We start from the raw sequence: 72,089 nt of genomic DNA, 5'->3' as shown, positions 1-72,089 counted from the left end.
TATTTACTATTCAGTTTGCCTAGGTATCCATGTGGGTTGATGTCAGAGAAAAGGAAAGTAAGAGGATCTCTTCTTAGGACAGCCACTAACATCAAACAGAGGGCCTGTGTCCCCAAGGTTGGAGGTGACTTCCTGGTTGTTGTCACCACGGCTATGGATTTTACATATGGGACTGGGGAGAGAAAGAACAGACTCACAGAGGCCCTCAACTCTCTGACCAGAAGGGAAACCTGCCCTGGGAGCTCATTCCTTCCACATTCTGGGGCTTCTCCAGGTCTCAGCCCCTCTGAGATCACAGAGGGAGAGAGAATACAGCGAGGCAGGGAACTCACTACCCTGCAGTCCTGCTTCAAGGCAGATTCATCGCTGGCCTTCCAGAGTCCTCAATCAGTCTACATGTTATCTGTTTGCACCTTTATTCTGTTACATCCAGTAGGAAAACATAAAGGATTCTCTTCATTGGAATAGCAAGTGCCATTATATATATATAATTTGAGACAGAGTTCACCATGAAGCCCAGGCAGGCCTCAAATCTGCATTCCTTCTACTTCTTCCTTACCAGTATCTGAGAATGTAGACGTGGACCACCATTTTTCCACTGCATATTTCTAAGTTTTATATATAAACATAAAATTGTTACAGGCCTTATTGCTTACTAATTTATTAATTGTATTTCTAACGCAGATGTAATAGAAGCCTAATTTAACTACTGCGCCCATTTCTCCACAGATGTTTACTTTGTTTCTGAGTTTTACTGTCCTGTCCCTTGGCCTGTCTACGTCTGCTCATGAGAGCTCCTCTAGTTTATGCACTTAGAATCGTCACCACCGAGTTAAAAAGAGGCACCCTTAGCTCTACAAAGTCAGTTTCTAAAGTAGTTGTTAATTAACACTTTTTTTCTAGAAATACTGCAACAGTCTCCACTCCTTTCTCACATCCTAGCAAACAGTGTTATTGCATGAATTGTTTTATATATGTATATATATATATATATATATTCTGCCCTGATGGGCATAAGATGGTATCTTTATTTAAAGTTTCATTTTTCTTTTAAAATGTTTCTGGGTGCATGAATACACATACATATGCTATTGTAGAGATACATTAAAAAATGAGAAGGCCATAAGAACAGCAGAGAAGGTTGCATTAAAGGTTTAGTACACCTAGACCAATGTCACTGTTACCTCAGAGAAGGCAGAGGGCCTAGCTGTGGTGGTGAAAGGGAATGGGTGACCTGGCTTGAGGTTTTCCCACATTTCTTATATCTAGACATTAGCTTCACAATAAATTATGATCCTCTTGTTGGTATGATTCATTTTATTTTATTCTCTCTCTCTCTCTCTCTCTCTCTCTCTCTCTCTGTGTGTGTGTGTGTGTGTGTGTGTGTGTGTGTGTGTGTGTGTGTTATACATGTGTGCACACATGTGCTGGCAACAACATAAGAGAGTTTCATATTGAAATATCTTCCCCAAACACTCTTTACCATGTTTGTAGATAAGGTTGGGACTTAAGGCTTTGGCTAGACTGGCTATCCACTGAACCCCAGAGTTCCCCTTGCCTCTGCCCAGCACTGAGCTCACAGGTACATGCTACCATGCCTGGCTTTTTGTACAGAATCTATGTATCAAACTTAGGACATCATTCCTGCATAGCAAAGATTTAACCCACTAAGCCATCTCCCTAGACCTATTTCTTATTCACATTATATGTTTCTATTATAACAAATATGAATAGACTATATTTTAACAAAACTCTTGATTAAAAAAACTAAATATGACACAAGAATGTTTTTGTCAAAAAATTGTAATCATCTTCAGAGTTGCACAGTCCCATGCCTATAAGCATATTGTGAGGCACAAACCTATTCAATACCCTGTAGGTTTTCCTCCAAAGATGGAAAAAAATATAATTCAAGGGGGATCTTTGTAAACATGCTGGATTATTTCCTCAGGATAAGTTCCCAGAAGAGGAACCAGTGAATGCAACGGCATAGACACCACTAGGGGTTTGAAATGTTCTGCCTTAGAGTCCTTCAGAAAGAGAGTACATTGCCACCAGTTGGAAATGTTTTCAACAATCTTCTCATTTCTGTGTCACAATAGGAATCCCATTTTAAAGTCCTTTAATTGTGTTTCATTATGATGAGAGTAAGAAGAGAGGATCAGATGTATTAGTCAGGTTTCTCTAGTAACAGAACCTATCTCTAGTAACAGAACCTATCTCTAGTAACAGAACCTATAGAATGAACACACACACACACACACACACACACACACACACACACAGGGGATTTGTTAGAATGACTTACAGGCTGCAATTCAGCTAACCCAACAATGGCTGGCTATGAACAGAAAGTCCAGGAATCCAGTAGTTGCTTAGTCGATGAGGCTGGATGTCAGTGTATGCAAAAGTCTCAAAGTAGGCTCTAATGCCAGTGAAGGAATGAACCTGCTATCAAGGCCAAAACAAGCAGGCAAAGAGCAGAAGCTTTCTTCTTCCGTGTCCTTATATCGGGTTCCAGGAAAAGGTGTGGCCCAGACTAAAGGCATGTCTTCCTACCTCAAGACTCACATTAATGTCACTCATCTTCCTAACTCAAAAAAATCTGATTAAAAATGGATTTTCTTCCTGCAAATTAAGAAAAAGAAGACCCTCACAGACACTTTTGGAGTTTTAGTCCAGATGTAGTCAAGTTGACAACCAAGAACAGCCATCCCAGGTAAAGAAAAGGTTCCTCCAGCTAAGAAGAATAGGCAAACAGAGTGCATCTGATTCCAGTAAGGGCAAGCAAAACAAACCCATTTCTTCAGGCTACAATACTTAGCTTTCCTAGAGCCTGTTGCTGCAGTGGCTGTATCATGTCTCCAGGCCTGGATGGTTCTGTTATCTCCAACATACGAAAGGAAGACAAGTGTCATTAGTACCAACACCTGGAGTTGGCCTCTTAGCTCCATCCTGGAGAGAGGGAGAGGGTAGGGACAGTGCCAGTCTTTCCCAGAATAACAAACCCAGAACCAAGAACACATAAGGCTCTATTCACTGCACAAAGAGGCATCATTTTATTTTGCATATATCCAAAGCAGCTTTTTGCCCCCAGGAAACCCATGCCTACGTTCTCTTTGAGATCCTCTAGAGCATAAAAAATTAAACACACACACATAAATGTAGCGAGATAGGGCTGTGTGTACTAACAGAAGCTGAAGTTGAAAGTGGAATCTAAAAATCACCTTACAAAGATAAAAAAATAATTTGAGTTCGCAAATAAGGACCCCAGTTACAGTGTCCTGCCCATTTCTCTTTGTGTTTCTAAATTGCTGAGAATGTGGCAGGCAGATCATTTTGCCTCTGTTCTCTCACTTTTCAGTAGAAACATTCTACCTGTGGTCTCTCACTCTCTGTGACCTCATTTTTATACCTGTACAACATTTACAATTTCCCAGTTGTTTTTACTAATACGGTGGGTTCTCCAGCGCCAAGCCCTGTGCTAAGTGTTGTACCTGCAGGACCTAATTTCATCCCTGTGATGTTCCTATGAGTCAGGTATGATTATCACACCTAAATTTTTTTAATAGATAAGACTGCTATATAAAATCTGGCGTCCTATCTCAGGGATGAAAACAGTCAGGATCCAAACACTGCTCCTTGATTGCTAACGGTGATTTCCATAGAAACTGAAAGAGTCCAAACAATCACTGTTTTGAAACTTCAGGTACCTTGTTTTAGCTTTGGAGGTGCCCATTTCCATGGAAACAGACGTGATAGCAGCAAAGGGGAGAACTGGCTCTGGTAACCCTTGGAGACCATGGCTCTTTGAAAGCAGGACTGTTGCTCCCTGAATCACACCTGCCCAGCCCCGGGCACAGAGCAGATGGCTGGAGTTTCTTGATTATTGGCTCTTGAAACAGGAGAACAGGCCTGCCAGTATGATACCCGAATCCCAAGCTAAGCCTCACCAGTCAGCCTAAATATTTCAGGAAAAATTAAAAAATTTTAATCAAAGTGTTCACAGAGACTACCTATCATCTCAAACACTTTAAAAATAATTGCTAAATATTCTAGCTCACTCATATAGAAGTTTATTTTTATCAAGTAATTACTGTTGTCGAATGGCTATTGGCTTCACAAAATATGTGATGTCAGGATCTCATAATTAGAATCTCACTGCTTTATGGTATACCATAAAGAAATTGCCATATAAAACTTTGCACACAAATATTTTAATGTTTTGTCATGCATAGTTTAAGACAGAATAAGGTGGAATTGGAAAATGTTGTACTGGGAGCCAAATCCAACCTGTCACTGCTTTGTAAATAAAGTTTTAGTGGCACACAGGCATGTTTTTCAGCTTTTCTGCTGTGAAAGAATAGCTGAACAAAGAGCTACAAAGCTTACCCTATTTGTTATCTGGCCATTTAAATGATAGTATACTGAGCCCTGATCTAAAGAAACCCCATAGGCATTACTTTCCTGCAGCAGTCACCAACTCAAAAAAGAGATTAGCAACTGTCTTAGTTAGGGTTTCCATTGCTGTGAAGAGACACCATGACCAAGGCAACTCATATAAAGGTAAGGGTTTAATGGGGGCTGGCTTACAGTTTCAGAGGTTCAGTCCATTATCATCATGGTAGGAAGCATGACAGCATGCAGCCAGACATGGTGCTGGAGAAGGAGCTGAGAGTTCTACCTGTTGATGGGAAGGCAGTCAGGAAAAGACTGTCTTCCACACTGGGCAGAGCTTTAGCATAGGACCTCAAAGCTCACCCTCACGGTGACATACTTTCTCCAACAAGGCCACACCTATTCCAACAAGGTCACACCTCCTAATAGTGCCATTCCCATTGGCCAAGCATATTCAAACCACCTCAGCAAGCAATCTTCCCGTGTCCCTTGAAAAGTAATGACATATGTGACAAAAACAGTTTAAAAGTGTTATAGACTACAGATGCAATAAATAAGCAAAGAACTGGTTTCAGAAACCACATTGTGTTTCTGTCTTTCTTCCTCTCCGGCATGAGCTCAGCCTGGACTTGAAACTAAGAAGACTGGGAGCAGACAGCAGAGTAGGGGAACTGTGTGACAAGAAGTCCCCAGAACCTGCCCTGTCCTCAAGTCTCAGAGTAAGGTCAAGATTTTCTCATGTCAAAGCTTAGTTTGGGCACCCAGAGTGGTGGAGCACATCTGTACTCACAGAACTCGAGTAGCTGAGACAGGAGGATTATGAGTCTGAGGTCACCATGGGTTACAAAGCGTAACCATATTCAAAACACTGGTTTGGGGAGAAAGCTCAGTCAGTAAAGATGGTCACTGTGCAGGTGAGCTCACCTGAGTTCACATGTTCACCATGCACAAAACATGCTGGGTACAGTAATGTATGCCTGGTATCCCAGTGCAGAGGCAGGCGGGAGGATTCTGGGGGCTCACTAGCCAGTCAGTCTAGGCAAATAGGTAAGTCCCAGGGCCAGTGAGAGACCTGGTCCCCCAAAATAAGGCAGTGAAAGAATTAAGGACACCCAATGTCCACCTCTGACCTCTACATGCACATGCACCCAGCACGTACACGTGCGCACACACACAGTAACAAACACAGCATATACATGCACACACACCCATACTGTAGGCAGCTGGCGCCTAAAAGATGGCGCCGGTCTCCAGTACACCATCGCCGTAAGCAACACCACTGTGCAGGCTCTAGCCCGAATCTGGCACCAACCCCTCCCGAGCGGGTACATGCAAATTAAGGTGCCGGCAGACTGACCAATCCCAGGAGGACACATAGCCCTCCCCAGTGCTGGGATGTATATAAGCAGTCCTCCCTGGGTTCCCGGGGTTCCAGTAGCATCGAGGTGTTCCTGCAATAAAGCTGTTGAGAAGAATCCGACCGTGTTGCGTTTTTCCTTGCTGGAGGAGGTTGGCACAACACCATACAAACACTAGCTCACTCTGCATGCAGTGATGCTATCTGGTATGATAGAGAGCCAGTAGAGACCTCGGCTTGCCTGCCAATGCTGCCTGGTGATGCTCACTTGACAATCTTGAGCAAAGGAGTCCACTGCAGACTCACTGTCCACTGAAACAGAAGGAAATGACCCCTGCCTTACTACACCACAGGATTCTGAAGATCAACTGGGAAAACATGCAGGCACTGCATGTCTCACGTGTGGTAGAAGTGAGGGTCGTGTGGGGAAACGACACAAATAGCACCCAAGAATGTGGAGTGGAACAGAGCAACAATTACACAGAGAGAAAGGCAGCTCACCCCAGTTTCCTCATATCCTTTAACTATTTTTTGTTAATGCTGCTATTTATTGCAGGGTTTGTGCTTGCTTCTGTTTTTTAGACCATATAGCCCTGGCTGGCCTGGGCTTGTCTTGCTGGCTCCACTTGCCATGCAGACCAGCCTGATCATGGACTCACAGGAATCTACCTGCCCTTGCCTGCTGAGCGCCAGATAAAGGTGTGTCCTAGTTTTAGTTAGACATATGGATGCGTGTCTGTGTCAATATGTCCACCTGCGTGTCAGTGCCAGAGGCCAGAGGCATTGGATCCTGTAGAGCTGGAGCTAACGACAGGGGTGAGCTGCCCACTGTACATGCTAGGAACTCCACTTGGGTCATCTACCAAAGCAGTCTATGCTTTTAGCCACTGAGCTATCTCTCCAACTCATCCTTTAACTTTTCTTTTTTTTTTTTTTCCCATTTTTTATTAGGTATTTAGCTCATTTACATTTCCAATGCTATACCAAAAGTCCCCCTTACCCACCCACCCCCACTCCCCTACCCACCCACTCCCCCCCTTTGGCCCTGGCGTTCCCCTGTACCGGGGCACACAAAGTCTGCGTGTCCAATGGGCCTCTCTTTCCAGTGATGGCCGACTAGGCCATCTTTTGATACATATGCAGCTAGAGTCAAGAGCTCAGGGGTACTGGTTAGTTCATAATGTTGTTCCACCTATAGGGTTGAAGATCCCTTTAGCTCCTTGGGTACTTTCTCTAGCTCCTCCATTGGGAGCCCTGTGATCCATCCATTAGCTGACTGTGAGCATCCACTTCTGTGTTTGCTAGGCCCCGGCATAGTCTCACAAGAGACAGCTACATCTGGGTCCTTTCAGTAAAATCTTGCTAGTGTATGCAATGGTGTCAGCATTTGGAAGCTGATTATGGGGTGGATCCCTGGATATGGCAGTCTCTACATGGTCCATCCTTTCATCTCAGCTCCATACTTTGTTTCTGTAACTCCTTCCATGGGTGTTTTGTTCCCACTTCTAAGGAGGGGCATAGTGTCCACACTTCAGTCTTCATTTTTCTTGAGTTTCATGTGTTTAGGAAATTGTATCTTATATCGTGGGTATCCTAGGTTTTGGGCTAGTATCCACTTATCAGTGAGTACATATTGTGTGAGTTCCGTTGTGATTGTGTTACCTCACTCAGGATGATGCTCTCCAGGTCCATCCATTTGGCTAGGAATTTCATAAATTCATTCTTTTTAATAGCTGAGTAGTACTCCATTGTGTAGATGTACCACATTTTCTGTATCCATTCCTCTGTTGAGGGGCATCTGGGTTCTTTCCAGTTTCTGGCTATTATAAATAAGGCTGCTATGAACATAGTGGAGCATGTGTCCTTCTTACCAGTTGGGGCTTCTTCTGGATATATGCCCAGGAGAGGTATTGCTGGATCCTCCGGTAGTACTATGTCCAATTTTCTGAGGAACCGCCAGACTGATTTCCAGAGTGGTTGTACAAGCCTGCAATCCCACCAACAATGGAGGAGTGTTCCTCTTTCTCCACATCCTCGCCAGCATCTGCTGTCACCTGAATTTTTGATCTTAGCCATTCTCACTGGTGTGAGGTGGAATCTCAGGGTTGTTTTGATTTGCATTTCCCTGATGATTAAGGATGTTGAACATTTTTTCAGGTGCTTCTCTGCCATTCGGTATTCCTCAGGTGAGAATTCTTTGTTCAGTTCTGAGCCCCATTTTTTAAGGGGGTTATTTGATTTTCTGAGGTCCACCTTCTTGAGTTCTTTATATATGTTGGATATTAGTCCCCTATCTGATTTAGGATAGGTAAAGATCCTTTCCCAGTCTGTTGGTGGTCTTTTTGTCTTATAGACAGTGTCTTTTGCCTTGCAGAAACTTTGGAGTTTCATTAGGTCCCATTTGTCAATTCTCGATCTTACAGCACAAGCCATTGCTGTTCTGTTCAGGAATTTTTCCCCTGTGCCCATATCTTCAAGGCTTTTCCCCACTTTCTCCTCTATAAGTTTCAGTGTCTCTGGTTTTATGTGAAGTTCCTTGATCCACTTAGATTTGACCTTAGTACAAGGAGATAAGTATGGATCGATTCGCATTCTTCTACATGATAACAACCAGTTGTGCCAGCACCAATTGTTGAAAATGCTGTCTTTCTTCCACTGGATGGTTTTGGCTCCCTTGTCGAAGATCAAGTGACCATAGGTGTGTGGGTTCATTTCTGGGTCTTCAATTCTGTTCCATTGGTCTACTTGTCTGTCTCTATACCAGTACCATGCAGTTTTTATCACAATTGCTCTGTAGTAAAGCTTTAGGTCAGGCATGGTGATTCTTTTATCCTTGAGAAGAGTTTTTGCTATCCTCGGTTTTTTGTTATTCCAGATGAATTTGCAAATTGCTCCTTCTAATTCGTTGAAGAATTGAGTTGGAATTTTAATGGGGATTGCATTGAATCTGTAGATTGCTTTTGGCAAGATAGCCATTTTTACAATGTTGGTCCTGCCAATCCATGAGCATGGGAGATCTTTCCATCTTCTGAGATCTTCTTTAATTTCTTTCTTCAGGGACTTGAAGTTTTTATCATACAGATCTTTCACTTCCTTCGTTAGAGTCACGCCGAGATATTTTATATTATTTGTGGCTATTGAGAAGGGTGTTGTTTCCCTAATTTCTTTCTCAGCCTGTTTATTCTTTGTGTAGAGAAAGGCCATTGACTTGTTTGAGTTAATTTTATATCCAGCTACTTCACCGAAGCTGTTTATCAGGTTTAGGAGTTCTCTGTTGGAATTTTTAGGGTCACTTATATATACTATCATATCATCTGCAAAAAGTGATATTTTGACTTCCTCTTTTCCAATTTGTATCCCCTTGATCTCCTTTTGTTGTCGAATTGCTCTGGCTAATACTTCAAGTACTATGTTGAAAAGGTAGGGAGAAAGTGGGCAGCCTTGTCTAGTCCCTGATTTTAGTGGGATTGCTTCCAGCTTCTCTCCATTTACTTTGATGTTGGCTACTGGTTTGCTGTAGATTGCTTTTATCATGTTTAGGTATTGGCCTTGAATTCCTGATCTTTCCAGAACTTTTATCATGAATGGGTGTTGGATCTTGTCAAATGCTTTTTCTGCATCTAACGAGATGATCATGTGGTTTTTGTCTTTGAGTTTGTTTATATAATGGATTACATTGATGGATTTTCGTATATTAAACCATCCCTGCATCCCTGGAATAAAACCTACTTGGTCAGGATGGATGATTGCTTTAATGTGTTCTTGGATTCGGTTAGCGAGAATTTTATTAAGAATTTTTGCATCGATGTTCATAAGAGAAATTGGTCTGAAGTTCTCTATCTTTGTTGGATCTTTCTGTGGTTTAGGTATCAGAGTAATAGTGGCTTCATAAAATGAGTTGGGTAGAATACCTTCTACTTCTATCTTGTGAAAAAGTTTGTGCAGAACTGGAGTTAGATCTTCTTTGAAGGTCTGATAGAACTCTGCACTAAACCCGTCTGGTCCTGGGCTTTTTTTGGCTGGGAGACTATTAATAACTGCTTCTATTTCTTTAGGGGATATGGGACTGTTTAGAAGGTCAACTTGATCCTGATTCAACTTTGGTACCTGGTATCTGTCCAGAAATTTGTCCATTTCGTCCAGGTTTTCCAGTTTTGTTGAGTATAGCCTTTTGTAGAAGGATCTGATGGTGTTTTGGATTTCTTCAGGATCTGTTGTTATGTCTCCCTTTTCATTTCTGATTTTGTTAATTAGGATTTTGTCCCTGTGCCCTTTAGTGAGTCTAGCTAAGGGTTTATCTATCTTGTTGATTTTCTCAAAGAACCAACTCCTCGTTTGGATAATTCTTTGAATAGTTCTTCTTGTTTCCACTTGGTTGATTTCACCCCTGAGTTTGATTATTTCCTGCCGTCTACTCCTCTTGGGTGAATTTGCTTCCTTTTTTTCTAGAGCTTTTAGATGTGTTGTCAAGCTGCTAGTATGTGCTCTCTCCCGTTTTTTCTTGAAGGCACTCATAGCTATGAGTTTCCCTCTTAGAAATGCTTTCATTGTGTCCCAAAGGTTTGGGTACGTTGTGGCTTCATTTTCATTAAACTCTAAAAAGTCTTTAATTTCTTTCTTTATTCCTTCCTTGACCAAGGTATCATTGAGAAGAGTGTTGTTCAGTTTCCATGTGAATGTTGGCTTTCTGTTATTTATTTTGTTATTGAAGATCAGCCTTAGTGCATGGTGATCTGATAGGATACATGGGACAATTTCAATATTTTTGAATCTGTTGAGGCCTGATTTGTGACCTATTATGTGGTCAATTTTGGAGAAGGTACCATGAGGTGCTGAGAAGAAGGTATATCCTTTTGTTTTAGGATAAAATGTTCTGTAGATATCTGTCAGATCCATTTGTTTCATCACTTCTGTTAGTTTCAGTGTGTCCCTGTTTAGTTTCTGTTTCCATGATCTGTCCATTGGTGAAAGTGGTGTGTTGAAGTCTCCCACTATTATTGTGTGAGGCGCAATGTGTGCTTTGAGCTTTACTAAAGTTTCTTTAGTGAATGTGGCTGCTCTTGTATTTGGAGCATAGATATTCAGAATTGAGAGTTCCTCTTGGAGGATTTTACCTTTGATGAGAATGAAGTGTCCCTCCTTGTCTTTTTTGATGACTTTGGGTTGGAAGTCAATCTTATCAGATATTAGGATGGCTACTCCTGCTTGTTTCTTCATACCATTTGCTTGGAAAATTGTTTTCCAGCCTTTCATTCTGAGGTAGTGTCTATCTTTTTCTCTGAGATGAGTTTCCTGTAAGCAGCAAAATGTTGGGTCTTGTTTGTGTAGCCAGTTTGTTAGTCTATGTCTTTTTATTGGCGAGTTGAGACCATTGATGTTAAGAGATATTAAGGAAAAGTAATTGTTGCTTCCTGTTATTTTAGTTGTTAAAGGTGGCATTCTGTTCTTGTGGCTGTCTTCTTTTAGGTTTGTTGAGGGATTACCTTCTTGTTTTTTCTAGGGCGTTGTTCCCGTTCTTGTATTGGTTTTTTTCTGTTATTATCCTTTGAAGGGCTGGATTCGTGGAGAGATAATGCGTGAATTTGGTTTTGTCGTGGAATACTTTGGTTTCTCCCTCTATGATAATTGAGAGTTTGGCTGGGTATAGTAGCCTGGGCTGCAGTTTGTGTTCTCTTAGTGTCTGTATAACATCTGTCCAGGCTCTTCTGGCTTTCATAGTCTCTGGTGAAAAATCTGGTGTAATTCTGATAGGCTTGCCTTTATATGTTACTTGACCTTTTTCCCTTACTGCTTTTAGTATTCTATCTTTATTTAGTGCATTTGATGTTCTGATTATTATGTGTCGGGAGGAATTTCTTTTCTGTTCCAGTCTATTTGGAGTTCTGTAGGCTTCTTGTATGTTCATATGCATCTCATTCTTTAGATTTGGGAAGTTTTCTTCAATAATTTTGTTGAAGATGTTTGCTGGACCTTTGAGTTGAAAATCTTCATTCTCATCCACTCCTATTATCCGTACGTTTGGTCTTCTTATTGTGTCCTGGATTTCCTGGATATTTTGAGTTAGGATCTTTTTGCATTTTCCATTTTCTTTGATTGTTGTGCGGATGTTCTCTATGGAATCTTCTGCACCTGAGATTCTCTCTTCCATCTCTTGTATTCTGTTGCTGATGCTCAAATCTATGGTTCCAGATTTCTTTCCTAGGGTTTCTATCTCTAGTGTTGCCTCGCTTTGAGTTTTCTTTATTGTGTCTACTTCCCTTTTTAGGTCTAGTATGGTTTTGTTCATTTCCATCACCTGTTTGTATGTTTTTTCCTCTTTTTCTGTAAGGACTTCTACCTGTTTGATTGTGTTTTCCTGTTTTTCTTTAAGGACTTGTAACTCTTTAGCAGTGTTCTCCTGTATTTCTTTAAGTGATTTATTAAAGTCCTTCTTGATGTCCTCTACCATCATCATGAGATATGCTTTTAAATCTAGGTCTAGGTTCTCAGGTGTGTTGGGGTTCCCTGGACTGGGCGAAGTGGGTGTGCTGGGTTCTGGTGATGGTGAGTGGTCTTGGTTCCTGTTAGTAAGATTCCTCCGTTTACCTTTCGCCATCTGGTAATCTCTGGAGTTAGTAGTTATAGTTGACTCTGTTTAGAGATTGTTCTTCTGGTGATTCTGTTACCGTCTATCAGCAGACCTGGGAGACAGATTCTCTCCTCTGAGTTTCAGTGCTCAGAGCACTCTCTGCTGGCAAGCTCTCTTACAGGGAAGGTGCGCAGATATCTTGTATTTGGACCTCCTCCTGGCCGAATAAGAAGGCCCAAAACAGGACCTTTCTCAGACACTGTGTTGCTTTGGCAGTTCCCAGGTGGTACAGACTCTCACCTAAGCAGACTAAATTCCTAAGTTCCTTGGAGTCCCGGGACCAAGATGGCGACCGCTGCTGCTGTGGCTTAGGCCGCCTCCCCAGCCGGGCGGGCACCTGTCCTCCGGTCCGGATGGTGGCTGGCTGTCCCCGGCCCACAAAGGGTGCTGCCTCAGCGCCTCTGTGCTTCCGCCTGTTCCAGAAGCTGTCAGGTTCTCTGGCGCACCCTCTCACCTGTTCAGACTAATTTCCTAAGTTCGGCGGGTCCCGGACCAAGATGGCGACCGCTCATCCTTTAACTTTTCAAACATGTTTTCAGATTTCTCTATTTATTTTATCCCCAGAGCATGTCTGTGAGGTACACAGGCAATTTGTCTAAGCCAACGTATTACAGATGAGGTATGCTAGATGCTGAGCTGTAAACACCATCTCTCAAGGCTTCACAGAGGCATGATGATTGGTTAGATGGTGGATGTAACCAATGAGGCTTAAATTTCAAACTGCAGCATACGCCATCACCCTCCTTGAATGGGGCTAGACCTTTCTCCCCCTTTCTCCTCTATATAAATGTAGATAATGTCTAACCTATCTTAAGAGATATATTTTTCCCAGGTAAATAAATATGGTGGGGGAATGAAAGTTTAACATAGCAAAGAATAATAAATGTGCATCATTTGGGAGACTGCAGAGGATCCATTGGCTCTCAGTCCAGGCAGGTTCTCCAGACCTGCAGCTCTCAATGGCAGAGCTGCCTGGCTGTAAACTTTAATGTTTACCTTTGGAAACCTGATCTTCACCAAGAATTTGAGAGAATTTAAGAAAGATGGCTTCTGAATTTGATGTCGCCATCTGAAAAAATATTTTAAAAAATTCAGAGAGTGAGGGTACTTATACAAATTGTACCTCCCTCTCAGTATCACACTCCTTTTAGGAAGCAGCAGATTCTCTTAGGAAGGCACTCAGTGCAAGCAAATGTTAAGGCAGACACGCACTGCTGTGCACATAAAGGGCTATACACCTAAATACCAGTCTTTCCCATCATCTTCTCAAAGCTACACCTCTGAGTTCTGTTTAGCAGGAAGAGCTCCCCGCCCCACCCCCCCAGCGATGGATGGCATTCATCTGTCCTGTCAGCACATCATGAGGTGTTTATAATGCCTGCTCCAAAACAGCACTGAAGTAATGAAGATAAATAGATGCCGATAGACAGATCTCTACCCACTGAGATCGAGCCATTAATTAGCACATGAATATTTAGAACTTGTTGACTTGCTTTTCGCTGCAGAAGGTGTCTGAGAAATTTTGTCATCAGTGCAAATAGGGGTCTGGTGTTTGAGAAACTGAAGAATCAGAGCGTTTAGAGTGGGCAGGTTCTAAGCTCTGCTGTTAACTGGAGTGGTTGGTTGTGTTTTGTAACAGGTCTCAAACTGTGTGGTTTGATTTGCTTACCTGAAAAGGGGTTCAAAGATCTGAGATTTGCAATTCAGTTGAAAAAAGTGGGGAGCTCCCAATTTACCCTTCAGCTTCACCTGCCTCAGAGTTGTAGGACCCCTTAGTCCAAAACGCCTGCGCTGTGCTAGGCAACTCTGTCTGAATTAGATTCAGCCACACAGGCTTTTACCACCCACCCTAGCTTCCTACCGTAGGATGTCCTCATTTGACCCCATTTTGAAACACCCTCACTGTACAATCTGAGATGGGAGATGGAGTCTGGCGGAGACTTTTCTCTTACTCAACAGATGGACTAGTCTGTGGTGCCACGTTCTGTCTCTCCTTTGACAGTGTCTGGGTGCTGCCATAACACCTTCTCAAGGAGGGCATAGCAAAATCCAGAATGGCCCACAGTCCGCGTTCTCCTTAAGGGCACCAGAGCACCGCTGTTTGCCAGAAGTGGAAAGCGGGTCTGAGATGAATGCTGTGGTTTCAGATCACCTCTCTGAGTTCCCAGCTGCCGCCACCACCCGTACACCCACCCAACCAGGAAGTCAGGAACAGGGATCCGAGGTTCGGGAGTCTTCCTGTACACTAGGATGAAAGGGGAGAGTGAGCGGGCAGGTATCCAGGTTCAATTGGGAGCAAGTACGGGGTGGTGGCCTTCTTCGGAAGTCTTAGTGTTTACGGCTCTTAGGCAAAGGCCTTCTCCGTGGTGATCTTTGATGAAGCAGCTCTCTGAGACTATCGTAGCTTGTTCATTTTTTTTTATTGGAGATGAATGTGAACACATATGCTTTATTCAGGGTGAACCGGGGATTATATAATTTTTGGAGATGTGTGTGAGAATATCCAGGAAGAGAAGGCCATTGGCTGAAGGCTAAGACTACTGAGATGCTCCATTAGCATGCAGAGGCATTCCAGGTGCTGTGCTATGTCACTGACTGCCTGTGGTCAAGTCATTTGGAGGCCATGGCTCTATGCTTCAAAGGAGGCACCAAGGCACCCCACTCTTGCTGTCTCAGATCTCTGAGATTCCCAGGGTTCAAGCACTCTCTACCTCATCAGTGAATGTGCCTGTCTGGAGGCACGGTCCGTGTGCCCGGCACGAGTCAAGCTAGCGTCTTTCTTTTTGACCTTGCAGAGCATGGTCCCATGAGAGCACAAGGAGTTGTTACACTTACAAATTGATGGCCTGTGGGCCTGGGTACCAGAGGTTTTCCACAGAGTTCTCTGGCCAGGCCTGGTGCGAGGGTTCCAGGGGAAGGAAGCAAGTGTAGGCATAGAGACAAAGTCTCCGCTGTGTCTTCCAGCTTGCTCAGTAACTCCAAGCAGCTCTGTATTGTGTTGGGTCAGGCTGGGCCAACAAGAAGCTAGTTAGTTATCCTGCAAGGAATGAGGCGGGACCTCAGGTGGCTCTTCGGGAGAGATCTCTTCCCAAGTGTTACAGCCCTTGGAACAAAAGACTCATAAGACTTCTAAGTAGTTTTCGCACACCTTTAATTCCCTGGATAGGATTTATATACAGTTTTGGGGGTGGTTCAGGGTTCAACAGCAGTTACCTCTCATCGGCTTGGACTGAGAGTTTGGGGGAAACCTTATTTGCATGTGGGAAGGCTTGGTGCTGCTCCTGTGTGACTGATAGCCACAAACCTCTCCTGTGGGGGCTGTGGGGTTGGTAACTTCAACAGGAGCCAGGGATCCAGGAGACATGGTCGAACACCTTACATCCCATGTAGGTGGAAATCACAACCCATTGGGTCTCCGAGTTTCCAGACCTATGCTCGACTGGAGACCAGGCTGTCTGTGTGCAGCCCACTGCCCCTCAGTGGCCAACTGATGCAGACAGCCCCTTCTTCTCCTACTCTCCTTATCCCCTGGGCTCTGTCTAATACAGACACAGCATATGAGATTGGCTTCCAGAGGACTTTGATTTCTGAGAAAATGAGCCACTGTACTGTGCTCATGAACCAAAGGAACAAATGCAAAATTTGGTGCTTAGTCCTATTCTCAACTTGTGACTGCTTCAGAAAATAGAGCATCATTTGGCATGTGTTTTATCAGTCTGTCTATCTATAGAAAGATACAATTCCCTTCAAAATGGTCTTAGAGGCAAAGGAGGCAAGGCATGGATCCCCCTTTCTAAGACTTCTGTCTGTATATGGGATATAGCCCATGTTCTCATTTCCCTGGCTAGCTGTTTGGCTTGAGTCATCACTGAGCAACAGTTTGACCTTCTAAGCCTCTGACTGTCCTCACTACCATTCTCTGCTGTTACTCATAGGATTTGATATCAGCTCTCCTCTGAACGCAAACTTGAAGATAATTCTTAAACATTTCTACAAGACCTCGCTACAGAATAAAGAGTCCTAGTTAATGAGAGGGAATATCAGTTTCACAAACAGAAATCTGAATTCTGAAATTCAACATAAAATATTCTCACTTGGTTTACTCTGAGTTATTTTCTTGGACCCCAAATCTTTTAAGCTTATGCAAAGTTGATTTGGAAGCTCTGGCCATTATCACTGGTCCAATGTTCTTCCCTCAGCCCTGGTCAGAAACCTTCCTCCCTATGTAGGTATAGGGTATAGGACCCAGGATAACCCAGTCTTATTATCTTTAACCTTCAAGACTATTGTGGGTGTTGAGAGGTACCTAGACCCAGGTTACAGAGTTTATGGGGTGTTGATGTTACTTTTGTCGTTGTTATCGTTGTTTGTTTGTTTGTTTGTTTGTTTGTTTTTCGAGACAGGCTTCTCTGTGTATCCCTGACTGTTCTGAGATCTTCCTGCCTCTGCCTCCTGAAAGTTGGGAGGGATTAAAGGTGTGCCACCACTGCCCAGCCATTTTTTTTCTTAAATGGAACCTGACATGGAAGACTTTCTTATTTCTTTACTAGAAGACAGAGAGATGGAATCACAGGGTTTCCATTAGGAAGGATCACAACATGCCATGTTGAGAAGGTACCCAAAAGAAGGGAGCCAAGACCAAAAAAGAAACAGAAGTGAGAAATGCCTGGAGACAATAGTGCCTTGCTACCATCAAATTTCTCCAGCCTCTGAATATTAATGTATCCTTGCAGTTCATCTTTATCTCAGGGATAGCCCAGTTGCTTACCAATAAATCCAATTCTTTGCTTAAAATGGCTGAAATTGAGTTTCTGTCACTTTTAATCAAAGAATTCAGGCAAATATAGGTGTCTATAAGGAGCAAAGCTTTTGCTCTGCCTTCATACACTTTGTTCTTCTCATCTCTTCTCTGTCCAGAAGAATGACTCTGCAGCAGAGGTGAAGCAGGACCTCACAATTACCCCGTGCACTCATTAGTTAAGTTGTACTTATGGAATGTATTTGGACTCTGATCTGTCCATCACTTCATCCTTCATGACATTTAGAGATTTTGTTTGGATGGTCTCACACGCCAGAACGCAAAGCTTCAGCTTAAACCAAGAGAAGTCAGTCCAACCAGTTTGCTCTGCTTGCTTTCATGTCTATAGCAGATAGAAGAAAAAACAAAGTGTTTCCATTTTGTTTTGTTTGATTCTGACTCAGTGTCAGGTGAGTAGAAAGCTTGGCTTTTCACCACCGACTCTCACGATCATTTATTTTCATAGAGTCCAGAGTCAGACAACTGAGTAATTATATAGCATGGAGTACCGAATTGCACTCGATAATTACATGGGAGCTTCAGTGTGGGGAATAAAGAGTTACCAAAATAACACATTGTTTCTGACAGAATGGGAGGAAAGTGTAGTTCTGATTCCAGCAGGAGCAGCTGCCTGCCATGAGCCTAAGGTCCAGCCTGCTACTGTGCGCACAGATGTGAAACAGCTCAAGACTCTAAGAAGCAGAGTCCTGTGGGTGGAACATGCCTTTCTCTGAGTAATAGTATGTGACTTCCTTATTTATTGTTATTATTACTATTACTGTTATTATTACTATTATTAGTTTAGTTTAGTTTTAATGTTGTTTACTCATTTGAGACATTTTATTTTGTTTTCTATTGTTATTTGGCTGGCTGGTTGCTTGGTTAATTGGTTAGCTGGTTGGGTTTCTGAGACAGGTCTCACTAGTTAGCCCAAACTGGCCTGGAACTCACTCAGTTTGGCCTCCAATTTGCTACAGTCCTCCTGCCTCTGCCTCCCAAGTGCCAAGATTGAAGAAATTAGTTCCTTTCTTACTTGAAATTTTTTTCTGTTACAAAAAAATGTGATTTGTATATGGCTGTCATTCTAACCTCTGACATGTTTTCTTCAGAGATACACAGGCCCTCATAACTACGTGTCCTGCTGTGTGTGGAGTGTGACTAGGTCCAAGATGAGTCAGTATTGGTCGCAATTCAGGTAAACCAACCCATTAATTTATGTGTTTTGTTTCAGGGATCTAATGAGTACACACACACAACTCACATATACACAGTTACACATACACACACACATACATACACAACCTGCACATAGTTTTACACACACACACACACACACACACGGTAGCATGATTATTTTCCCCTGGATATCTGAGAGCAGTCCCAGCCCTTTCTAACCTTGTATGTGATTAATCTACCCTGGGATAACACAACTATGGCTATGTATTAATCTTTCTTCTTGCAATCACCAGATGATGGATAACTGACTATGGATCAATTTTTATGTTTTTACAAGAAGGGGATATCTACAATACTGTAGTGTAGCCATCTACACCAAGCTGCAAGTTTCCTTTATTAGTGTGTCAATTCCACACATAGTACCAAAAGTAGACTTACAGAAAACTCTTCCAAAGATGATAGAGAATGTAGGTTAAAATAAATGGGTTATCTTAAGTTATGATTCTAGTCAGAGAGGAGCCTAGCTACACAGCCAAGGTATTTGTAAATAATTTTTAGTCTGAGTCTTGTTTCTGGAAGAATGAGGCTAGGAGAAAGAACTTGAACTAACTTCTACACTCTTCTGACCTCCATGAGAACTCAAACATACACACACATACCCACAAACATACGCATCATTTTAAAAAAGTAAATCTTAAAAACAAAACTTGATCATGCTATTTGTGATGGAGTTCTTTTTTTTTTCCAGAAGGATTCTTTAAAAACAAAAGTTAAGTACAAAATTTTATTAAAGCTGTGATGATAGATATAAATGCCAAGTATCTTCGTGTTAAATTTCCTTTTCATAGTGAGAGATTGGTTATAGGAGATATAATTCCAGTAAGCAGTAACATTCAAAATGTAGGTAAGCTTATCTGCATGTAATAAAATGTCTGTATTGTCTTAAGACAACACTAATAACTATTATCTTGCTTTTAAGATGAACTTTAACTTAGATTTATAGCATTAAGATAAAAATCATTGCCTCTCTACCTGTGCTCCCCACTTCCAAAAACAGGCTTTTCAAGGTTCTGATCCTGCTTGTCCAATTTAAATTTTTTGTAGGGAGGGGGGACATAGTGGCTTTTGTAGGTTAAGATTTTTTAAAACCTACTTTTAATAATGGGTTCCCAAATACTTTTACTCTCCCACCCCCCATCTAGCCCACCATCAGAAGGTAGGGGAGAAAAGATGGTAAATAGAAGGAGGGGTATGGTTTAGGACATTTCAGCCTCCATTGTCTGTCTGTCCAGGTCAGTAGTGTCAGGATAGCAAACAGCAGAGGTGACACAATCCAACATAAACAGCCAGGCCTCTGATGAATTGGCATGAATCAGCGGGATTGACCAGAATCAGCTGGAATGATGCCAGGAGTTCTCTGCAATACCTCTCTCAATGGAGCAAAGGTCAGTGAAGACTAGAGACCACCGAAGCATTGCAAGGCTAGCTATGCAAGCGTGTTATCACTGTCAGATGAGCCCTATTTATACTCTCTCCAAACATCATGTGTCCTCCCATGGGTCTTGCCTCAGCAAAAACAAACAAACACACACATGAGTCTGCATCACATGACACATTCAGAAACATCTACTTCGGGCTTCTGCTTTGGGTATGACCTCATCCTCAGGGACAGTGGCCCTCATCTGGGGACTCTGTTTTATAGAGTCTGCGGGGCTCTACTATTCCTAGAATGCAAAGACTGGGACGATGACTTAGCTTTATGCTTTCAGCCTTCCCTGAGTAGTTAATATGCTTAAAAATGAAAATGCCAAAAATTTTGTCCTGCTTCAATTACCTCATGAACCTGCATGAAACAAACTGAAAACTTTTAACAACAGCAGTTTCTACCTGCTTGTTATAACAGAACTTAAATTGGTCAACTTTTGAGAGTTTAAACGGAATTTTTATCTGCTACTGTTAATGTAGCAGTTTGAATAAAAGTGGCCTCTTACACATATATTTGCACATTTAGTCTCCAGTTGATGAACTGCTGCCTGTGGAAGAGGAAATAAAACTCACAGCTACTGTTCCCAGAACGAGGCACTGTCTGCTTCCCACCACGATGATAATGGACCAACCCTCTAAAACTGTGAGCAAGCCTCCGGTTAAATGCTTTTCCTGTTAAGAGTTGCCTCAGTCATGGGGTCTCCTCACAGCAACAGAACAGAAACTAAGACAGATCATTTTTTTTCACCTATGTTTGGAACTTAGCTATTTAAGACACGATATATATGTTTTCATGTGTGTCCCCATCTGCTTGTGATGACGTCAATACATCTCCTATATCAGACTAGTAGATCACACCCCACGATGTCACCTTGTGGTTTTAAGACAGTTAATTTACATAATATACCAACTGGGTCTTGCAGATTCTTCTGCAGCCATGAACCTTTAACACTGTGGCAAAAATAAGTGGCTCTTTCTTTTTGGATTTCTTCCTGACCACCCCAGATTCTTACAAAAACAAATAAACAGACAAGACCTATCTAAAAAGGCAATCATACTTTTTGTTGTTTTCTTTCTGTTGCTGTTTGTTTGTTTTCTTAAATCTTAACCCCCACCATTCAAGTCTCCTTGTGTGCCCTACATTTGCCTCTCAGCAAAATAAGTCCCCCTTGGCTAAGCTAACTGTAGCGTTGGGTTCAGCATGCTGCCCCAGTTCCCAGCAAGCTTTTGGGCTTTTGTTCTCGCCAGGGAGAATAACTCTAGAACTGAGCAGCGCATGCTCATGCGGCTTCCCAGCCACGAAAAACTTAGCTCTAATTACTAAGGTGACTTCCATCTTCTGAGCTTCTAATTGTTACCCTCTTTTTATTCCTTTTAATTTGTTTCACAAATGTATTCCCTTTAATCAGATCAAATTAAATGCCCAAATTAAAAAAAAATAACTTGGCCTTGTAATGTGCCACCAAGTATCTTAAGTAAACTGCTTTAAAAAATAATGACCAGTAACTGACAATTTAAACTTCAATATTTTCTCCTAGATAGATCTGATTTGCAAGAGACAAAAATAAAATAGATGTATCTTACACCCAAGCTCTTCTTCAATACTAGCATAGCTGACCTTCTGGGTTTGGTAACTGTACTTAGAGGCTAATATTAATGAGGACATAGGGGGCTAAAAGACAGAAATACTTTTGCCCCTTGTCCCTAGCTCTGCTATGTCCTATGGGACTCGGGAATGATGAGAGACTCCCAAGTGGTCCTATAACTCCTCTGCTGAGTCACTTGTTCTAATGGCCAGGAAGATCATGTGTACATTCCACACAGAGGAGAGTCAACATAGAGAAAAATGTCTGCCATGCTCCCCAAAAAAGCCATATTTCCTCCATTATCCTAGTGTCTAATGTACATGCACTGGGAAACACAGTACTCCTAATATAAAGAATTAGAGAGAGAAAATAATATAGTTGTACTTGATAGTTATACTATGTGGAAAGAATCTATGCAAAGAAGAGAAAACGTGGTACTTTGCTTATTACTTGGAAGAAAATCTGTAAATATAAAGTTGCTATTGTGTTCTTAAGACATGATAACTATTCCATCTTTATTTATGAGGCCCCCCTCCCCCACTTTGTACCATCTTGAGGTTTGGAGTGTTTCTGCTCCAAAGCAAAGCTCCCTCCATGACCACCACTGATGTTACTACTGGTGCTAGGTAATGAGAGGTTATTGAAAGTTACAGGGCTGGGCTTGACTTGATCCTGGATTGCACAATCTCCTAGGTTTCTTGATGAATATGCTCTGTGCTTTTAAGAATGACAAAAATTCAATAAAGAAAGAATTATTGCACCAGTGATGCAAGAACTCCTAGGTCCAATCTCTAGCAACACACACACACACACACACACACACACACACACACACACACACACCTTTAAAGGAAGAAGCATTTTTGAAACTACAAGTATTTAAAAACCATGATGTTGTCCTACACAAATTCTGATTGAATAAATTTGAAGAAGTACATTTTGTTCTAACAAAGTACCTATTTATCTAAGCATTTTGTATTTTTTTAATGATAAAAGCTATCCCCTTCATGATGACACTTTTTCCTAGTAAGGTTAGACTATGTATTTGTTGTTTGTTTGTTTGTTTGTTTGTTTGTTTGTGGTTTGTGCGTGATAATGAATTTATGAACTCTATTGTTTTAGGGTTGATCAATTGCCCCAAACAAGTTACAAAATATGGTTCTTCTGTGAGGTTACAGCCTCATCAGCTTGGAAGTTATAAAAGATCGACCACTCTCCTCCTCTCCTCCTCTTCTCCAAAAATGACTTTCAGGACTGCAGCTTTTAGGGAGCAGTTGTAGTCAGAAAGTAGGGACCAGAAAGAGACATACCAAGACTAGTATATGAAAGAAGGTATTGAGGGCCAGGGAAATGGTTCAGTGAGTTTAAAATACTGCCAAGTCTGATCCACAAGGTGGAAGGAGAGATGTCCTGCAGTGTTTGATGTGGTATATGTGTGTGTGCGCACATGTGTGCATGTATACACATGCACACAAATGAAAGAATAAATGTGCAACCAATTGTTTTTAAAAAGAAAGAAGCTAGTTGTCAAAGAAAGACTAGAAATCTTTCTCCACCTGGACTACATGCAACAACAAAAAAAAAAAGAGCAGGTGGTGAAAACGTGCCATGTGCTGACATTCTGCCCAGGGTATTTTGTGTACATGTTCACAAACCCACTCCCCCATCCCACAAACCCACTCCCCAGCCCACAAGCCCACTCATCCATCCCACAAGCCCACTCCCCATCCCACAAGCCCACTCCCCATCCCACAAGCCCACTCCCCATCCCACAAGCCCACTCCCCATCCCACAAGCCCACTCCCCATCCCACAAGCCCACTCCCCAGCCCACAAGCCCACTCCCCAGCCCACAAGCCCACTCATCCAGCCCACAAGCCCACTCCCATTCCTGAAGTGCTTCTTCTCTTTCTTAATAGCCTGTTTCTATTTCTGTTTCTAGTCCTGTCCAATTCTTTGTCACGGGACATGGGGGGCTTAGAGATCTCAGTGAGTACCTTGAGACTCAGGTCTGTACCTCTATCACAGAGACACTCCAATCTGGGGCCATGGTAGATCTACATATAAGGTCTGTGGGGAGCCGTAACTCGATTGAAGCACAAGTTCAGGGAGAAGCTATGGGGCTTTCCAGCTCACCAACTATTGTTCTTCTGTAAGTTTAGAGCACACTTCTGAGAAATGCCGTGGTGCCTGGTAAATCACTAGCATTGGGGAAAAGGGAATAGTGGCTTCTACTAATTCTGTGAAGGAAATAGAAAAACACATTTCTAAGCAGAGAAGACAAAAAAAATGAGAAAAGTAGAGAAAAACCCAGAAGGGGACAATGTCTGATTCCCTCTTGTTTTATAGTGTGCATGTTCATATCAACCCAGGTTGAGAAGTGCCAGGACCACCCATAGGTGGAGCAGGTAGGCTTCCATGGTGTGATTTAACGTGCAGGAAGACTCCAGGCCCTAAAATAGTTCTTTTCCCTGGCTTGACAGGGCACATTAAGTAACGATTGCCTCAGGTTTCTCTATTTAAATGCAAATAACTCTGGCAAAGATAATAAGTTATGAGAGTCATTAAACATCAGTGTGATTAGCTTATTAGATTGTTTTCCTAGAAGACTCCTGAGGGAGCATTGTACAAAATGGTCATGGCTTAGGGATCTGTCCACAGCAAGTCCCTCCATCTCAACATGCCTCAACTCCCTCTACAGTATGGACTCCAGGATTTGTCCCGGCTAGTTCTCAGATGTGGTCGGAGTGAGCAGGAGGCTGTGACGCAACAGAGCATCTCAAGCATTGACTGTCACAAGCAGAAATGACAACACTGGTGGCCTGAGGGGAAACAGTAGGGGTTCATATTGAGGTCTTGATTCTCAGCCAGAAAAATAGGCAAGGACACGAGGGGAAAGGCAAAATTCCAGGGGCCAAAAATAAAAAGATACCCAACCTAAGCATTCATGCATGAAAGGTACATTAAACAACAGGATACCAGGCTTACCCATAAAATGAAAGAAAAAAAAGCTGTAAAATGATAATATCCAGAGTAGAAGAATACAGATGAAAGGGGGCTGCTAGTGGGAATACAAACTGTCTATTTAGCATCATGGATCAAAAGACCTTAAATGTGTGAGCCAGCAATTCTAACTCCAAGAATGGACTGGAATAAATAAAGGAGAATGTGTACCTGATTCAGCTGCAGGCATTCTCACCACAATATTGGTTTTAATCACAAAGACTCTAGAAATTATCTAAATGACCGACAGAAAATTCATCATAAATCATGGTACAAACCTTAAACTGTATCCTAGACCTGTTTTGAAATATATATATATGAGAAGTATATTTATTAACAGGAAAATATGCCTAATAATCTTTGGGACAAAAGGCTGTAAACACATGTATTATGCATTCATATTATGTATCTTCTTATCAAGAGGTGTTTGCAGAAACATGAATAGTAGCTATAAATATTGTGAACTCACAGAGTCATTTCTTTCCTTTCATTGTTTAACTTTGTTTGCATGTGTAAAAAACTTTCGCTAAGAGGCATTCAAGGAAAGGAGAAAAATTCTCATAAGAGGAAAGCCTTTTTTTTTTCTTCAGTTTGAGCCAAGAATTTTTTAATCTATAAAGTGAGGGGAGAGAGAACAGCTTCCTTATGTAGTCTGTGAAACTCTGAGGAAAAGGGATAAGAAATGCGTGAAAAGAGTTTTGAAGTCAATAAATCTCCCCGTGGCATCAAAGAAGAGGAAGGCTGTGGAACCGTTATTTCTGCTCAATTGCTTGTAAAAAGAAAAGAAGAAAAAGAAAAACCTGGTCTCAGCAATGGTAACAGCAGGTTGCTCAGTTGAATAGGAAAACTCATCTCAACAAAGCCAAATAGGAGGGAAGAGAGTTAAAAGCAGCTCTGAAGAAGTACATCAATTAACGCAAGGATGCATTTTGTTAAAGTGACTGGAGAGTGAGTCCAGGCAGTTACTTCCGTGAGTACCTGCTCCTTCTAGCTGCGGTGGGTTCGAGTAGGCAGCCTGTACTGACACTGCGCATTGCGCATGAGCTTGGGGCGCAGGGGGCACAGGAGGCTGAGCCACTAGTGGGAGTAGCTGCATGTAGCAACTCATATTTTCAACAGTAGTGAGGAGATCTTTCTTCCTGATTTTGCTAGCTCCTCACCACAATCAGTCCATTGCTTCATAAGTGCATGACCCAAACAGAGTCCTGCAGTACAGCACAGCCACGAGGATTGGCAGAGCAGCTTACTGAGCCCTCTCCTCCAAGCACCCTTGCTGAGAGCAGACACAGCATCTCAGCCCTCAGACACAGCTCCAGCAAAGGGTGAGAAGCAGGAGCGAAGGGACGAGGTAATTTGCCTCCAGAGCTGTTCCCTAGCCTGAGTTCCCTCCTCTTCACCCTGTTTTCACAAAGACTAAGACCTTTCTCCTTTGACAACACCCACTTTACAATCGTTAGTGGATACAATGGTATAGAACCAGAGTGCAGCATAGGAAGTGGCTAAGGCAGACAAAACACCTCCACTCCACCAGTGGAGTTAACATCCTAGTAGAAGAGACAATGAACAACAGAACAGCAATAAAATGTTGATGAAAGTAGAGAGTGGAGTGTGATAGAGCCCTTGACTTTGGTGACTATCTGCCTGGGTGCTGGTAAGCCCTGGGGCACGGTGTAAGAACCTCAACTTATATAATGTGTAATGAGAAGCCAACTGGGGAATAATATGATCAAATGTGTGTGTGTGTGTGTGTGTGTGTGTGTGTGTGTGATCATGTTACACATATATGTATATATGCATATATGTGTGCATATATATATCATATATGTCATATATAAGTATATATACAAATACATATATTTACATATTATTTCTGATCTGTTGACTGACCTACTTAGAAATTTACGTGAAACTCTTCAGGTTCTTCTTTTAAAATGCAAACATTTTCAACATCGGTAGCATCTTCATTGGAATGTGCTGATTATAACCTTTTCTCTCATTCCCTCTCAGTTGACAGTGAAAGTGCTGGGCATCTGCCCGGGGCTCTGAACCCAGGCAGAAGCATTTTACACAGCAGGAACACATGGGTGCTCAAGGGCGAATAAAGTTTCCAAGGTCAGTGATGGAAAAGAGTGAGGAGAGAGTGTCAGCCATGGAGCCAAGCGCTGCTAAATTCAGACTCTGAGACCTTACTCCCTGCCTGCTAATAGTGCAGTCTTGGCCAGCTTCCATTCTTAGAAGTTGGTAATAAAAGAACATGAAACAAGCATTCCCATAGTTGGAAATTATTGAAATGTATCTAAGTCATGCCTGTGAGTTCCTGCTGCACCATGCTGTAGGAGCACGCTGGGACTTAATTCAGGATCGTAACACTGAGTCTGCCCATCTAGGTGTTCCAGCTTTGAGGATGAGTCAGAGAGCAGTAACGTCCACAGGCTGCTTCTGGGGGCAGGGTTTCACTTTCTCCGAAAGTGATGAGATTTTGGAAACAGACTTTGGCAAAGAAATGTTCTTCTGCTAAATATAACAGGGAGGGTAGACATCCTACTCCACCCCAGTCTCTAAGCACTTTTAAATGTCTGTGTGACTCTCTACCAAAATGAAAAAAAAATGTGGCTTTTTGGTAAAATCTTATGCTGTTTTAGTTGGCAAGGTGAGCTGGAATCCACATCTAATTCTTAGAGGACTTGGCAAAATGGCAACTATTCTGCAGTTTGGAAGAGATCTAAGGTTGCCCTCCTTGACTTAGAGCACAGCATATTGTATATAGCTGCTTAGAGGGCAGTCAGGACTTCTAACAGTCAGTCTTGACTTGATTACAGTGTCTGCCTGAGGAGTGAATCCATAAACTTAACAAACCAAATCCATAAAATAATGAGTTGAGGAACCTGGAAAACGTTCTACAATGTGAAGAGGAGTGTGTGTAAAGACATAGAAGGTGAAGAAAATGCTAGAGAGTGAAAGAAAGATGAAATTTCAAGACCTGTAAGTCATATAAAGTACTCAGAAATTGCTGGTTGTTTGTGAGCCTAGAGGCTGCTTGGGGCTGAGAAAAAAGAAAAACAAACCCAGGTATGCCCCGTAGTTAAAACATTCCTGGGAACAGCTTAACCTTAAAGATAAAGAGGAATGTGAGGACATAACAGGGCTATCTGAACTGAGTCAACAACTCACAGAACTCTGACACCCTGCATGTACATGTAATTTTTCTGCTGATGTTTGAATAACCCAATAGTGTGTTGCTATGCTGAGTTCCACACCCCTAAGTCCCTTACCCCATAAAAACCCCTAGCTTTCGAGTCTCGTGGCTGACATCCGTTATCTCCTGTGTGGGATGCATGTCGTGATTCTTTGGGTGCCCGCCGAATCGAGAATTGAGTGGGGGTTTCCCCACTAGGTTCTATCAAGAGAAGGTGTTGTGTTGGGACCAAGAGGCAAGGTCCCTGAATGTGCTGGAGACAATAGACCAGCATGAGACTCTAAAGAGGAGAGAAAGTTAGGAAGCCCTCACCTTCTAATGAAGCTTCACCACCCTTTCTGTAGGTTATGCTCACCCCCCAGTGGGGCACCACAGACACACACCTCTTCAAAGCAAGGCAGGGGGTTGCCAGGAAGGAACCACTGGGGACAAACTCCTCAGTGTTGTACACTTGACCCTTTCAGCCTTCACTGTCTCAAATGAGCAACTACGACCCTGGCCTATGGGGCTGGAGAGATGTGTCAGAAGTTAAGAATACTTGTGCCTACAGAGGACCTGGACTGGGTTCCCAGCAACAACATGGTGGCTCACAGCCATCTTAACTCCAGTTCCAGGGAATCCAATACCTTCTAAACTCCTTGGGCACCAAGAACATATATAGCATATAATATATGTAGAATTAGTATATAGTATTAGAATTTGTATTCTAATATAGCATATTAGAATATAGTATTATAGTATAATATATACATGAAGACAACACACACACACACACATATATATGGTAAATAAATCTTTAAAATATATCTCCAGCATACTTAACCTGCTTCTCCCAAACTGCAGCTTCTCACTGATCTGAAATAAACAGATTTTATCTCCCCAGCTCAACTAAGAATAGAAACACTTCTTGACAGTCATTTTTCTCTAAAGGTTGTGATATATCTTAGACATAGTTTTGGTTTTACTCAGTTTCAGTATGTAACTTAGGCTGGTTCAAGACCTTCCTACATCTGTTTGCTGAGTGCTGGAGTTACATGTCTGTGTGCATCACCACAGTGTCACTGAGAGTTCAAATGTTCATTTAAAAAAGTAATTGTATGTGTGATGAAGCTGAGCATATGAAGGAGGATCAGACATACCACGGCACAGGTGTGGAGGTCAGAGGACCACTCTGGGGGGTGGGGGGTGGAGTTGATTCTTTCCTTCTGCTCTGTAGAACTCAGGTGTCTCAACTTCCAGGACAATTTTTGTACCTGCTGAACCAATTTAGTGGTTCTCAAATGTTCTTTGAAGTCGGCTAAGGGCCGGCAAGATGGCTCAGGATAAGAGGCCTGGTAGGCTGAGTTTGACCCATGGAACAGACATACAGGTGGGAAAGCGGAACTGACACCACAAAACTGTCCTGTAACCTACACATATGTGTGCAGCTCTGCACATGTGCCCGTACACACCAGAATAATACTTCTCAGAAAGGACTGCCTGCCTTGTAATAATGGGATACTTTATTAAGACACCCAAATATACATGTGGCACCCTGGAAACTGCTATCAGCTTCCAAACTATTACTCAAGTCACAAATAAAAAGCGGAAGATGATTGGCCACCAACAAAAGTTCAGATCAGTGGATGGATTTTCACAGGTCTGTGGAGTTCACTGTGGTGGCTGTGTGCAACAGTATCTTCCTGACTAGAAAAAAGCACTGGGCTAGAAACATAGGCAGGCATGGGGACATCACTCATCTGTCTCAGTTCTCTGGAAACACTCTGGAATGGAGATGTACACCCAGGAACTGCTGAGAGATTAGGGTAGGAATACATACCTGCTTGAGAGAGGAGCTGGAAATGGGCAGGGGACAAAGCTAAGTGTTATTGCAGATACAAGAAAAGAAAAGAAAGGAAAAGAAAAGAAGGGAAAAGAAAAGAAAAGAAAAGAAAAGAAAAGAAAAGAAAAGAAAAGAAAAGAAAAGAAAAGAAAAGAAAAACGGGCCCAGTTGACTCATGTGGTACTCTGGATGTTGGACAGGGCATTAGTTGTCCAACCTAAAGATAATGGGGCCAGACTAGTTTTTCCCCTCATTGGCAAATCACTGGATAGGGAATTTTCTTGAGAAGAGGTGTGGACTTAAAGAGGTGGCTTCCTTGGGCTGAGAGAAATTCCTTAGCGGGAGCCATGGGTAGATTCATTTCCTACAGAATGCATACCTCAGTCCTACAGCAGGTCTGGATTACAAACAGCAACATATGTGACTTAAGGCCAGTGGTTACACTCGTTGGTCCAACATGGGAGCCAAGCTTCTCAAGAGGACCCTTGGGTTCTTGAAGCTCCTGTGCCTTTGGGTTCACTTCTCTCTTCTGCCAGTCATCTCTAGTCACTGGTTCCACCTGTTGCCTAACATGAAAACCTTACACTTCTGTCCACACTGTCTCAATTTTCCATTGAGGAGGGAAAGGTCTCCTGTGCTGGGACACATTTGGTCTCTACCTCACCAATAATGCCGGGGTGCTCCTGACCTGCACTCAGCCTGGAATCTTCAAAGATGAACGGGACACCAGTTCTTCTGAGGAATTCCAAGTCTATAAGATGAAATAGTAAAAACACATCTCAAAACAATAACAAGACCAATGGCGAGTATCAGGACTACAGCTCTCTCACCCTCAGCCTCCAGATCTTCTTTTGTTTTTTTTGAGATTATATCATTTTGTTCCTTCTCTAGAGAAGAGTATGTCTCCCTCTCTCAGCATTCCTCAGTTGCCTGCAGTTATTTTTCTAAGGTTGAGGCCTGATAGGATATCCCATTCACTTCAGGATTTCTATTGTCATCCTTGCTCAGCTCAAGTTTGGGTGACATGCCTATGAAACTCTATGGGTGTAGCTTCTGACATTACTAGCATACACAGTCTCACAAAACTCTGGCTCTTACAACCTTCCAGCCACCTCTTCCGAAATGTTTTCTGAGTCCAAGGTTCAGAGCAGTTTTGGAGATGTATCTGTAAGGACTGGGCTCTGCAACTTTGCATTTTGATTGGTTATGCTACTGTGTATTGAACGGTCTTTGTTTGTTGCAAAGAGAAGTTTCATGAATGTGGGATAAGAGCTACACTTGTCTGCTGGTATAAGAACAAATATTTAGAGTGTAGTTAGGGACTCTACTTGTTTAGTAAAGTAGCAGTTGTGGGCTCTCCTCCAAAATCCATGACAACATTAGCCCTGGGTAGTTGGCTAAGCTTTCAGTATGAAGCATGGTTCCCCTCTTGTTGAAAGGATCTTTGAATGGTAAGGTGGTAGACACCAATTCTAGCACTTGTAATATGGAAACAGGAAGATCAGCAGTTCAATATCATCCTCAGCTACCAGAGAGTTTGAGACTATGGTGGGATGCATAAAGGTTTCCAACAGGTCCAAACATGGTCAACATAGAGCCAACAGGTCTTCTCTATCTATCTATCTATCTATCTATCTATCTATCTATCTATCTATATGTGAGTGTGTGTATAGATAGATAGATATCCATAAGATTACATTCCTAAAGCTAGCTACATCCTCCTTTCTTCTATATTTATCTCTCTCCTTCCCATGGAGCCCCCAGTTAGATTATTATGTGGACCTTCTCACTCACTTTTCTACCACCCCATCCCCACCTCAGCAATGGTCCCTTTTTATTTTCCTGGTTTCTGAGGTTGCTCCAGGATATATATACTCACATGTGAAGATTTGGAATTAGAAATCTCTGATGAGTGAGAACATGAGCATTTGTCTTTCTAGGTCTGGGTTACCTCGCTCAATATGCTCTTTTCTAGTTCTATCCATTTAGCAGACTAGACCCTGGAGAGCAAACACAACTCCTTTGAGTATCAAAGAGAAGAATAGCCAATCTCTGTTTGAGGATCGTTAATGGAGGCTTTCTTATGGAAGAGATATTTGGACTTGTCTTTGAAAGGCAAGGCAGGGGTAGAGTTCAGTTAGCAGAGAACTTGTCTAGCACACACAAAGGCCTGGAATCCATCCCAGCACTGCATAGTCAGGCTTGGTGATATACACCAATAATCCCAGCACTTGGAATGTGGAAGAAGGGGATTCAGATCAAGGTCGTCTTTAGCTACCTAGAGAGTTTGAGATCTCTCTTTAAGACATACAATGATCTCTTAAAAGAAAAAAAAAATTGGTTAAGACTTGCCAGGTATTGAAATGGAGGAGAGACATAACAGACTGGGCATGTGCAAAAGTGAGGTTTGTGGTTACAGTGTAGGGAACTCTGGAGTTTAGGATAAGTGTTGTGGTTTGGATAAGAAGTGTCATCTATGGCCATATCACCCTGAATGCACCTGAGCTCAGAAGCTAAGCAGGATTGGGTCTGGTTAGTACTCAGATGGGAGAAATGTCCTCCATAGTCTTAGACATTTGAACACTGGGCGAAATTATAGCATTTGGCATCTGAGATTTGAAGGTCCTAAAGACATCTTTCAGTCCAGTCTTGTCCAGAGTCAACTGTTACTCTGGGAAACAGTTGCTAGTCTGAAGGATGCTTTCTTGGTTGTTTTAAATTTGTACATCTCACATTGTCCTGGAAGTTGGACATTTCTCCCCTTTCCGTTTCTTTCTTTGTGGGTTATCTGTTTGTGTCCCTTGCCCATCTATCTAGTCCAGTTCAAATGTTTCAATAGTCATTTTTAAGAGTTCTTTTTACCACAAATTTATTGACTCAATGTCTTATAGCTGCAAACATTTTCCTCTGTCTTTTCAATTGTGATCTTTTTTGGGGGAGTCTAGCTCTTTTACCTCTTCTGTTAATTTGAGTTATAAAAGGATAAAGATAGTGTTACATATTTGTTAGGTGTCCTTAACTACACTCGCTATGTGAACACAAAAAGTGCCCTTTCACATTTCCAAGGCTTAAATCCATGCCAAATCCCCCTTCTACCCTCAACAAAAAAGACAGCATCCTATTTTTCAAGAACTAGCCAAACCTCTTCTCCAAATGGCCAGCTTGGGATGGTGAGGCAGTTTAGCAGATAAAGGCTGGCCAGGTCTGCCAAACTCACTCAGGCTATGGTACTCACACAGTGCAAGGAAAGAACCAACTCCTGCAGCTGAATTGCTGACCTCCACACACATGCCGTAGGACACATGTGCCCCCACATATAAACATGCATGGGCAATAAATAAACAAGCATCACTGAAGATCACCAGGCTCAATGCTATGGGCATGGGTCCCAGCTCTGTTGTTAGCTACATTTCCAAATTGACTAAACTGCCTAAGCCTCCATTCCCTCATCTGTTAAATGAAAATCAAAATACTGGTTCTTTAATATTTGAAGGGGACTAGGTCACCTTGGGTGCAGAGTCTGCGGACACCCCCAAGGTCCATAGAGCACTCTCCACAGGATCTTAGGACCTCTGGTGAGTGGAACACAACTTCTGTTCCAGTGCAATTGCATGGGACCTGAGACAGCATTAACTGGGGAAGCAGAAAACCCGGACTGACCAGGGTCACAAGTCCCTTCCGGTCGGCCCCAGCACTGGGTCACCTTGGGCGCGGAGTCTGCGGACACCCCCAAGGTCCCCAGAGCACTCTCCAAGGGATCTTAGGACCTCTGGTGAGTGGAACACAACTTCTGCCAGGAGGCAAGTTCGAACGCCAGATATCTGGGCACCTTCCCTGCAAGAGGAGAGCTTGCCTGCAGAGAGTGCTCTAACAACTGAATCCCAGGAGAGAGCTAGTCTCCCAGGTCTGCTGATAGAGACTAACAGAATCACAAGAGGAACAAGCTCTAACCAGAGACAACTATAACAACTGACTACAGAGATTTCCAGATGGCTAGAGGCAAACATAAGAATCTTACAAACAGAAGCCAAGACCACTCACCATCATCAGAACGCAGCACTCCCACCTCACCCAGTCCTGGGCACCCCAACACACCCGAAAAGCTAGACCCGGATTTAAAAGCATATCTTATGATGATGGTAGAGGACATCAAGGAGTTTAATAACTCACTTAAAGAAATACAGGAGCACACTGCTAAAGAGTTACAAGTCCTTAAAGAAAAACAGGAAAACATAAGCAAACAGGTAGAAGTCTTTAAAGACTTACTATCCAGTGGAAAAAAGACAGCATTTTCAACAAATGGTGCTGGCACAACTGTTGGTTATCATGCAGAAGAATGCAAATTGATCCATTCCTATCTCCTTGTACTAAGGTCAAATCTAAGTGGATCAAGGAGCTCCACATAAAACCAGAAACACTAAAACTTATAGAGGAGAAAGTGGGGAAAAGCCTCGAAGATATGGGTACAGGGGAAAAATTCCTGAATATAACAGCAATGGCTTGTGCTGTAAGATCGAGAATTGAAAATGGGACCTCATAAAATTGCAAAGCTTCTGTAAGGCAAAAGACACCATCAATAAGACAAAAAGGCCACCAACAGATTGGGAAAGGATCTTTACCTATCCTAAATCAGATAGGGGACTAATATCCAATATATATAAAGAACTGAAGAAAGTGGACTCCAGAAAATCAAATAACCCCATTAAAAAATGGGGCTCAGAGCTAAACAAAGAATTCTCACCTGAGGAATACTGAATGGCCGAGAAGCACCTGAAGAAATTTCAGCATCCTTAATCATCAGGGAAATGCAAATCAAAACAGCCCTGAGATTCCATCTCACACCAGTCAGAATGGCTAAGATCAAAAATTCAGGTGACAGCAGATGCTGGTAAGGATGTGGAGAAAGAGGAACACTCCTCCATTGTTGGTGGGATTGCAAGCTTGTACAACCACTCTGGAAATCAGTTTGGCGGTTCCTCAGAAAATTGGACATAGTACTACCGGAGGATCCAGCAATACCTCTCCTGGGCATATATCCAGAAGATGTTCCAACCGGTAAGAAGGACACATACTCCACTATGTTCATAGCAGCCTTATTTATAATAGTCAGGAGCCGGAAAGAACCCAGATGCCCCTCAACAGAGGAATGGATACAGAAAATGTGGTACATTTACACAATGGAGTACTACTCAGCTATTAAAAAGAATGAATTTATGAAATTCCTAGGCAAATGGATTGACCTGGAGGGCATCATCCTGAGTGAGGTAACCCAATCACAAAAGAACTCACATGATATGTACTCACTGATAAGTGGATATTAGCCCAGAAACTTAGAATACTCAAGATACAAGATACAAAGCACATGAAACTCAAGAAGAATGAAGACCAAAGTGTGGACACTTTGCCCCTTCTTAGAATTGGGAACAAAACACCCATGGAAGGAGTTACAGAGACAAAGTTTGGAGCTGAGACAAAAGGATGGACCATCTAGAGACTACCATATCCGGGGATCCATCCCGTAATCAGCTTCCAAACGCAGACACCATTGCATACACTAGCAAGATTTTTGCTGAAAGCACCCTGATAAAGCTGTCTCTTGTGAGACTATGCCGGGTCCTACAAACACAGAAGTGGATGCTCACAGTCAGCTATTGGATGGATCACAGGGCCCCCAGTGGAAGAGCTAGAGAAGTATCCAAGGAACTAAAGGGATCTGCAACCCTATAGGTGGAACAACAATATGAACTAACCAGTACTCCCTGGAGCTCGTGTCTCTAGCTGCATATTTATCAGAAGATGGCCTAGCCGGCCATCACTGGAAAGAGAGGCCCATTGGTCATGCACACTTTATATGCCTCAGTACAGGGGAATGGCAGGGCCAAGAAGTGGGAGTGGGTGGGTAGGGGAGTGGGGGCGAGGGCATGGGGGACTTTTGGGATAGCATTGGAAATGTAAATGAGGAAAATACCTAATAAATTTTTTTTAAGTGTGGAGGGAAGTTATCGTATGACCCAGAATCTTACTATTGGGCCTGTTTTAAAAGAACTGAGACATTCTGCTGTGGTTGGTTCCCTGAATGATGGAATTAGGAAGAGGAGTCTTGAGAAAGTGACTATGTAAGATTCAGATCACAGTCTTTTGTTCTCCTTTGTGGCAGTCTTGTATAGCCCAGGCTGGACTCATTATGCTGTTAAGGATAGCCTTGAACTCCTGATTTTCCTGCTTCCATGTCCCAAGTGCTGGGATTTTAGGGGTGCATACCACCCATTTATGGACAGTGTAGTGACTTTTAAAGGTGATGCCACAATGCTAGCAGCCCTTTTCTTCACTTGAGGACACAGTGAAGAGTTTCCATCTTTGAGCTGGGAAACATATACTCTATAGACACTGAACCTTCCAGCACTTGGACCAACTTTCCAGCCTCCAGAACTGGAAGAAAACACATTTTCATTGTTTAAGCTAACACTGCTGTGTAATGGTAGCTAAGCCAACTAAAACAATGATAAGATACTGTTGGATTAGATGCCTGCTCAGTGCACCATCCAAAAGAGAGATGCAACCCTAGTGACTGATGGGGAAAGTGGGGAAAAGGGCACAGGTCTTCCTGTCTTCCATCTGCCCCTTCTCTTCTTTTTCCTGTCTCCACACCTCTGGTATCTCTAGCTTCAGGAATGGTTCTCTAACCTTGTCTAAAGGAAAGGAGAATCGGAACTACAATGGGGCCAATCAAACAGAATGGGATGTATCTGAAAGTCAACCCAAAGTCCCAGAGGTCTTCTCCCTCCTACATCCTGGGTGACCTTTTCCTATAAGTTAATCTTGGGGATTTTTCAAGACACAGTTACTGAGTTAAACATTTTCCATTGCAAATTTCCGTACTGTCTTAGTTACTCCATATGCCTGAAATTACTTTATTTTTAGTTAACACATTTAAAAAAAAAACGAATTAAATGCAAATCCTTGCAGAAGTTGTCGGACTCCTGTGATGCTTAACGACATGAAAATTTCACTGTATTATTTATATCCAGATATGCTGCAGCTGAATTTCATATGGAAATGTTCAGAATTTTAAGTTCCTTCACTGAAAAAAAATCTCTTTTCAATGAAAGCCTTCTCCCATTTCTTATTTAAAAGCATTAATGTTAACACCTAAACAAAATGTGGTCCTCTTACACACTGGAGACCCCAGTCCAAGTTAATAGCTCATGTGATTCCCAGAAGAGCAGAACCCTCAACACACCTGAACATGTTTAACTTGCATGTGAGTAACACAAGTGGAATAAAAACCCTAACAAAACCCTAGGGTGAGCACTCTCCTTGGCCTCATGGGATGAGAAAGACTTGACTTCTTCTAATAGGGTTCTCCATCTCTGAATCTGTGCCTCTAAAATCAATTATTAAACTTTTGAACCTTTAATGAGACCTGAAAAGAAGACCGACAGCTTCGAGCGTCAAAATCTCCAGGCCACTGGGAGGCTGAGTCAGAAGAAGCACCCGGAAGAGAAAAATGAGACTGTATGGAAGCAGGAGCAATAGCAGCAAACCCAGCAAACACCAGGAGGAATGGGGCAGGAGAATAGAAGGTAGAAGTGGCCAGAGAATCTCTTCCTTGTGCAAATCACTGTCTCCATTATTCTTCGCTTAACTTGTTAACAGTCCAGTTGCCTACTGGACAAAGTGATCTTGCTTTCTGGGAGTCTGGGGAGGGAGAAGCAGAGAAAGAATCAGGGCACACCTGTGAAGAAAGGCCTTTGTAGCAATGCTTCCGACCAGAAGAAAGACCCAAGTCTTGCTGTGCCTTTTGCTCTACGCACATGGCTTGGAACAGTGTAGGCTGGTACTGTCTGGTGTTACTTGGTTCACTTGAGTTCCAAGATCCTAATAATTTGTATTGGGGTCCTTAGAAGGGTCCTGGGAGCTCCCATCTTTCCCCAACTCAGTGATGGTGTCCCACAAGCTCTAGGTGTCCTATCTCTGTAGGAGACCTCCTCAAAGCATGCCAGGAGTAAGAAGAGTAATTGGATCCCTGGACTGAGTTCACTGGGTCTCTGGCAGTGCCTCATTGTGCTGTTAGAGATTACTGCCTACAGGAGGTGAGTTGTGGGAGCAAGAAGCCGTATGAATGAGCACAAAAGCCCCCAGGAATTGCAGGTTAGGGGACTCTGTCTATAGAAAGTAAAGAGACTAGAGAAACAGATACCACATGCAGAAGGAGAGCCCTAGGGAAGTGTGCCCTGCATGTTGTAGGTTTCATGTGTGCAGTTGGATGGACCAGAGGCATGACAGGACTAAGTAGTTTGTCCAGGCGGACAGCTAGGAAACAATCTGTCCCACAGAGGGTTGTCCCTTGCAGATCGCAGAGTACTTGAGAAGAACTAGGTAGTGTTGGTCAAGATGTAGTCTGGTTGATCACTAGCTCAGTTTTGCTTCTGCAAGGAGGCCTGAGAAATCATTAGTGCTTGTGGAGATAATCTGTTCTTTCTTATGGGTGTGGGGGAGGGTTGGGGGGGGGGTGAAGGGTCAGCTATTTGCAAAGCTTTGCTCATCCTATAACCCAAGGTGACTTCAGGTTTGGGACAATGACTGAAGGCTTTCAGAGGCTTCTGTGGCCTGGAGTAGGATGCTGTAGCACTGACAAAAAGATCCCAGTTTCTCTTCTCATTATTCCTTCAGCATTGCAAGGGGGTGAAGTAGGTAGGCATCCCTGGGTTTTAAGCAGACATTCCTCAGCCCTAGGCAGTCAAGCAGAAGTCTGACCTAAAGCCAGTGTCCTGGTGTGAGCTCGACATGAGCTACAGTCACCTGGTAAGAAGGAAGCTCAATTGAGGAAATGCCCCCACTAGATTGCCTTGAGGGCAAGCCTGTGGGTCATTTTCTTGATTAATGATTGATGTGAGAAGCCTGGGTCAATGTGTGGGAGTGCTGCCCTGCACTGGCGGTCCTGCATGCTGTAAGAAAGCAGGCTGAACAAGCAGTGAGGAGCAAGTCAGTGAGCAGTGCTCCTCCATGGCCTGTGCATCTGTTCCTGCCTTGGGTTCTTGCCCTGACTGCTCTTCCTGGTGAATTCCAAGTTGCGTTTTGTCATGGTATCTTATCAGGTCAATAGAAACCCCAACTAAGACTGCCAGGGACACAGATACAAAAAGCAGTTGTCTGGCTTTCATCTTGATTTTAGCTACCTTGTGGTCCCAGAAAATGGATCAAGCTTCTTAGCAAAAGGCACCTCAAGGCTGGCACCCATGGATTGGCAGGATCAACATTGTAAAAATGGCTATCTTGCCAAAAGCAATCTACAGATTCAATGCAATCCCCATCAAAATTCCAACTCAATTCTTCAACGAATTGGAAGGAGCAATTTGCAAATTCGTCTGGAATAACAAAAAACCTAGGATAGCAAAAAGTCTTCTCAAGGATAAAAGAACTTCTGGTGGAATCACCATGCCAGACCTAAAGCTTTACTACAGAGCAATTGTGATAAAAACTGCATGGTACTGGTATAGAGACAGACAAGTAGACCAGTGGAATAGAATTGAAGACCCAGAAATGAACCCACACACCTATGGTCACTTGATCTTCGACAAGGGAGCTAAAACCATCCAGTGGAAGAAAGACAGCATTTTCAACAATTGGTGCTGGCACAACTGGTTGTTAACGTGTAGAAGAATGCGAATTGATCCATACTTATCTCCTTGTACTAAGGTCAAATCTAAGTGGATCAAGGAACTTCACATAAAACCAGAGACACTGAAACTTATAGAGGAGAAAGTGGGGAAAAGCCTTGAAGATATGGGCACAGGGGAAAAATTCCTGAACAGAACAGCAATGGTTTGTGCTGTAAGATCGAGAATTGACAAATGAGACCTAATGAAACTCCAAAGTTTCTGCAAGGCAAAAGACACCGTCAATAAGAGAAAAAGACCACCAACAGATTGGGAAAGGATCTTTACCTATCCTAAATCAGATAGGGGACTAATATCCAACATATATAAAGAACTCAAGAAGGTGGACTTCAGAAAATCAAATAACCCCATTAAAAAATGGGGCTCAGAACTGAACAAAGAATTCTCACCTGAGGAATACCGAATGGCAGAGAAGCACCTGAAAAAATGTTCAACATCCTTAATCATCAGGGAAATGCAAATCAAAACAACCCTGAGATTCCACCTCACACCAGTCAGAATGGCTAAGATCAAAAATTCAGGTGACAGCAGATGCTGGCGTGGATGTGGAGAAAGAGGAACACTCCTCCATTGTTGGTGGGATTGCAGGCTTGTACAACCACTCTGGAAATCAGTCTGGCGGTTCCTCAGAAAATTGGACATAGTACTACCGAAGGATCCAGCAATACCTCTCCTGGGCATATATCCAGAAGATGCCCCAACTGGTAAGAAGGACACATGCTCCACTATGTTCATAGCAGCCTTATTTATAATAGTCAGAAGCTGGAAAGAACCCAGATGCCCCTCAACAGAGGAATGGATACAGAAAATGTGGTACATCTACACAATGGAGTACTACTCAGCTATTAAAAAGAATGAATTTATGAAATTCCTAGGCAAATGGATGGACCTGGAGGGCATCATCCTGAGTGAGGTAACCCAATCACAAAAGAACGCAAATGAAATGTACTCACTGATAAGTGAAGTGTGGACACTATGCCCCTCCTTAGAATTGGGAACAAAACACCCATGGAAGGAGTTACAAAGACAAAGTTTGGAGCTGAGATGAAAGGATGGACCATGTAGAGACTGCCATATCCAGGGATCCACCCCATAATCAGCATCCAAACGCTGACACCATTGCATATACTAGCAAGATTTTATCGAAAGGACCCAGATGTAGCTGTCTCTTGTGAGACTATGCCGGGGCCTAGCAAACACAGAAGTGATTGCTCACAGTCAGCTAATGGATGGATCACAGGGCTCCCAATGGAGGAGCTAGAGAAAGTACCCAAGGAGCTAAAGGGATCTGCAACCCTATAGGTGGAACAACATTATGAACTAACCAGTACCCCGGAGCTCTTGACTCTAGCTGCATATGTATCAAAAGATGGCCTAGTCGGCCATCACTGGAAAGAGAGGCCCATTGGACACGCAAACTTTATATGCCCCAGTACAGGGGAACGCCAGGGCCAAAAAGGGGGAGTGGGTGGGTAGGGGAGTGGGTGTGGGTGGGTATGGGGGACTTTTGGTATAGCATTGGAAATGTAAATGAGCTAAATACCTAATAAAAAAATGGAAAAAAAAGAAACCTCTTCATTTCTGTACAGATGCACATTTGCAGATTTAAAAAAAAAAAAAAGAGAGATGTGCAGGCATCTCCCCTGTGTGTGGCCTCCAGTCCAATAATCCCCCTCATTCACGATCTACCATCTAGTCCTCAGCAACCAGGTGGTGACAGAGAGAAGGTAGTATCCCCTTTAGGTTTTTCCCCAGAGGAACCCACCTGTCCCAGATGACAGATGCTGGCAGAGGGAAGACTCACTGAAGAATATGGGTGTAACAGTATGTAGATTCTAGGCTTCAGAAATGAACAATGCACACACTGGGGTAAGCGCTACATGGGTGACATGGAATTTGCTGAGGGTTGGAACCCCACCTTCCTCATCTACTGGCTGCTTCTGGGAGCCCAGAGCTTCTTGTTGATGTTCAGAGATGCTGGGACCACAGGAAAGCCACCTCTTCCCTCACCCTTCCTATCTCTCCCCACCCCCGACTCACTGCTATCTGTCCAGGTACAGGAAATGAGAGAGTAAGGAAGAGAAGGCACACAGAGAAAGGGAAATTGTAGGCAGGTCAGAAGCTTTGCCATAGCAGAGCAAAAAATGATTGCGAAGTCAACTAACCTGGACCCTTGGGGGCTCTCAGAGACTGAACCCCCAACTGAAGAGCATACACGGGCTTGCACATAGTAGCAGATGTCCAGCTTGGTCTTCATGTAGACCCTACAATGAGCAGGGACCGTCCCTAAAGCTCTTGCTTATCTGTGGAATATGTTCCCCTAACTGGGCTGACTTGTCTGACTTCAGTGGAAGATGATGCACCCAGCCCTGCAGAGACTTGATGTGCCAAGGTAGGGGAATAGCCAGGGGGCCCTCCACCCTCTCAGAGGAGAAGAGGAGAGAGAATGGGGGGAGGCACTTGTGAGTGGGGAGGAGGGGGCAACAGTCAGGATGTAAAGTGAATAAACAATAAATAAATAAATACATACATACATACATACATACATACATACATACATACATATTCTTAAAATGACTGCAGAAAAACACAAGAAGAAGTGAGCAAATGGTATGTGTGTGTATGTGTGTGTGAGAGAGAAGGAGAGGGAGAGGGAGAGGGAGAGGGGGAGGGGGGGAGAGGAAGGGAGAGAGAGAGAGAGAGAGAGAGAGAGAGAGAGAGAGAGAGAGAGAGAGAGAGAGCCTAAGACTGCAGCTGGCAGATGTCAGGCACTAGGGTGGCCACTGTCCCCACAGAAACAAGCAATAACTTCACCAAGCCCTTCCTCTATTTCCGTGCCTTGCTGTCTTTTGGGGAAGGTTTCTGCTTCCATCTGATCTCCCCCTATCTTTGTGTTTCATTCTCTCTTGGCACCATTGGGTTTAGGACAGAGGGAGACACAGAGAAGCAGGCCCAGGGCAGGTCAGTCAAGGTGGATAGAGGCAGAGGCAGGGAGCTGAGTATGCTGATCACTTCCAAGAGTTTGGAGACAAAGCCTCTGTGCCCAGCAATGCTATTGGCACTTCTCTCAGTCCTAAAGACTCCTTAGGTAAAGCAGGACAGGATACCCCTTCCTCCAGGCAGATACAGCTGGTGGAAGGCAGGTGCCCATAACCCCACCTGTATCATTTCCACTCATTTCTCTGCTGGGTTCCTTGAACAGTAAAAATTTGCACAACTCTATGTATTATCTCTAATCAGTCAGGTCTCACAGCCTCTGTGCCCATTTCCCCATCTGTTAAAAGAAAAAAATAAGAGCTACCATCGTGTTCAAGTTATATATGTATTATTTTACCTTTTTATTGTGGAACATAATGAAAAGCAGAAAAGTGAAGAAACGAATGTGAAATGCCCTATAGCTAGTTCAGAGACAAATGAAACCATGTCATAGAAGAGACTTTGGGAAATTCAGACTTAAATCAGTACTAACCAGTAATTGAGTCGGAGCTACTGATGATCCCATTTCCAGTGAGATACCCTTGGTGGAGGATTGTGGGGCCCTAGATGCCAGCTACTGATCCTGTTTCTGCTTCTCTTCCTCATGGATAGCCAGGCCTGTTCTGCACTGGGCTGAACTGGAGGGAGGGCAGGTGGGTGCAGGCAGGATCTCGGCTGTCAGTGAGTGTGCAGGTAAAGAACACACACCCAGGAACAGCTTCAGAGAACTGGTTCCATTTATTGGGGGAAGCAAAAGGCCATTTAAACCGTTTAGGGTGAGTAGGAGCTATCGGAGTGAGCTATACATCATTGGCCAGATTCAGAGTGCTGGGCATGCCTCATTTGCATGAAGAGGAATTCAAGGTGCTGCTGGACATGGCCTTATAAGGAGAAAAGAAGTTAAACCTGGCTATCAGCTATGTGACCTCCTCTAGTGAGGCAATATGGGGGAGGCAGGGCTGTGTGTGCCGGGACATGCAGGCCTGGGGCAGGGGAGGGGAATGAGCCTCCTCCTGAGGATCTCAGGACAAGATTTCTGGGGTTTGGACATGCCTCAACCTCTTGCTCCAGGCCTGTTCCTCCTGGTCCCGTGGCTCCCCTTTCCCACATTTCCCCTTTTTGTTTTATAAAGGGGAGGTACGATCATCAGCAGTCTCTAAGTTGGGAATGGTTTGGTCTTGAACCAGAACCTGATTGGTCTTTTTCATGTTCTGAATTGAGTCCCTTCTGAGAGCTCTCAGGGGAACCTCTGTTGCTCCTAAGCAGAGTCATAGTGAAGGGTCAGGGCTGAGCTGCTATGCTGCTCCTGGGAGAAGCCCAGGGGCAGATGGGAAAACCAGCAAGAGCTGCCATGGAGAGGGGTGGAGGGCCATGAGGGGTCTGTCCTCATCCTCCCTGTACTCTGTGAGAGTAAGGGGGAATCCACAGATGCTAGCTAACAGCTTGTCTCCCTCTAAGTCCCTCCACAACCATGAACTCTGAGAACCTGGGAAGCAGGAGCCTGAGTCCTCCACAAACCCAGCAGCTCTAAGCACCACAGATTAGGACCAATTTGAGACGAATTGACCCGACTTTCAGGGACAGGATCTGTCGTCACAAGTGCTATGTCAGTTTGACTAAAGGTCTGCAGCCATCACTGATGGTGAAGGAGTGGAGCTGAGTCTTTAGTGACCAGGAGCACCGCTTTCCCTGTGTTTTAGTTTCACTCTGTGGTTGTGATAAAACACTCTGACCAAATTAACTTAGGGGAGGACAGGGTTTATTTCAGCTTATAGGTTATCGCCCATAACTCAGAGGAGTCAGGGCAGGACTCAAAGCAGAAAACATGGAGGAATGCTGCTAACTGACTCACACCTTGGCTCATTCATAAACTAGTTTTCTCACACAGCCTACGACCATCTATCTAAGGAATGGTACCACCCACAGTGAGCCAGGCCCTCCTACAACAATCAAGACAACCCCTTATGGCCAATCTGATCTGGGCAATCTCTCAATTGAGGTTCCTTTTCTATGTGATTCTAGGCTGTGCCAAATCGACAGTTAAAACCCTATGACATCATGCATCCATGTTGCAGACATCGACCCTCACTGCGAGGTGACTCCAGAGAAGGCTAACCACTACCACTTTGTACCTGAAAGGAAGCCACCACAAAACTTCTCCCACACCACAATGGCCATTTTTTTTAAATCCTGTCTTAAGAATCTTTCTTAATTAATTTTCCTGCTTTGAGGTGGGTAAAAGAATAGCTTTTAAATCTTTTCTTTATTCTTGAGGATTTCGTGCATGTATACAATGAAATACAATCATATCTACCTGCCATTTCTCTCCAGCTCCCTGCATGTCACCTCTAATATATACACCTCCCAACTTCATGGCATACACATGTACATACATGTCTCCCACCAAGAAGAGTTGATGCTGACAGAATATGCCCAGGAGCCATCCACTGGAGAACGGGAATCCTACCAGCAGCTCCACCCTCCATACAAAATGATTTCCCTGACTAAAGCAAGGGCTCAACAGTTAAAAGCACTGACTGCTCTTGCAGAGGACCTAGGTTCAGTTCTCAGGACCCACGTCAGGCAGTTTGCCACCTGTTACTCTGATACAGAGGCACTGATATCCCATGATCTCCACAGGCACCTGCACAAACAGTGCACGTAAACTCATGAAGGCACATACACAAAAATAAAGATAACAAATCTTCTAAAGAAATGATTCTCTGCTCCCTTGGCAAATATCAACTGCCAATAGCTGTAAGGGTTGGGACCTGGAGATACCTATCACATCGATGCAGGAAGTTTGGCTGGCCTGATCTTGTGTCGGTCTTATGCAGGTGGCCCAGGATGTTGTGAGTTCATAAACAATAGCCATGCCATATCCAAAAGACAGCATCTCACAGCACTCCTTCCTACCTCCCAGCTCTCGCATTGCTTCCCTGAGTTCAAGACAGTGGAGGGGAGTTATACAGATGCCCCACTTAGGGCTTAAGTATTCAGTCTCTGGAAAGATGCATTTCTGACCAAAGTTGAAAGAAGTCCAGGTCTACGATTGTAAACATATACCTTTTAGCAAAATAACAATATCCAGGTTCTATCCCAGGGCCTATGACTTCCCAGACATGGGCTGTTGACCAGAATTACACAGGCTTTAGATTCTCTGCTGTGGAGTGGGCCTCAAATACAATTAGAAAGTAGTTACTACCCCATAATAATCATACCAAAATTATACCAGTAGGTATATCTTGCATGGTAGGCTAATGGCAAAGATTACTGATGTCTTTTCCCTCAGCTGTTTGCATAGCACCTTCTGGTACTATGAAATAGATCCAGATGGGAGAGTGTGTCCTAACTGGTTTAAGAGTGTCCTGTAACTGGTGAGTGATGGAGGATCTTACCATATAGTTATAGTGGACAACCAAGGGCTATAGCAATAGTCTGTACTGTTTTGGAGATCTTTGGGGCCTCCCTGACCAAAGATTCATGGAGAGATTGACCTCATTGTGATTTTCATTTAGTAACTCATGCTTTCTGGGAGTAACATAAGGTGATTTACCCCATCCACCCCCGTGTGTGTGTGTGTGTGTGTGTGTGTGTGTGTGTGTGTGTGTGTGTGTTTTGCAAACTATAGGGCATTTTCAAACCTCCTTTACTCCTTTTTCAAAACTCCTTTAGTCTACCCACTGCCACCCTCTTTCCCCCAATTCCTGCTTAATTCTTTAGCTCCTTCTATTTCTCTCTTTGCATTTATGTGTTTTAAAAGTTGTGTTGTGAAGTGGTAGGCTCCCTATAAATTTTCATATCTGCTTCTATTGGATTAGCCCTCTTCATTCTCCCCATATTCTGAAGGCCCTTCCTGCTTACACCAGTTCACCACCAGTACTCTACCTTTCTATTTTTGTTTTACCTACAGTCTCCTAGCATCCCTTCCTTAATATGTCTGCCCCCAAGAGGTCCCTTTCTACTTTCCTGCAGAAGCCTGGAGGCCTGGGTTGGATCCCCAAAATATGTGTAGAATATATAAGGCCAGCAAGATGACTCAGCAGTAATGGCATTTGCTACCAAACCTGGTAACCTGAGTTTGATCACTGGAACCCACATGGTGGAAGGAGAAAACCAATTCCTGCAGATTGTATCTGACCTGAACATATGCACCCCCCAGTACACATAATCAATTGATATATATTTTTAAAAGCCAGGTGTAGTGGTACACAGCTGTCATCCTAATGCTGGAAGACAGAGACAAGCCAATCCCTGAGCCTGGCTAGCAGCCAGCCAAGCACAACCTAGCATAATCAACAAGCCCATGAACATAATGAGAGGCCTTGTCTTAAGAAACAATGTGGGCCCTGCCTCTTGTTGCCTACAGCACTCGGGAGACCAAGATCTGGCCCTGCACCTCACTTGGTAGCATAGTAGAGCTGGCCATGGAGGGGAGAAGGCATGGGTGAGCCACCCCAAGAGCATGAAATCAGGAGATCTGGCCCTGCCCTTTAGATGGGGCAGTGTCAGAGAGCTGGCCATGGTGGTGTGAGTGCAGGAAAGTTGGTGGGTTGTCCAACTCAGCTATGACCCAGGCCCAGATCCAGGGCTTGGAGTTAGCCCAGCCCAACATTTACCCCATGTATGAACTACTGGAACACCTGAAAGGGTCAGTGCTGCAGATCAAATACTGCAGGATCTCTATGACCTAGGGCAACAACAGGATATCAGAGAGAAGTCCCAGTAAGGATACCGTATTGATAGTGTAGCAGCCTCAAACCAGACCAATGACTCATTGCAATGAACATTTGCAAGTAAAGACGTGTGGACAAAAGGATGCACTCTGACACACCGCAGCTTCCATGAAGAGGTGGGTTTCTTTGTTTGCTTTTTTTTTTTAAATTTTGGTTTTTAAATTTTCTTTTCTGGGGGTGGTTGCAAAGGTAGAGGGCAGATAAAAAAGGACCAGGAGATAAGTAGGATTGGGATTTATGAAGGGAAATTAACCAAGAATCAATAAAAAGTTAAGAAAGGAAGGAAGGAAGGAAGGAAGGAAGGAAGGAAGGAAGGGAGGGAGGGAGGGAGGGAGGGAGGGAGGGAGGGAGGGAGGAAAGAAGGGAGGAAGGAAGGGAGGGAGGAAAGAAGGGAGGAAGGAAGGAAGGAAAGAAGGAAGGAAGGAAGGAAGGAAGGAAGGAAGGAAGGAAGGAAGGAAGGAAGGAAGGAAGGAAGGAACTGGACAGGACCTAAGGAAGAAAGACAATTGAGGTTGTTCTCTGGTCTCCACTTACACACATGCACACACACAGGTGCATATACCTGCATATACAGGTACACATACATGCACACACACTTCCAGAGTTTACCCATCATACTTTTCACTTTTTACATTTTATTGACACATACTAGTTGGACAACATTTGTATTTCACTGTGACATTTTATATGTGCATATGATGTACTTTGACCATAGCTACTCCCCACAATTCCCCCCTACCCCTTCTGCCTCCCTACTAGTCTCCCTTTAACTTTCATCTCTGTTTTTCACCCTAGATTCCAATTATAAGAAGAGAATGCATGGTACTCGTCTTTCCTGAATCTGGCTTGTTTCAAAGACTAAGCCCCTTCCTCCATCTATTTTCCTATGGTGGCATAATCTCATGCTTCTTTATGGGAGAATAAAGCTCTGCATTTTCTCCATCCATCTGAGGATAGATGTCTCGACTGAGTACAAAGCCAGGTGACCATGAAGAACCAAGTGAGCATTGCTGTGTAGGTGTCTCTAAACTACCCAGGAATATGGCTGGACCATATGGTAGTTCTAATTTCAGGTTGTGGACGAGCCTCGGTACTGATTTTTATGCTGGCTGCATTAATTTGCATTCCCATCAACAGTGTATAAGGATTCCTTGCCCTATACATCCTCACCACATGTTTTGTTTTGTGTTTTTCTTGATTTTGAGCCATGTTGAGATGGAATCTCAATATAGTTTTGTATTTGTATTTCCCTAGTGGAATGGATATTGAACAATATTTTGTGTTGATTGACAATTTGTACTATTTTCTTTTACAAATTATCAAGTCAGTTAATTTGCTCATCTATCGATTAAATTTCTTCTTCCGTAGGTGTTAAATGTTATGTATTCTGGGTACCAATCGTCGGTCGGATAAACACGCTGCCTCTTTGCTGCGTTTGATGCCTCTTCACCTAATAATTGTTTCTTCTGCTTTGCAGAAGCTTTTTCATTTCACACAGTCCCACTTGTCAATTCTCTTGCTATTCCCTCCTGAAAACTGAACTCCTACTCAGACTGGAAATCATCAGTAGGTTGTGAGATCTGATAGCAAGTCACATAGTCCTTTGGTCTTGGAAAATGTCTTATTTATTTACTTATTTATTTATTTATTTATTTTCATACATGTATACAATGTATTTTGATCATATCCCGACACCCATCTCCCAATCACACACCTCCGTATTTTCCCCCAACTTCATGACATCTTAATTGTTTATTTGTTTATTTATTTATTTATTATTTACAATTTAAATATATAAAGTACTTTTTAAAAAAGATTTATTTATTATTATATGTAAGTACACTGTAGCTGTCTTCAGACACACCAGAAGGGGGCATCAGATATCATTATGGGTGGTTGCTGGGATTTGAACTTAGGACCTTTGGAAGAGCAGTCGGTGCTCGTAACCCCTGAGCCATCTCTCCAGCCCCTATAAAGTACTTTTTTATGAGATTTGATATCTTGATACATTTCATTGGGAGTTTTATCCACTGAGTCTGAAATTGAGGTAATATTCATGACACAAAATACTTATTGTTTAGCGTAATACATAGTGTTTTCTTTTCCTATCAGTGCATTAGTGTTCGCAACAACACATAATTATATGAAGAGTTTCTCCTGTGTTTTCTTTTTTTTTATTACGAATTTTCCTCAATTACATTTCCAATGCTATCCCAAAAGTCCCCCACACCCCCCCCCACTCCCCGACCCACCCATTCCCACTTTTTGGCCCTGTACTGGAGCATATAAAGTTTGCGTGTCCAATGGGCCTCTCTTTGATTTGACCTTAGTACAAGGAGATAGAAATGGATCAATTCACATTTCTCTACATGATAACCACCAGTTGTGCCAGCACCAATTGTTGAAAATGCTGTCCTTTTTCCACTGGATGGTTTTAGCTCCCTTGTCAAGGATCAAGTGACCATAGGTGTGTGGGTTCATCTCTAGGTCTTCAATTCTGTTCCATTGGTCTACTTGTCTGTGACTATACCAGTACCATGCAGTTTTTATCACAATTGCTCTGTAGTACAGTTTTAGGTCCGGCATGGTGATTCCACCAGAGGTTCTTTTATCCTTGAGAAGAGTTTTTGCTATCCTAGGTTTTTTGTTATTCCAGATGAATCTGCCGATTGCCCTTTCTAATTCGTTGAAGAATTGAGTTGGAATTTTGATGGGGATTGCATTGAATCTGTAGATTGCTTTTGGCAAGACAGCCATTTTTACAATGTTGATCCTGCCAATCCATGAGCATGGGAGATCTTTCCATCTTCTGAGATCTTCTTTAATTTCTTTCTTCAGAGACCTGAAGTTCTTATCATACAGATCTTTCACTTCGTTAGTTAGAGTCACGCCAAGGAATTTTATATTATTTGTGACTATTGAGAAGGGTGTTGTTTCCCTAATTTCTTTCTCAGCCTGTTTATCCTTTGTGTAGAGAAAGGCCATTGACTTGTTTGTGTTAATTTTATATCCAGCTACTTCATCGAAGCTGTTTATCAGGCTTAGGAGTTCTCTGGTGGAATTTTTAGGGTCACGTATATATACTATCATATCATCTGCAAAAAGTGATATTTTGACTTCCTCTTTTCCAATTTGTATCCCCTTGATCTCCTTTTGTTGTAGAATTGCTCTGGCTAAGTCTTCAAGTACTCTTTTGAAGAGGTAGGGAGAAAGTGGGCAGCCTTGTCTAGTCCCTGATTTTAGTGGGATTGTTTCCAGCTTCTCACCATTTACTTTGATGTTGGCTACTGGTTTGCTGTACATTGCTTTTATCATGTTTAGGTATGGGCCTTGAATTCCTGATCTTTCCAAGACTTTTATCATGAATGGGTGTTGGATCTTGTCGAATGCTTTTTCCACATCTAATGAGATGATCATGTGGTTTTTGTCCTTGAATTTGTTTATATAATGGATTACATTGATGGATTTTCATATATTAAACCATCCCTGCATCCCTGGAATAAAACCTACTTGGTCAGGATGGATGATTGCTTTAATGTGTTCTTGGATTCGGTTAGTGAGAATTTTATTGAGGATTTTTGCATCGATATTCATAAGGGAAATTGGTCTGAAGTTCTCTATCTTTGTTTGATCTTTCTGTGGTTTAGGTATTAGAGTAATTGTGGGTTCATAGAATGAGTTGGGTAGAGTTCCCTCTACTTCTCTTTTGTGGAATATTTTGTGCAGAACTGGGATTAGATCTTCTTTGAAGGTCTGGTAGAACTCTGCACTAAACCCATCTGGTCCTGGGCTTTTTTTTTTGGCTGGGAGACTATTAATGACTGCTTCTATTTCGTTAGGGAATATGGGACTGTTTAGATTATTAACCTGATTTTGATTTAACTTTGGTACCTGTTATCTGTCTAGAAATTTGTCCATTTCTTTCAGGTTTTCCAGTTTTGTTGAGTATAGCCTTTTGTAGAAGGATCTTATGGTGTTTTGGATTTCTTCAGGATCTGTTGATATGTCTCCCTTTTCATTTCTGATTTTGTTAATTAGGATTTTGTCCCTGTGCCCTCTAGTGAGTCTAGCTAAGGGTTTATCTATCTTGTTGTTTTTCTCAAAGAACCAACTCCTCGTTTGGTTAATTCTTTGAATACTTCTTCTGTTTCCACTTAGTTGATTTCACCCCTGAGTTTGATTATTTCCTGCTGTCTACGCCTCTTGGGTGAATTTGCTTCCTTTTTTTCTAGAGCTTTTAAATGTGTTGCCAAGTTGCTAGTATGTGCTCTCTTCCGTTTCTTCTTGGAGCCACTCAGAGCTATGAGTTTTCCTCTTAGAAATGTTTTCATTGTGTCCCATAAGTTTGGGTATGTTGTGGCTTCATTTTCATTAAACTCTAAAAAGTCTTTAATTTCTTTCTTTATTCCTTCCTTGACCAAGGTATCATAGGGAAGATTGTTGTTCAGTTTCTAGGTGAATGTTGGCTTTCCATTATTTATGTTGTTATTGAAGATCAGCCTTAGGCCATGGTGGTCTGATAGGATACATGGGACAATTGCAATATTTTTGTATCTGTTGAGGCGTGTTTTGTGACCAATTATATGGTCAATTTTGGAGAAGGTCCCGTGAGGTGCTAAGAAGGTATGTCCTTTTGTTTTAGGATAAAATGTTCTGTAGATATCTGTCAGATCCATTTGTTTCATAACTTCTGTTAGTTTCACTGTGTCCCTGTTTAGTTTCTGTTTCCACGATCTGTCCATTGATGAAAGTGGTGTGTTGAAGTCTCCCACTATCATTGTGTGAGGTGCAATGTGTTTTTTGAGCTTTACTAAAGTGTCTTTAATGAATGTGGCTGCCCTTGCATTTGGAGCATAGATATTCAGAATTGATAGTTCCTCTTGGAGGATTTTACCTTTGATGAGTGTGAAGTGTCCCTCCTTGTCTTTTTTGATAACTTTGGGTTGGAAGTCGATTTTATCCGATATTAAAATGGCTACTCCAGCTTGTTTCTTCAGACCATTTGCTTGGAAAATTGTTTTCTAGCCTTTCACTCTGAGGTAGTGTCTGTCTTTTTCCCTGAGATGGGTTTCCTGTAAGCAGCAGAATGTTGGGTTCTGTTTGTGTAGCCAGTCTGTTAGTCTATGTCTTTTTATTGGGGAATTGAGTCCATTGATATTAAGAGATATTAAGGAAAAGTAATTGTTGCTTCCTTTTATTTTTGTTGTTAGAGTTGGCATTCTGTTCTTATGGCTGTCTTCTTTTTGGTTTGTTGAGGGATTACTTTCTTGGTTGTTCTAGGGCGTGATTTCCGTCCTTGTATTGCTTCTTTTCTGTTATTATCCTTTGAAGGGCTGAATTCTTGGAAAGATAATGTGTGAATTTGTTTTTGTTGTGGAATATTTTGGTTTCTCCATCTCTGGTGATTGAGAGTTTGGCCCGGTATAGTAGCCTGGGCTGGCATTTGTGTTCTCTTAGTGTCTGTATAACATCTGTCCAGGCTCTTCTGGCTTTCATAGTCTCTGGTGAAAAGTCAGGTGTAATTCTGATAGGTCTGCCTTTATGTTACTTGACCTTTCTCCCTTACCGCTTTTAATATTCTCTCTTTATTTAGTGCATTTGTTGTTCTGATAATTATGTGTTGGGAGGAATTTCTTTTCTGGTCCAGTCTATTTGGAGTTCTGTAGGCTCCTTGTATGTTCATGGGCATGTCATTCTTTAGGTTTGGGAAGTTTTCTTCTATAATGTTGTTGAAGATATTTGCCGGCCCTTTAAGTTGAAAATCTTCATTCTCATCAACTCCTACTATCCGTAGGTTTGGTCTTCTCATTGTGTCTTGGATTTCCTGGATCTTTTGAGTTAGGATCTTTTTGTGTTTTGTATTATCTTTGATTGTTGTGCCGATGTTCTCTATGGAATCTTCTGCACCTGAGATTCTCTCTTCCATCTCTTGTATTCTGTTGCTGATGCTCGCGTCTATGGTTCCAGATTTCTTTCCCAGGGTTTCTATCTCCAGCGTTGCCTCACTTTGGGTTTTCTTTATTGTGTCTATTCCCTTTTTAGGTCTAGTATGGTTTTGTTCATTTCCATCACCTGTTTGGATGTGTTTTCCTGTTTTTCTATAAGGACTTCTACCTGTTTGGTTGTGTTTTCCTGTTTTTCTTTAAGGACTTGTAACTCTTTAGTGGTGTTCTCCTGTATTTCTTTAAGTGAGTTATTAAAGACCTTATTGATGTCCTCTACCATCATCATGAGATATGTTTTTAAATCCGGGTCTAGCTTTTCGGTTGTGTTGGGGTGCCCAGGACTAGGTGGCATGGGAGTGCTCCGTTCTGATGATGGTGAGCGGTCTTGATTTCTGTTAGTAGGATTCTTATGTTTGCCTTTTGCCATCTTGTATTCTCTGGAGCTAGTTGTTATAGTTGTCTCTGGTTAGAGTTTGTTTCTCAGGTGATTATGTTAGCCTCTATCAGCAGACCTGGGAGACTAACTCTATCCTTAGTTTCAGTGGTCAGAGTACTCTCTGCATGCAAGCTCTCCTCTTGCAGGGAAGGTGCCCAGATATCTGGTGTTTGAACCTGCCTCCTGGCAGAAGTTGTGTTCCACTCAACAGAGGACTTAGGATCCCGTGGCGGATCCTGTGTGGGTCCTTGCGGGTGTCCAGAGACTCCCCGGGCCAGGGACCCCGGTGCTCTAGTGGACTGGAAGGGACTTGAGCCCCGTATCAGGCCGGGTTATCTGCTTCCTTTATTAATGCAGTCTCAGGTTCCGCATGGTTGGATTGGAGCAGGCGCTGTGTTCCACTCACCAGAGGTCTTAGGATCCCATGGCAGATCCTGTGTTGGTCCTTGCAGGTGTCTGCAGACTCCCCCAGGCCAGGGACCCTGGTGCTGCAGTGGGCCGGCTAGAAGGGACTTGAGCCCCGTATCAGGCCGGGTTACCTGCTTCCTTAATTAATGCAGTCTCAAGTCCTGTGCGATTGGATTGGAGCAGGCGCTGTGTTCCACTCACCAGAGGTCTTAGGATCTCGTGGCGGATCCTGTGTGGGTTCTTGTGGGTGTCCGGAGACTCCCCCGGCCAGGGACCCTGGTGCTGCAGTGGGCCGGCCGGAAGGGACTTGAGCTTATTTGTTTATTTTTATAACCCATTGAGTCTAGTTAGTTCAACTTACCAGGGCCAAACTCCCGAAGAAAACTTATTTTTTTCCTTTCCAAGCAGACACCAGTTGCCAATAACTCTCAGTGGAGGTGGGCTTTATGGTGACTTCCCTTAGACAGGTTTTACCTTGTGAATTCATGGGTGCAATGGCTTTGTGAAATAACTTTTTGTAAGTACAAGAAATAGCTCAAGAGTAGCAACCATCTCCTGAACTGGAACAGCCAGTCAGTCCTAAGTGGGATGACCAGGGGATGAAAAGATAAAATGATTTAAAAGTTTGGGATCAGGGGGTCTTACATAGCTAGTGGCTCATGCAAACAAGAGGAACACAAGATATGTCAAGGCCCAGCACACAACCACCTTGGGACTGTAACTCCAGTCTCTTCAGGGAGAAAAGCCAAGTCCCCACGAACCTTAACTTCTGGTGCCAGCCCCTGACTGGACTTTACTGAGTCTGTTCCTTAGAAAAGATATAAATCTAGATTCTTTTTGTCCTTTCACCAGGGCCTCTGAAAAGCCTTGAGTCAGCCTGGCTCTCAACAATGTTCAGTGTTGTCTATCCAGGATCCAGCAGAAAGTCAATCCTTTGCCAGGTCCTTGAGAAAAAGTCACCAACAATCTCAAGACTGCTAGCCATGGCTACCACCTCATATCCTTATCTCACCATGTTGACCCTCTCTGAGCACATGACACAAGAATTTTTGCACAATGGCTACAAAGTGCAATTATTCAGTTATCGATGGCTGAATGTGGACCATTCCAGAAAAGCAGATTATGAAGAGTCTCCAGCTGCTGGGATCATTTGATAAAAGCATCTTAGCAAGTCTGGAAGAGTCAAGATCTCTCAATAATGCTTATCCTCAAAACATTAATAACAAATGAGTGAGACTAGGGAGTGAGGGCCATGTGTCCACACAGGAACAAATGCATGAGGAGAGGCAAACAGAGCGTGAAATGTGTGAAGTTTCACATCCCTACAGTGAAATCCCGGAGGCACCCAACTGAGAAAGAGAAATGACTTGTGTGTCCTGTGATTCTGTAGAGTCTAATCCAAGATGAGAAGAAGCTCTGGGAGAGAGCACCACACCAGAGCTAGACTATGTAGCAAAACAAAGTATAGGCATCATAATCCAGGAAGCAGGGAGATGAGAGGGGCACAACCCTTAGGAACTGAGGGGTTTCTCATATGTCTCACCCCTCAAATGTCCCACCACCTCCATCTACAATCTCCTGGGAACAAGCCTTTTAGATGTGGACCTGTTGGGGAACACTCATCCAAACCATAGCAAAAGGTCTAGTGGGAATTTACAAACTTTAGATTCCCAAATATGCCTATGCTCGGCCCACACATGTGGGTCAGACAGATATTCCTGATGCCTGTTTATTCCTGTGGCCTGAGCCAGAGAAACAAATGTGAGTTCACTTCTGCTCATTGATAATGGCAAAGAATAATGAGGCCAGCAAAACCCTGCCACACAAAGCTGGGCCTTCCCATACACCCAGGAAGATATGAGCTTGAGACAGAGGGGTGGACATATCAGCAGATGGCTAATATCTGAAAGATGTTCCACACTGGGCAAGGGTAAGGAGTATAGTGTCCCTACCAGGTCTCAGTCATGGGTCTCTTTCCTGTATTGGTGGTGAGCAGCAGTGAGTAATGATGCAGACATATTTGTTCCACACATGTTCCTACAACATACAGGAACAACTGACTGTGAGAAAACACAATCACCCACAAGTTTCCATTCTTATCTCCCGGTATCTTTAGGGTAGATATCTTCCTTTGCACTCTCTAGGTCCACTCTTATCCTGTTCCTGCAAGGCTAACCTCTATGGGCCAGCCACATCAACAGTCTTCCATGTCCTCTCATCCAGTGAATATTCACCAGTAGACCAAGAGAGAGAGAGGAATCAAGGTCAAAGTAAAAATTGAGGTCAACTTCCACCCACTTCTGCAGGTCACCCTGATTGACAGGCACCATCTAGCAGAATAGCATGTATAGTCTGCATAAGCATCTGCAGATTCATGGAAAATGACTTAGACTAAAAATGAGTGGTGTTGACTATGAGGAAACTGGTTAGATTTAAGTAGGGCAGAAGGTACATAAAAATTTCCCATTTTTCCTAAATATTGGTTTAGATATCTTTGATAGAATATGTTCATAATCTTTTTAAACTATAAGTAGTTGTATTGGCCATTTGTGGTGTGTGAGGGCCCTTTGCCTTTGTGGTCACATTGCTTGGCTGAAACCATTTGGTAATCACAGACTAGCTAACACATTTGGTACACTTTCCAATACTGCAGAGGCAGAGGCTGTGGTGGGAACTTCTTCATCCTGTGCCAGGGGCAGCAGTTCCTCACTTGCCCAGTGCCACAGTTCAATTTCCAGTTATTGGAAGATCTGCCTAGACTCCTATTAGGATTCTCCAGAGAACAAAACCATTTGGGAAGAAGGAACAGATAAAGGATTTTTATAAGAAAATAGCTCATGTGATTGTGGAGGCTTGGCAAGTCCCAGGAGCTGCAGGGAGTAATTAGGAAAGAGACAAAGGCCAGTTCAAGTCCAAACAGAAGAGCCTGGTGACCCAATAGAGGACAATCAGGCAGTGTGAATTTTTACTGGGCAAAGAAATCTGTGTGTGTGTGTGTGTGTGTGTGTGTGTGTGTGCGCGTACGCACGTCCTGATGGGACTTTAATGTTCATTACAGAGACCAATCTGCTTTATTCAGTCTGCTTATTTAAGCATTAATCTTGGAAAGGACCTTCACAGAAACATCCAGAATAATGGTTGACCAAACTATCTTGGAATCCAAGCAATAAACCACTCTGATTGATTCTACCATCTATCCACAGCTCTTAATAAATGTTTCCCCCTTAAATTAGCTTAGTGTAGCTAAGAATTTCATTCAATAAACTAAGCCATGATAGACTGTAGTTGCTTTAAGACCAAAGCCTTCAAGAGAGTGAGGATGCAGACTTAGCTGTGGGTGGCATGAAGACAGTGAAGATTGAATGGCATCTAGCTGGCATTACATCGCATCTAGCCAGGAGTAAAATGTATGTGATCATCTGAAATTGAAGACCTATTGAGATCAAGGCAGGGAACAGAATGGCTGATGGAATATGGCATTGTGAGTTCATGAAGGACGTGAGTACTTCTCAGTATGTTAATAACTTGAATTATGTATCTTCAGCTCAAGACACAAGAGTAGACCCAGGGAACTTTCAAAGTCATTACAGAAGATGATTTTCATAATTATACAAATTAAATATATAAATATATTATAATATATAAATAGATATATTACATATTTATATATATTATATTTTCCAGTCCTCTAATTGGGTCACCAGGCTCTTCTGTTTGGACTTGAACTGGCCTTTGTCTCTTTCCTAATTACTCTCTGCAGCTCCTGGGACTTGCCAAGCCTCCACAATCACATGAGCTATTTTCTTATAAAAACCCTTTATCTGTTCCTTCTTCCCAAATGATTTTCTTTCTCTGGAGTGTGTGTGTGTGTGTGTGTACATATGCATGGATATATGCTAATTAAATATACTAATTAATTTAATTAAACATAAAATTAATTTATATAATTGTTTAAAATATTATTTGTATATTTATAAGGTAGATGCAAGCAAAAGCCAGATAAAAATAAGGCCTGATAGTGTTTGGTAGTGTTCCAATGTTTTCTGTCAAAATGTGGGCATGAATAAGGAAAAATGTGACCTTGTAGATTCAGTTGGTGATTTTTGAGGAGTTGGCCACCTCTGAGGACCTTGAGCCTCTAAGGCTTGCTGATTGCCATGCAGCAGAGACAGCCTCCCTGCTCTGCCTAGAGATTGTAACTCTGCCTTTGCCGAGGTGTCCATAGTTACATTACCTGAGGCTTTTGCATTGCAAGGGACATTAATTCTCGTGCTCTGCTTTAAAAACCTCCCTTTACCTTCAGGCTGGACTCCCAAGTACAGCGTCAGACCAAATTCAAAGCCAAGCCCCCAAGAAGAAGCTGAAACAATAAAAAATGGTAACAACTTCAGGGTTTGCAATTTCTTAATACTGATCTGGGGAAGTGTTTGAAATAGATTCTGGAGGTGCCAGGCACAGAAGGCAGGAGCACTTTTGGTTCCAGGTATATCTGCATATGCAATTATACTTTCAGACACTGGACCCAGTGGTCCACCTCCACTCATGGAGGTTCTATTTGCTTATTTGCTGAGTGGAACCAGACCAGATGGTAATCTGCACAGAATATATTGTAAACACAAGAAATGCCCTTTGCAGTGGAGAAAAACCTCACAGAAAAGATAAGGCCAAGAGTGCCAGGGTGGTTTCGTCAAGTGTGACCTGCTCATACAACGCACAAGTATATGTTCCCTAAGGGCTGTCACCTGTGTACTGCCAAGATGACCCAGATGAATTCCTTCCCCACCAACCTGTTGAGTTTTGAGGGCAGAGTGCTTTTATGGCAGAGGTTGCACACTGGTTAGGCAAGCTGAAACCCCTGACAGAGTAACCTCCAGACCACCTCTAATCTCATTGTAATCCCACTGCCCACTCAAGGACATGGCCTTCAGAGCCTTGAGAGATGACATTTGCCATGACTCATGGAAAGAACCGTGAAAAAAAAAAGGGAAGGAGGTGACTCACCAATGGCTGAAATATCTCCAGCTAATCCTAAAAGTCATGAAACATCACCCCTCCACACCCACACCCACACACAAACACACACACACACACACACAGAGAGAGAGAGAGAGAGAGAGAGAGAGAGAGAGTCCATCTCCTCTTATTTCTCTTATCCTGTGACTTCCCAGACTTCCAACAGCTAAGAAGCTGATTTATGAGCCTGCCACCTCGCTCTCCTACTCTTCAGCCAATGATAAACCCTCCTCCTATTCAATCAGCACTTGGCTCTTTTACCAATTCCAAGAGGAAAAAGAAGCCTGTTTGGGTCAAAGAAAGAACGTGGCCTAGATGACATTTCCTTCCTCAAGTAATGGAAAAATACATTGTTGATCCACATTTCCAAACCCTTAGGTGAATCTTGACTCTTCTGTCTCTCTGGTGCAACACTGAATCCACAGGCAGATTACCGTGGCTGTGCCTTTATAACCAAAACTCATCTGGTCCACTGGCTTGTCTCCTCCGGGCTGCTACCCAGGGCTTGAGAATTGGCCCCCTGAATCTTCTGCAGTTCATCCTTATCATTCCACTGTGGAGACAATGGCTACAGTGGCCTGTGCTGTGTCTTTTGTTCAATAACCAATCTCTAGTTATCTGATAGCAACTGGATTTCTTATAATTCAATTCAATTTAACACTAACTCTCAAAATTATCATGTATCCCCGACATGTTAAAGATTTAGTCCCATGATATTGCCTCCACTTCAGAAACTAGCCACAGCTGGCTGGGATCTCCAAGATACCAGGATACCAGGACTTCTGTGCAGACTGTATTTGAACATTACACCAATTCATTCTCTCCCCTCCCTATGTCAGATAATTTGCTAGTGTGATTTGAAGATCTCTGGAGTGTGCCACATTTGCCATTCCAGCTTTCTAATGAACAGGGACATCCTCAGAAACCATCAAGCTGAGGAGATGCAGAGAGAGGGGGCAAGGAATGAGGCAGAATATTACACCCTCTTCAGAGACCCTACTTTGATGTACAGATGTGTTCACTGACTCGAAAGCTCTCCCAGCCTCTGTATTTCAAGCTTTAGTGGAAATTTCATTATACAAGCACAACTGATTAAATAATCTCCATTGGTGAATGAACCACATTCCACCCTTGAGAGGTGGAGCAAGGCTAAAAGATACAACTTCAGACCTGTGCTTGACTTTGCTGGTGATCAGCAGCTGCTCTGAAATGCTATAGCATTTCCTCAATCCTCCATCATCTAATTAGCATACAAACACTCCTGCCACGGAGCCAAGGGCATTCATTCTTTTTTGAATATACAGTTCAGAATATTAACCTTATTCACCTGATCATAAAACCAGTCTCCAGAAGTTTTTCATCACTCAAAACTGAAATCCTATCCATTAAGAAACTCCTCATTTTGCCACCTACTCCCCACCACACACAAATGAATCCCTAGTACCTGCTATGAATTTGACTATGTTTAAGTGTTACATGTATGTAGAATGATGCAGCATTTGCTTTTTGGGCAATTGGCTTATTTCACTTATCATAATGTCTTCATTAGCTAATATTACTCCTCCTTAAAGCAGGAGTATGCATGCTGTGTGTGTCTGTGTGTGCGTGTGTGTCTTTGTGTGTGTGTATATACAATCATATGTGTCTATTCATTCGCCATCTGTTGAATTTTGGTTGTTTCCACTTCTCAGTTATGGGTAATGTTGCTAAGAACACAGGTGTATAAATACCTTGGAGACTCCAATTTAAATTCTCTTGAGTGGGGCTGAGATGACAGAGTTGGTAAGTGCTTACCTTGCACTGAATTTGGATCCCCAGCAAGCCATGTAAGAAGTCAGGCACAGCAGTGCACTGGAAGACAGAGGTAGACAAATCCCTGAAGCTGATTAACCACTTAGTCTAGTGACATCAATGAGTTCCCTGTTCAGTGAGAAACTGAAAAATAAGGACAGTGATCAAGAAAGACACTAGTTATTGACCTCCAGCCTCAGTATGCACGGGCACACTCCCACTCTACCCCTCATACATAGATACATAGATAGATAGATAGATAGATAGATAGATAGATAGATAGATAGATAGATTCTCTTGACTGAACCTCAGGATTAGAGTTACTGGATCTTATGATAATTCTTATCTTAATGTTTTGGAAAACTATGTATTATTTTCCATAGTGAAATCACCATTATACAATCCTACCAATAGGGGACAATGTTTCAACTTTTCTACATCTTCACCAAAACTTGTTTCCTGTGTCATATTTGTTAGTTTTTTTATGTTAGCTTCCTTAGTTATGCTTTTACTGCTGTGAACAAACACCATGACCAAGGCAAATGTCATAAAGGACAACATTTAATTGGGCTGGCTTACAGGTTCAGAGGTTCAGTCCATTATCTAGGTGGGAGTAGGGCAGCATCTATGCAGGCATGATGCAGGCAGAGCTGAGAGTTCTACATCTTCATTTGAAAGCTGCTAGTGAAAGACTGACTTCCAGGCAGCTAGGATGAGGGTTTTATAGCCCACATCCACAGTGACACACCTACTCCAACAGGGCCACACCTTCTAATTATGCCACTCCCTTAGCAGAGCATATACAAACCATCCTAATAACTGTGATATGACATTAGGCATTTTAATGTTTGTTACATTTACATACCATCTTTGGAGGAATTTAGGTCTTTGCCTACTTTTAATGTCTGTGTACTTAATGTGTGGCTCAAGACAAGTCCTTGGCCAGTATGGCCCAGTGAAGCCCAAAGTTAATATATCCCTAACCTAAAGCAGCCATTAGGAAGATGTAATGTGGAAGACACTTAAGATGTAGATAGACATTTTAAGGATCTGTAAAGTGGAAACTTTCAGTTTGTTTGAAAAGTCAGTTATTGTCAAATGATGTTTTGCTGGGACACACAAGTGAAAGTATGTTTTGCTAGACACATGAAAGGATGTTTTGTTGAAGCAGACACAGGTGAAAGGATGTTTCGCTAGAGCAGACATGCAAAAGGACATGTGATATTTAGAAAGAATATAAATATGACCCCACAGACAGTGGGAGCTGGAGCATTGGTTCTCTCTGATCCACCTCACTATTCTTCGCTGACAGCATACATATATTGGTTCCTCTTACATTGCATTGTTGAGCTTTGCTTATGGTGAGGTCATAGAGAGAAACTTAGCAAAGAACTTCTCATGAGGTTCCTGCAGCTTCTTGTAGTTTCCAAGTGGACTTGGCTGGTTGGTAACTTTGAAGTTTTTTCTGGATTGAACTGCCCTTGCTGATTCCTGCATGGTGCCTCCTGAGTGGACTGAGCTGCTGCTGCTGCTGATTTGTGTTGGTGTTTTGCTAGAGGACTGGACTGCAGATATCCTGACAATGAAGAGTACACTCATCCCCAAAGAACTATTTCTAAATATGTCTACTTCTCCTGTGTCCTAATAACTTTTCTTTCCCAATACCTCTGGTAGGTGGTGGGCTAGAAGGGAGGTTGAACTCTTATTAAAGTAGGTTGAGAATAATTTATGCCCACAGATATGTAATTTTGGAAATGTTCAGGCAATGCACAGAAAGTTAAGCACAACAGCTGAAGAAAACAATAAATACAGAGATTTAACTTGGATCCTGTCCACTATCACGTGGGTTCTGTTTTCTCTTGAGACTTTGTAGAAGTCATGTTTGGACTGAAAAAGAAATAATTAACAAGGGACTATGTTTACTTTATTAAGAAAATTAATTAACAGGTCAATAGAAAACAGAGTTTGGGACCTTCCACATCTCAACTGCCCACATAGTCTGAACCACAAGGCTAGGTGCAGCTGGTGTGTGATTATTTTATTGATCATCAACAAGACTTAGCTGTCATCTACAGAACATTAAGCACCTGTTGTCTGCAATGCTGGGTTAACGCTATTCACTGTTGCTATTTTCACACACCAGCTCACTATGAACACACATAATGACTATGGTGCCGATTTGACTCCTTGCGCCTGGAAGGTAACTGGAGGTTGTGCACTGCTGTGAGACTGAAGCCACACATGAGTAGAAACAACAAAAGCATACACATGCTTGTGTGACACTGTGGCAAGATGTTGTCATCTACAAAGTTCACAATCACAAACCACATAAGCTACAAACAATAAACACACAAAAATTCATGTTTTAGATAAGTTTACAATTAAACTTATTAGTTCTGGGGCCAGAACTAATTCATAGCTATCTTCAGCCACAGGTTGGACCAGCCTGCTCCAAGTCTTGCATCTCACACATGTACACATACATGTGCATACACACACACAAGCAAAGACATATGCACAGATACATGTGCACACCCACATGGGCATACACACACTCATGAACCTACAAATACACACATGCATGGGCATATACATTCACATGCCCAGACATACATACACATAGAGACACATGCACACATGCACACACAAACACACATGAACACCCAAATAGACATACACACACACAAATATATACATACACACATACTTGGACATACGCATGCACAGATATGTAGACACAGACATATGCACACACAGACACATACATACACACAGACATGTGTATATGTGTGTATGTACCTTATCAAGCCTCAACCTATATGCCAACAACTGAACACCATAAAGAAAGAAGCCTTACTTCCTGATGTTTTCCTGTATCCACATGCAGCTCACACTTAAAGATACAGCAGATTATCATATTTTTGTTTCAAAGGAATATAATTTTTGATACATAAGAATAGGGAAATCTGTTGTTCTAGTCATATATTTTTATCACATTCTGGCTTCCTTGCTGATATCCTGAGATGTCTATTTCTTTTTAATTAAAATTTTATTAGACAATTTCACATATATTATACCCCACACTCTCTCTTATCTTCTTCTTGTCCCTATCAACCCTCCTCCTCCCTACAAGTCCTTTGCCCATGTTCATTCTTGTTTTAATGTGTTTTGTTCTCTTAGGATTCCCTGATTCAGGACCAAGCACATGACCATGCGTATGGAACTCTCCACAGGAGCCTGCTGGGCCCACTGGCAAGTACACAATTCCCATGCCCCATCATCCGCATAGACAGATGCTAATCTAACCCCAAACACAATATTCCTCCTTTTAGTAAACTATGAGGGATTCAGAGACTTGTGGCTGCTCAATGTGCAATGAACGACAGTTGAGTGCTCAGCCTAAAGAGAACATTTATACCACCCCCTCCAAGACTCTAGGAACATTGCAGAAGAGGGGGCAGAAAGAGATGCTGCAGAGAAGGGCTGTGAGATGCTACTTCTGGGCATGACACAGCAGTTGTTGTTTCCACTGGGCCTACATGAGCTTGGGCCCATCAATAGTCAGTCATGTATAAAGGAGGGGACCAATTGACCCTATCTCTCATGAACAGGCTATTAGTTCCTACTTTTATCCTGTCTTTTCTGTTTAAAGGAGTTTCCCACCATCATTTATATACAAGTAATGTTAGGTAGTAAATTCTCTTAGATTTTCTTCATCCATTACATTAATATCGTGATGGATCTCTCTCTCTTTATTCCTGAAAAATATGCACCCTGGATTCAGCATCAGGGCTGGGAGGTCTTTCCTTTCTGTCTCGAGAAAATTCTGTGCCGCTTCCCTCTGGCACTATTACGCTGAGAAATGCACTACTCCTCTTTTTTCTCTCTGTCGCTTTTCAAACTCTAGCTTTCAAGATTGTTTCTTCCTTTCGTTTCAGAAGGCTAATATTGGTATGTGCTGGCACAACTTGGATGGCTTCATCCTGCCTAGAATTTGCTCAGCATTTTCAATCTTCAGGTTTATATCTTTTGGCAACTTTGGAGGCATTAAGCCATTACTTCTTCAGGTGCTCTGTCAGCCATGCTCTTTCCTGTCCTTCTAAAACGCGAATGACACAAACAATAGACCTGCAGTAATAGTCTTCTGTATGCCTGAGGTGCTGTTCAAGCTTTGTGACTACTTTTCTCTCGGTTGTTTAGATTAAGCAATTTCTACTGCTTGAGTTTCTCTTGTCCTCACACTCCTCCCTCTTCCCCCCTCTACCCCCACCCCCAAGCCCCCCACTGATCGAATTCACTGGGGATTATATTAATGCCTTCCTTTTTTAATCCTAAATTTGCACTTCGTTGTTTATACTATTCCATTGAGGCGTCTATTTCTTCATGCACTTCATATTGTTGATAATTGTTCCTTGAGTCACTTTTATTATTGTGTTGGAGACGGCAAAGATTTCTGTGTCAACGTGAACTGGTTGTCATTTTTCATTACATTTGATATTTTTCTAGATCTTCTTACAAGATGACTTTTAATATTTTTATTGATTATATGAAAATGTCACACACTTCTACATAATATTTGATTATGTCTGTCCATCACTGCTCCCTCCAGCATTCCTTAGTGCCCTACCCCGTCTCCCTCAGATGAATGACTTTTTAATTACATTATGAAACTTAAAATATTCTTTAAACTTCTTCAGTTGTAAGTTTTGAAGCTTCTCTGTTAAGGAGAGGGGGGCTCTTCCTTGTTGGCTCTTTGCTGACAGGTAGCTGGAAGGAGAGAAGCCCGGACACATTGGGTTTCTCTGGGGCTGAGCTGAATGGTGAGTGTCAGTGATCCGAGAAAAACCACACCAGGCTGGGAGTCTTATCGAAGCAGGAACTTGCTTTAATGTGGCAGCAATTTGCTTAAATAGACAGGGCAAGGAGGTGGGGATAGAAGAATGGGGTGAGATGACCCATGTGATGGTGTGAGATGACAAGGGGTATGGGGTGATCTCACGGGGCCTATAAGAAATTTATACATCAGTGGTAGCTAAGCAGAGGTAGTCTCATTCAGGTCAGTAGGTCGTGCTGAGTCATTCTCAAGCAGAAGGAAATGACAGGTCTCAAGCCAGGCTCAGGTTTGTCTTCAATGTCCAAACCAAGGCCAAATAGGGCCCAACACTTCCTAGTTCCTACCAAGTGGGAGTAAAAGTTAAAGATTCCTGGTCCATCAACTCTTAGTGTTGGGGGGGGGGGGACACCTCATTTCTTTTAAGCAGAGGGGACTCCCCTTTTGGCCTCCATTGACACCATGTCAGAGGTGACATCAATACTACTAGTCAGTAAAGTTTCAGGTCTCTCTTCTTTCTGCTTTCATGCCTACCAGAGGAGAAGAGAAGGGGCCCTTGTAATAACTGCAGACTTTGGGAGAATTCCAGAGGTTTTTCCAACACTACAGGACACAAGGTCTCTCTTGCTCTTCTGTCACATCATCTCTTTGGAGTAAGTCTTGGGTCCTTTGTACAGGTCTTGAAGATGGCAGTTAAATTTCCCAACTTGGCATTTGATGGTGAAGGAGTAGGGAGCCATTCTTTTCCAATGGTGCTCCGCTAGAGTTGCCCATATGTCTTCTACCTTGATTAGTTTGAATCTGCAATGCTCCACGTAGACTTGTGTTTTGAGCATTAAAGCCCAGCTTACAGAGATTTTTTTCAGGCTCTGGAGCCTGTAGGAAGTGGACCTTCCTGGGAGCCACTAGAAGCAGGCTTGCTTTGTTTGTTTTTGTTTTTCTGGGTCAAGGGTCTCACTACATAGCCTTTGTCAGTCTAAAACACTGTGTAAACACTGGCCTTAAACTCAGAGATCTGCCTGCCTCTGCCTCCTAAGTGCTCATATTAAGGAATTAGGCCACCACACTCCATAAGAACAGAAATTTGAAGGTTATCTCTGCCCCTGTTTCCAGCCACAGTCTCTGCTTCCCTGTGTGAGTCATGAGATCAGCAGTTGATGCATAGCACCATCAATATGGGTGGAACCCTCCTGCCATCATGCCTTCCCCCAAGCAGAGGACTGCAATCCCTCTGAAACTGTGAATCAAACTTTTTTCTTCCTTTCAATTATCACTGATCGCAACTGTGTAAATGTTACTACCCACCTTTCCTGGACTCCTTCGAGTTCTTGGTGTCTCCTTTTGCTGTTTGTTTAGGCTACCACATCTGTTGTTAGTTGCAGGCTGTCAGCTTCATTTGTGGTAAGAGAGAACACTAGAAGTACTTACATGTCTGAAGCTAGCTGAACTCAGTTTCTTCAGTGGGTGGGGATGCCCAAGCAGCAATTGAACTAATAGCTGCTGGAAGGTGGTTGATCATTGAATTCCTAAGGACAAAGGAATCAACAGCTCTGGTCCTACTTGGCTCGTATGATTAATCATGTCATGAGTCTGAAAACAGGACTTGTGAGGAGAAAAGAATGAATCCTATTTCTGAAAGCCTAAGTTTGTCGTGGATGCATAGCTCCTGGGGAATATGCACATGGAGATGACACAAACGTATCCTTGGGATGGTCTGCCTTCCTGTGGCCAGAGGGACTAATGACCAAGGTAATTTACTAGCCACTAAGGACATAAAAACACCAGTGCTGCTTGGAAACTCATGGGCTGCAGCTGTTATGTAACAACAACAATAAAAATAAACACTTCTGAATTCAAGGGAGCTTTAAGGGAAGCATCTGGCCAGTATGTACTGGGAACAGTTTTGGCGGGGATGTGATCCAAGTATATAAAGAGATGTCATGGCCTTCCTTCCTACTTCCCAGCATCCCTAAGAACATACAAGCCCAGGCTTAACTATTCCAGAAACTCTCCCCCTTATTCCTTTGCCCTCTCTTTCTGAACCCTTTCATCTTTTAATGAAAGATACAGAGATGAATGAGATGAATCAGAAGCAGTCTTTCCAGCTGTGATGCCCACAGAGAAAACCACTAGGTGCTCACTAATAACTATTCTGCCATCTCTCATGGTAGACTCAGCTTCACCAGCCTTAGCCCACAAGATTTGAATTGCTGAATAAAAAAGGAATAAACGCATTTATTTTTATTGTACTGAAGAGTCTCTGTTCAAACCTTAATACATACTCTAATGGGCAACTCATTTCTGATGTGGTCTCAGGTCCAGGGTTCAATGTTGCTGGAGATTCAATAATGTATTTGCTACAGTTTTAAATATTCTTGAGTAAATAAATACTGTAGCCAGTCTTCAGCTGCCACTGGTGTGAATGGAAAGGAGCTTGAGAGTCCATGAAAAGATTGCTCTAAGGGAGACGTACAGTTAGCAGGTATGGTTTCCTGTTCTCCCACTTTAAGAAGAATATGGCAGTAACCAGATTCCTCTGAAGCCAGGTAGATGACTAAGTTCTAGCCAAGAGGATGTGAATATGAGAAAGTTTCAGATTGAGCTCCTATAAGGGGGTGCCCTCTGCTATCTTCATCTATAGTGCAAACACAGAGGGGGACAACAGGCAGCAGTGTGGAGATAGCAGAAAAGTAGCCTACAGTAAGATAGGGGAGAAGTTCTATCTTATTCAAAATACCTTTGATGGGTACAGAGAGAGATGTCACTTTGACAGTTTTAGTCTATTTCTTGTCATAATAAAAAGAGTGAGTTTAATACTTGGGTTTTGTTTGTTTTAATGAAGAGGTTTATTCAGCTCAGTTTTTGAGGCTGAAAGTCCAAAATCAGGAAGATTCAGCTACTTGGTTTTCATGGTGGGATGCAGTAAGTTGGTGGGACCAAAGACTGGAGATTGCTTGATGAGGAAGTCGGGGAGATTTAAGCATCAAGTTTTCTGGTTCACTATAGTAGTGCATGTTCATGGGAGCTAGCCAAGGTCCTGAGAAAATTCTAATCTAGTAATCTCTTTTGAGGCTGTTACAATGACCCAGTTACCTCCTGTTAGATTCTATTAAAGGTGCTACTATCTCCTACCACCCTCATTTATCATCACACTGAAATACTGAAGACTAAACTCCTAGTGTGCAAAATTGTTGAGGGGCACACTCAGGTCATATCTAAACTACATCAGGGAGCCCATTCAATGTTCTAACTGATCACACATTATGTTGTCAAGATGCCCCAGTACAGGGGAATGCCAGGGCCAAAAAGGGGGAGTGGGTGGGTAGGGGATTGGGGGGGTGGATATGGGGGACCTTTGGGATAGCATTGAAAATGTAAACGAAGAAAATACCTAATAAAAAAATTTAAAAAAAAGAAACGACCATTCATATTAAACATTTTCTCTTCCTCAAAAAAAAAAAAAAAATGTAACAGAGACAGGGGATAGGGGATAGAACATGGCTTGAGAATCAGGAGAAGGCTTCAGTAAGGCCACTGATGGGTGTGTGATTTGGACAAGTCTATTTGCTTCTGTGGGTTTCAATTTCATTTTCTAAAATGTAGTCTGGACAGACAAGACCAAGACAAGAGCATGCCATGCCAAACACAGAAATGCACCAAAGAAAGAAAGAAAGAAAGAAAGAAAGAAAGAAAAGAAAGGGGAGGGGGAAGGGAGAGAGAGAGAGAGAGAGAGAGAGAGAGAGAGAGAGAGAGAGAGAAAACGAGTAAAATTGAGTGTGCCAGAGGTGAGCAGACACTCAGCAGCCATCTTCCTAACATGCATTTTACAGGAAGGAACCCATGCTTTTTCTCTCCTCTCCCTCCCCACCCTTGGTGTTATTCTCTAAGACATTTGTGTTTTTGAATAAACCTTACACATTGAGTGCCAAAATTCCATCTGCATCTTCCTGCTGAGAAGTCATAATGCCATGTTTATGACACCAGGCTGTTTCCATGGGGACGCTTGTGTCAGTGTAATTGTAGCAGATGACTTCTGGGTATGTTTGAGAAGATGGCTGAAAGCAATGGAAAATCTTCCGATGCACACATTTATTTTTTGATGTTCTGATAACTGACAGCCACAAGAATGATGTTGCTGGAAATAGCAAGCATCAGGCAGAGAACTCAAGCGCCTGCAATCATCCTCCCCTGCCGCAGCGGCCACTTACTCCCCCAGACCTACCTCTCTGAAGGTTTTGGTCTGTATCATTTTCCTCTTTTGTTTGTTTGTAATGCAACAACATTTACATGTGCACATTGCCAGGCTCTATCTGCTCTGCCTGGAGACTCCTGTCTCCCACCTGGGTGGGACTGGGCTTCAGGAGCCTGAACAATGGCGTCTTATTTAAATTCACTACTCAAATTCAGTCTTACACAGAAGCCATCCCTCCCACTCTATCTGCAAATCTGGAAACTTAAATGTAGAGTCTCTTTGTGAAATTTCCTACAGAGGGGGAAAATAGCCATTTAAATGTGTGCTGTGGGCACTGTGAGTTTGGTGAAAATACCATTTTAAAAAAAAAACCTATTTGTTTTCAATATAAAATCGTGGTTTTAAAAAACTTTTCCTGATTATAAAAGTAATTTGGGTCCATTGTGTAAAAAGAATAAATAAATAACAATAAATTGAACATTGAAAAACACTATGATAAAAGGTGCCCCCACCCAAAAAGCTATAAAAACATCATTTCATTACAAATTTTTTTTCTGGATTTTAAATATAAAAAGCATGAGTATTTACATAAGTTGAATCCTGTGATACAGTTCAGACTGAAATGCAAAGATGGTTACAACACAACCCCTAAGCTGTGAACTCTCTCCCCGTTATCCTTGCCACTCCCTGGGCAGTACACCTTCTCTATCTCTGAGTTAGAGAAGGCTTACAGATCGTCAGTAGACAGACATAATGTCTAGCTAGATCCATGCACAAATCACAACTAGTTTGGCCACTCCCAGACTTCTGTGAAGAAGCCCAAGAAAGCCTGGAAGAAGAGCCTTCTGGTTGGGAAGTAAAGACATCAGGTTGAACGAGACACCAGCCGGGTATTCTGCCCCAGCTCACACAGCTGTGGGCCATAGACAAACCACCGAGGGAAGCCCCTCATCCCATTCTGTACAGAAGCAGAGCCACTTATCTGCTCTATGCCCCTAAAAGAATTATCTATCATGTTATCAATGACCACAACAAACTTTGAACTTTTTAAACTGTGGGAACAAATCTTAGATGCCCTCATGTGTTTCCAGCATGTGCTGTTTGACTCACCCCTCATGCATGTGCTTAAGTATCTCCCCCGAGCGACGCTGGAGTGGACAGCTCTTTACGTACATCTGCTCAGAAATGTCAGACTTGAAGAATGAGACTCCTGAGACACAAGAAAATTGAAGTTATTTTTGGTATCATCAACCTGATTATGTTAATGAAGTAGACATATTTGTCTCTCCCCTCCCCAGGATCTCTGGAGAGATTCTCCCCCACATTTTTCTCCAGCCTTCTGTAATCCCAGACAAGATGCTGTGGTTGGTGTAATTTAATTTCTATCATTCACTTATTATTTTTGATAAATTGCTCGTTTATAAAGAGTAAAAGTCATTCAAAACACTGGGCCTGGAATTCTGGGCCTGGAACCTGAGCACTGGAAACTTGGGGCAGGAGGATCACAATGAGAAGACCATCTGTAATTTATTGTGATCCTATTTAGTGCAATCCTGTCAGAAAACAACAAGCCTCTTCAAATAAGAACACAAAAGCTAAACAACAAAAAGTCATTTAAATCAGATTTGCTTTATAACACAGTTATGAATGCATATAGTCTACATCTCTATACAACACTAGCAAGACTATGTATTATATTATTACACATGGCATCGTATAGAATAGTTTATGCTCCATCATACTATACTGTGTAGTACATTTTATGCATAAAAGTATGTTAAATTGAGTGTCTTGCTATTCACCAGCATGTCCTTGCCTCCTTCTTAGTCCTCGATTTAAGAAAAAGAAAAAGTAGCATCCATTTCTGAGGAGAAATCTGGATTTGTGGTAATCTGATCCTATTCCCCCACCACATATCTCCCTGTGGCAACAATCACAAGAACACTTTAGTAGAGAGACTCCATAATATCCAAATGGAACCGTTAGCCAGCTCAATGAGACCACTTGCCTGGGAAGTCTCCCAGGTCCTTACATTTTGCATGTCCAAGGAGTGATTTTTTTAATATTAATATTGAAACATGAGGTCGTTTATAAATAGGATAACCTCACCTTAAGCGTCTTAAGCTCTTCTCACTTACCTTTTCCAGGATCCCAGACACACAGGCACACATATTTACTGATAATATTCCAAAGAAAGTTAGTTTAAAACAATTATTTGACATATATATATATATATATATGTCATTTTAGCCTTTATTAGAAACAGAAACAAATATACCTGCTAATAAGGCAGACATACTTGTTTATTTTTATGAAAAAGCATTAAATCTCACCTGAATCTTCAAAGCTATCGGATGCTAAGCAGCTTCAGGGTTTCAGGGGTTGATCATTGTTTGGGAAATGGCTGAGGGCCACCCCTTCACATAAATACACGGTACAACATAGCAGAAATATGCTTAGGCCATTTCAGAAACTGCCGAAAATTCTGTATTAACCTCAAGCCAGAATCCTTTTTTTTTAAATAGAGGAAGCAACTACATAGCAGTTTTGCTTTTCAAATGTGTAGTCTAATGTGCTATGGGCTGAGAAATGACAGCAGGGACATATTAAAAGCATTTTTCCACAATTAAACT

General features: G+C 42.6%; 2 long non-coding RNA genes across 4 annotated transcripts; one reads left to right on the top strand and one right to left on the bottom strand.

The window, feature by feature from the left end:
• Positions 1–15,519: 15,519 nt before the first annotated feature.
• Positions 15,520–70,644, bottom strand: Gm33632. Of its 2 annotated transcripts, XR_879042.2 has the most exons (4): positions 70,567–70,644; positions 60,437–60,577; positions 30,137–30,199; positions 15,520–17,524 (listed from the first exon to the last, which is right to left on the bottom strand). It is a non-coding gene; the product is annotated as a predicted gene, 33632 (long non-coding RNA). The 2 variants fall into 2 exon arrangements; XR_387858.2 differs by lacking the exon at positions 60,437–60,577 and having other exon boundaries at positions 16,864–17,524.
• Gm33577 lies at positions 17,676–20,866 on the top strand. Of its 2 annotated transcripts, XR_879041.1 has the most exons (4): positions 17,676–17,921; positions 18,291–18,376; positions 19,650–19,802; positions 20,369–20,866. It is a non-coding gene; the product is annotated as a predicted gene, 33577 (long non-coding RNA). The 2 variants fall into 2 exon arrangements; XR_387857.1 differs by lacking the exons at positions 19,650–19,802; positions 20,369–20,866 and adding an exon at positions 19,106–19,369.
• Positions 70,645–72,089: the final 1,445 nt, after the last annotated feature.

Source organism: Mus musculus, chromosome 8, assembly GCF_000001635.26.
Source record: "Mus musculus strain C57BL/6J chromosome 8, GRCm38.p6 C57BL/6J".
Taxonomy (NCBI): Eukaryota; Metazoa; Chordata; class Mammalia; order Rodentia; family Muridae; genus Mus; species Mus musculus.
This window is presented reverse-complemented; position numbering and strand designations above follow the sequence as displayed.